General features: G+C 44.2%; 2 protein-coding genes across 2 annotated transcripts; one reads left to right on the top strand and one right to left on the bottom strand.

The window, feature by feature from the left end:
• Window positions 1-7,983: 7,983 nt before the first annotated feature.
• Window positions 7,984-30,105, bottom strand: LOC143764683 (oocyte zinc finger protein XlCOF8.4-like). The gene is made up of 4 exons (XM_077250513.1): window positions 29,841-30,105; window positions 8,615-8,792; window positions 8,430-8,541; window positions 7,984-8,346 (listed from the first exon to the last, which is right to left on the bottom strand). Exons 2-4 carry the CDS (start codon window positions 8,636-8,638, stop codon window positions 8,225-8,227), a joined length of 258 nt encoding a protein of 85 aa, XP_077106628.1. The 5' UTR covers window positions 8,639-8,792; window positions 29,841-30,105; the 3' UTR covers window positions 7,984-8,224.
• A 24,899-nt stretch (window positions 30,106-55,004) lies between these two features.
• On the top strand, window positions 55,005-62,576 carry LOC143767869 (uncharacterized). The gene is made up of 4 exons (XM_077256392.1): window positions 55,005-55,227; window positions 55,382-55,544; window positions 56,318-56,871; window positions 62,572-62,576. Exons 1-4 carry the CDS (start codon window positions 55,131-55,133, stop codon window positions 62,574-62,576), a joined length of 819 nt encoding a protein of 272 aa, XP_077112507.1. The 5' UTR covers window positions 55,005-55,130.
• Window positions 62,577-68,123: the final 5,547 nt, after the last annotated feature.

Below are 68,123 nucleotides of genomic sequence, written 5' to 3'. Positions count from 1 at the left end.
CAATTATTATTTTTTGAATAAAATATTATTAACATATGTATTTTTTAAAGATTTCTACTTAAACTGTCCGTAAAAATGGCAAGTTATGTTAAAATACTGAATTATTCACCACGACAATAACAGTTCACGGTCTAATAGAAAAACTTATAGGATGAACCGGTAGAGCGTGGTGTTCAACTGTTTGTTCATTATGTCTCCCAAATATGGCATAAAAACCCACCAAACAATGATATGTAGGTAATAAGAATACCAACAAAAACTTCATCTCATAAAAAAACAAGTCCCCACTCAGGTCCTTCAACAGTCAATGAAAAAACAGAGGTTTCCACATTATTAATGGCTCAAAGGCTCTTGAAAAGCAACATGGCTTCCAAAATGCAGTCCAGCATATTCACTCTCCCAAAGTCAAATCTACCCCTCGCTTGTGAGCCTTGCAGTGTTCCCAAACCACATTTAGCATCCATGTATTTGGCATTACTATAGTGACAAGAGCCCACTAAATTTATGGTGTGCGTGTCTCCTGGTGCACAATCTGGGTACTATGAGTTGGGTAATAAAATGACATATTTGCAGTTTTCACTAACATTCACTGGGTGCTAATTTCAGGAACGTGGCTTCAGGAAAGTCAAAATAATCACTCCTATGGATTAGTTCATTCAGGGTTAGAATTTCCAAAAAGGAGTCACTTTGTGGGGATTTATACTGCTCTGGTTTTCTGCCATTTTGTCATATTAGGACTTCTGGAATTGGTGTGTGCCATCTCTTCTGGGATCAGCTCCTGCAACTTTGCTTCTGGCGCCAGGCTCTGCATTACTCATTCTGCAGGCGGTGCTGGTGATGGAAGAGTCCCCGGCCTATTTACGCACTACTCTTGTGTCTTCTGATTTTGTATTTTCTCTGCCCTCCTGGTTCTGACCCAACTACCTGACTATTCTTGTCATCTCACACAACCGAAAAGCAGGTAATATTGCGGTGTGAGCCAAGGGGTCTCTGTGTAAGTCCATGTCCATGTAGAGTGGTTAAAGGGTGGTTAGACAAAGTGTGATTATTCTAAACAGATTGAAAAATAAAGGATATAGAAATACAAATATTGACAATTCATATAAAAACAGAATGAATAAAAATGAATAGAAGTGTTGTAAAAAACTAAAAAACCTCAATGAGGATAAATTTGTACTCACATTATTACAATTTAAAATCATTACCAATGTAATTAATAAATATATAGATAGAGTATACCAAGACAACACATTAAATAAGATCTTAAATTATCTTACAGCCATACTAATAACACATTGGAGGGTCGTTATGTTGGACCATTGGAGATACTAAGACACCTGACCAGAAGAGTAGAGAAAATATTAGTACCCCCCATTTCAGGAGAGATTGTGCAGTAATCAGAATTCCTTATAATAGAAAACATAATGTAATTTATGACATGGAGTGAATTCATGAAACCAGGGCTCGAGCCATGCCAATACATCTCCTGCAGGCGTGAAGAAATGTATATTACAGCCATCAGCCACACATAGCTTAGAGCTATATCATGGCACAGGTGTAATGTTTTTTTATGTACTTTATTGGAATCCTGTTTGAAGTTAGTCAGTTTTAAAAGAAATTGAAATGTCAGGATAAAAGGAAACTCTGTTGTTTATTGTATAATTCACACTTGGCCTTCACTACTCATTTAACGCCTTCACCCCCGAGCCTGTTTTCACCTTCATGACCAGGCCAAATTTTGCAATTCTGACCAGTGTCATTTTATTAGTTAATTAGGGAGATAAAAAAGCGCAAATAGGGTCTTATCCTTCGGATTAATTGTAGTCTTTAACAAGAAGCTGCTCACCTGATGGCATAAAGCAAAAGCATGTATGTATCGGCTGCTGCAGTTCCACGGGCCGCCCACGCGACCTTCTCAGAGAAATTTGTAAAGGATAATTTGTGGATTAAATCCGCTCTGCCACAATGATACAAATTCAGATATAATGAAGAACTCTGGTGGTTTATTCAACGCGTTTCAAGGTCTATCTAACCCCTTCATCAGGAAAATTACCACAAAGAAATCTAATGTAAAGGCATGCAACACAGAAATTAGCATTTTTTCACAACTTTGAAAATCAATTAAAAAAAAGCCTAAAATTTATAGATTTTTTTAATTCACATTTTTCACAGTATTATCAAAGAAAAAATTCTCAAAAGAATTAAAAATATAGTGGTAATATTCGTTGGTTCACTTGACATGGAATGACCCATACCAAGGGCCGGCTCCAGGTTTTTGAGGGCCCCGGGCGAAAGAGTCTCAGTGGGCCCCCCCTTTAACACATAGTATATAGCAGCCCACATAGTATATAGCAGCCCACGTAGTATATAGCAGCCCACGTAGTATATAGCAGCACAGCCCACGTAGTATATAGCAGCGCAGCCCGTGTAGTATATAGCAGCCAACGTAGTATATAGCAGCCCAGCCCACGTAGAAGTATATAGCAGCCCACGTAGTATATAGCAGTGCAGCCCACGTAGTATATAGCAGCGCAGCCCACGTAGTATATAGCAGCGCAGCCCACATAGTATATAGCAGCCAACGTAGCATATAGCAGCCCAGCCCACGTAGTATATAGCAGTGCAGCCCACGTAGTATATAGCAGCCCAGCCCACGTAGTATATAGCAGCCAACGTAGTATATAGCACAGCCCACGTAGAAGTATATAGCAGCCCACGTAGTATATAGCAGCGCAGCCCATGTAGTATATAGCAGCCAACGTAGTATATAGCACAGCCCACGTAGAAGTATATAGCAGCCCACGTAGTATATAGCAGCCCAGCCCACGTAGTATATAGCAGCGCAGCCCATGTAGTATATAGCAGCCAACGTAGTATATAGCGCAGCCCACGTAGAAGTATATAGCAGCCCACGTAGTATATAGCAGCGCAGACCACGTAGTATAGAGCAGCGCAGCCCATGTAGTATATAGCAGCCAACGTAGCATATAGCAGCCCAGCCCAGGTAGTATATAGCAGTGCAGCCCCCGTAGTATATAGCAGCGCAGCCCATGTAGTATATAGCAGCCCACGTAGTATATAGCAGCCCAGCCCACGTAGTATATAGCAGCGCAGCCCATGTAGTATATAGCAGCCAACGTAGCATATAGCAGCCCAGCCCACGTAGTATATAACACAACCCAATCAGTATATAAGAGCCCATACCTTGTCCTCTCAGCCAGGCTCTGCATCCCCCCGGCCCCCGCAATCCTTTGCTCCAGGTGGCAGGTGCTGCACACTTCCTGTTTGGGGACGCTCGGCTCAATCTCCAGGCACTGGACAGTCGGAAGTCACTCTGCTCTGCTGCGTATCCATGGCGACGGATTGTGGGCGGCTCTCCAGCAGCTGCAAAACTTCCAGAGCTCCGTGCTGCCTCTGCCTCCTCTCTTCTAGCTTGCACCTCGGACCGCAGATACCTGCCTCAGGGGCCGCATGCAGGCAGCCTGCCCCTAACACCAGCCCTAAATGGGCCCCCCTGTCTCGCCAGGGCCCCGGCACTTGCCCGGGTACGCCAGGTGCTGACGCCGGCCCTGCCCATACCCTACATATGACTGTACAGTACTGCTTAGCCATACTGCAAGACTCAAAAGGAACGGAGTGCTATTGCCTCATGAAGCGCAGATTTTCCTAGAATAGTTTGCGGATGCCATATGCAGAGCCGCTAATTGCTAGACAAGCAGACCCTCCCCTTAAGTGACCCCATTTTGGAAATTATACCCCTTTGGTAATTTATCTACAGGTGTAGTAATGATTTTGAATCGGTATTTTTCAGAAACAAGCAGCAGTGGATGTTGCTGAGTGAAAATTGCAAACTGCCATTGGAGTGATCAGTCCATTATGCCCAGTTCATATTTCTGGAGATACACACCTTTAAACTAGGCGGGCTCTCATCACTACAGAAATGCCAAACATGTGAACTCTAAATGTGGTTTAGGTACACACTGTGGGCTTAGAAGGGAGCGGGCATTTGGATTTGGAAGCGCAGAATTAGCTGAATTCTTTATGGGGGTGGGGGGGCGAGAAGCCATTTAGCTTTTCCAGAGCCTTTGTGCTACCAGTAACGTGGAAGTCCCCCGTATTTCAATTGACACATGATGGACCTGAATGGGGACTTTTTTTGTGGATTGAGTTGAAGCTTTTATTGGGAACATTTTACATAACATTTGGGATCACATTTATCTTGTGCTCTCCTCTGAGCACTTACATTGGGGTTTCCATCTAAACCTTTGAGTGATGTGATTCGGATGAAACCCCCCCGAGGAATCCATTCACTATGAGGCAGTAGAGTTACCTCTGTTCAGCGATGTCCTTTTTTTCAGAAGTACAAAAAACTGTGGCAGACCACTCTTATGTGAATGGCTAAAAATATGGACACCGCTAGATCATAGGCCAGACTGCGTGCACAGTTCCTCCATCTACCTCATTATTGGCAATCTTCCACTGGGGGTTCCATCTGAATCATGTATTTTAGAAATTTATATGGAAACTCCGGTGTAAGCTCTCAGCGCAGAGCCTAGGATAAATGTGCGCCGAGCCTTTGGGAAGCAGAATGAACAAATCAACACAGGTGAAGAATTGGTTTTATTTATTTTTTACACCATTCCTCGTGCGGTATAGGTAATTAGGCAACTTTATTCTATAGTTTTTTTATGTTTGGCTGCTATCACAGAATAAAAGACACTTTTTTTTGCAAAAAAACAACTAGCTTTTGCATTGCCAAATTTGGAGAGCTATAATTTTTTCCATATTCCGGGTCGACAGAGTCACTTGAGGGCTGTTTTTTGTGGTACGAGTTGACACTTTTATTTTTACCATTTTTGGACACATTACATTTTTTCATCGCTTTGTATTCCAATTTTTGGGAGGCAGAATGAACAAAAAACAGCAATTCAGGATTTTTTTTTAATGCCATTCCGTGTGTTATAAAAATGATAAGGGAGCTTTTTTCATCGAGTTAGTATGATTGCATTGATACCACATATACATAGTTTTTTATTTTATGGCACTTATACACAATAAAAACTGTTTTATAGAAAAAAATTATTATTTTTGCATTTATTTATTTATACTTGTTTATTTTCCAGTGAAGGCGCTGTATGGAGGCTTTTTTTTTGTGGGACATGATGACATTTTCAGCTAATCCATTTTTATTTATATTCATCTTTTTGATCGCGCTTTATTCCACTTTTTATTCGGCGGTCTGATGATAAAGCATTGTTAATTTGCATGTTTTTTTTGTGGTGTTAACTAGGAGTACAGTTTTATAGGTGGTTCAGGACACAGCGAAACCAAAATATGTGTACTTTTTTTGTTTCATTCTTTTTTTCATAAAAATATTTATTTAGGGGTACAATATATGTTTATTTTTTGTAATTATTTTGTGATTTTTTATTTTAATATTTATACAATTTTTTCTCACTTAAACATTTTTACTTTGTCCCACTATGGAACTTTTTCAGTCTGATTGCTTGTAAAGCATAACAAAAAGGGAGCTTTGCTATGCCTTAGAAACTGTTAGTACTGCACTGACAGACAAACTTGCTACACAATCAGCGATTGGAACACAGCGGGGGATCCCTCCTTTTGCTTCCCTGCTAAATATCGATCGCAGTATTTTGGGGGTTACAGAGCCAGGACAGATGCGGGCACTGCAACTGCACTGAATTCCAGGTGTCTGATGTCAGAATCAGCTGACACCCGGCGACGATTGCACGCAATCAGCCCCGAGTGGTGAGTGATTGCCATTACGTATCAATACATCCGAGGTCGGTAAGGACAAGGCGACCTGAATGTATGGATACGTCAAAGGTCGTAAAGAGGTTAGTATTGTCGATCATAAAAGCAAAGTTTAACCCCTTCGCGACCTCCGCCGTACTTGTATGGCAGATGTCACATCTCTTCCTTTGATGTGGGCTCCGGAGGTGAGCACACATCAAAGCCGGGACACGTCAGCTGTTTTCTACAGCTGACATGTGCCCGCAATAGCGGTGGGTGGAATCGCGATTCACCAACCGCTATTAACTAGTTAAATGCCGCTGTCAAACGCTGACAGTGGCATTTAACAAGCGTGGCTGGAAGTACGCGCACCGCTGACCCTCGTCACGTAATCGGGGGTCATCGGTGCGTTGGCATAACAACCAGAGGTCACCTGAAGACCTCTATATGTTTGTTGATGCTGGATTGCTGTGAGTGCCACCCTGTGGTCGGCGCTCATAGCAATGCTGCAATTCTACTACATAGGGGCAATCTAAGCATCGCTCCTATGTAGCAGAGTCGCTCAGGCCATGCCACCTTCTCCCATGGAGGCTATTGAAGCATGGCAAAAGTTTAAATCACCCCCTTTCACCCCAGTCAAAATAAAACAATAAAAAAATTCAAACCTAAACATATTTGGTATCGCTGCGTTCAGAATCACACGATCTATAAATAACAAAAAAGGATTAACCTGATCGCTAAACGGCGAAGTGATAAAAAAATTATAAACACCAGAATTATGTTTTTTTCGTCGCCGCAACATTGCATTTTGACGGGCGATCAAAAGAAAGTATCTGCACAAAAATGGTATCATTAAAAATGTCAGCTCGGCACGCAAAAAATAAGCTCTCACCCAACCCCAGATCACGAAAAATGGAGATGGTACGGGTATCGGAAAATTGCACTTTTTTTTTTTTTTTTTAATTAAAGTTTGGAATTTTTTTCACCACGTAGATAAAAAAGATCCTAGACATGTTTGGTGTCTGTGAACTCGTAATAACCTGGAGAATCATAATGGCAGGTTAGTTTTAGTATTTATTGAATATAGCAAAAAAGCCAAACAAAAAACAGTTGTGGGATTGCACTTTTTTTGTAATTTGACTGCACTTGGAATTTTTTTCCCATTTTCTAGTACACGACATGGTAAACCCAATGGTGTTGCTCAAAAGTACAACTCCTCCCGCAAAAAATAAGCCCTCACATGGCCATATTGACTGAAAAATAAAAAAGTTATGGCTCTGGGAAAAAGGGGAGCGAAAAACAAAAACGTAAAAAAGAAAAAGGCAGTGTCTCTAAGGGGTTAATCAAAAAAACTGGACCTGGTCTTGTAGAGACAATATGAGCGCATTCATCAGCACAGAAGGGAGAAAAGGTAGGTTCATCCAATAACATATCATACAGGCACATCATGTTTTTCTTTAAGTGATTTTCTAAGAGTATGTGTCCACGTTCAGGATTGCATCAGGATTTGGTCAGGATTTTCCATCAGTATTTGTAAGCCAAAACCAGGAGTGGGTGATAAATGCAAAAGTGGTGCATATGTTTCTATTATACTTTTCCTCTAATTGTTCCACTCCTGGTTTTGGCTTACAAATACTGATGGAAAATCCTGACCAAATCCTGATGCAATCCTGAACGTGGACACTTAGGGTATGTGTCCACGTTCAGGATTGCATCAGGATTTGGTCAGGATTTTACATCAGTATTTGTAAGCCAAAACCAGGAGTGGGTGATAAATGCAGAAGTGGTGCATATGTTTCTATTATACTTTTCCTCTGATTGTTCCACTCCTGGTTTTGGCTTACAAATACTGATGTAAAATCCTGACCAAATCCTGATGCAATCCTGAACGTGGACACATACCCATACCCTAACTTATCAGCACATTCTACGTACACTGTTATTCGGCTTTGCAGTTTACAGATCTGGGCAGGTAACGGTCAGCGTCTTCTAATCCTAGGGGGAAGGTGGATCCTCCAGGTTGTAAGTTCTATAGTAAAGGTCTTTTGATGCCCAAAGTGATTTGAACAGTTTTGAGTGGAGGGGAATATTGTGGTCTAGAGGCAAAATGGTGATCACACAATTGTGATACAGCCAGACTACACCGATAAAGCAGCCACAGCCGGTGAATGAGAAGAATCTGTGACTTCTCTGCATTTAGTGGTTACTACTCACCTGTGTAGTCATATGTAGGAATCGCCTCTTTACATTGATCATCACCCCTCACATATGTATCTGTAGTATTAATATGGGTCAGATCTTCACCCAGAAATAAATATTGTAAAAGTTACAGAGAGATGGAGAAGTAACATCTATGATTAGCTCTAATTCTGCCATCTCCACTGTTCTCATTATACAAGTATAAAACAATAATGGTGGATAAAACTGAGCACAAGACCTTCACAGCCGGCTACACATCATAGGGGAGATCTCATGACACCTTCTCTCCATCTATCTGAAGATCCTGAGGAACACTGGGATCTTCTTGTTTACAGTCCTGTGGAAGAAGAGGACGGGGACATCTCTCTGGTGTTGTCCTCTTACTGGATAGATCTAGAGGAAACACAAGCAGGGACAGAATTCATTCTTTGCATATAGATAATTATAGGATGTGTGTATTTAGTCCTGTCTATTACCTGGTGATGTGAGGGGCTGGGGAATTTCCTTGTATACATCTTTATGTCCTTCTAAATACTCCCACTCCTCCAGGGAGAAATAGATGGCGACATCCTGACACTTTATAGGAACCTGACACATACAATGATACCGTCATCGATCGGATCCCTTCATAGCTTACTGAATAATGTCCCAGCAGTGTCACCTCTCCAGTCAGCAGCTCAATCATCTTGTAGGTGAGTTCTAGGATCTTCTGGTCATTGATTTCCTCATGTATCGGAGTGAGGTGGAGGCCCCATGACTGGGCTCAGGCGTCTTCCCCATCCTTCAGACACAGGGGCCTGACAGCGCTCACTAGAGGTCTTCTTCACTACTGTGTAATCCTGTGAATGGAGAGACACATTTAAAAATCTCATTACAGATACTTCCAGAGTCGTCACCTCTCCAGTTCTGTCCATCTGTTATTCCCATAGATAAGAATCATGTAATGTGATATCATCAGAATCGCTCATAGCAAGAGGATTTCTAGGGTGAGGTGTAATATTCTCTCCACCATCTTGTCCCTGTCCATATCCATCCTTGATGGGTAAATCAGGAAAATTCTCTTATATATAGATCTTCACTGAGAGGATCCGATATTGTAGACACCTGAATGAGAAGATGAGTCAATGTAACATCATAAAAATCCCATGTAATAATACAATTACTGGAGATAATAAGGGAAACATATGAGGAGATGGAATGTGTAGATGTTGTATTCTCTAGTCTTGTGTGGACTGGAACATAAGTTGAATTGCTGACTTAGGCTACGTTCACATTTGCGGTCTGCGCCGCAGCGTCGGGCGCCGCAGCGTCGCCGCATGCGTCATGCGCCCCTATATTTAACATGGGGGTGCATGGACATGCGTCGCACTTGCGTTTTGCGCCGCATGCGTCCCTGCGGCGCCCGCGTCCGGGCGCAGAGGACGCAGCAAGTTGCATTTTTGCTGCGTCCAAAATCAATGAAAAAAAGGACGCATGCGGCGCAAAACGCAGCGTTGTGCATGCGTTTTGCTGCTTTTTTGTTTGCGTTGCAGCGCCGACGCTGCGGCGCACAACGCAAGTGTGAACGTAGCCTAAGACATCTCCTCCATGCTCCCAATCACTGGCTATGTTACTCACTGCTTCACAAACTGTTTGGCTGTAGGAAACACAAGATCATTGGGACTGAGTAGGAAATACAGAGAATGGCGGGGACCCTATCACCAATGGTATTATTAGTATTTTACAGTATTTAGTTTTCTTCTTTACATCTACTAATAAAACCTATATATTTTAGGCCACGGACAACAATCATTTTCTTCCTTGGAGTCGGCAGCTGAATACGTTTCTCATAGACTCATCTTCCATAACGCTAATTGTCGTTTCATTTACCGACACTGGAATCGGCATTAGCAATACTGCAGGAGACACTCATTACACGTAACACAAGAAATAACAACTTCATGATGAGGGCGACATCTTCATCTTCTACTACGGCTCTAGGAACATATTTGACCAGAGTCTGTCACTGACTCCATCACCACTGGCCATTTTTATGTATGTTTCTTGTCTTCTCTGCACTGTAATCTTCTATCACGTTAGATCTCATGTTTGATTCATACACAGAAGTTTGAGGCTTTTATAAAATCTTGTTTTGTAAGAACATCAAGACAGGAGTTATCTGCTGCCAACGTCTCTATGTACAGCAGAGGTGTCAAACTGCATTCCTCGAGGGCCGCCAACAGGTCATGTTTTCAGGATTTCCTTAGCATTCCACAAGGTGCTGGAATCATTCTGTGCAGGTGATTAAATTATCACATGTGCAATACAAGGAAATCCTGAAAACATGACCTGTTGGCGGCCCTTGAGGAATGCAGTTTGACACCTCTGATGTACAGTGTTTTTTTTCTCTGGATATGATGGGGTTTTTTTTAGCATTTTCTTGTAGGCTTCCTTATATTACATAAAAAACACCCCCAAAAATTGGGGATGGCGGAACTGTGGGAACATTATACTGTGTATAGGAACCATAAAAGAGGCACTGTAAGGCATCAAGAATGGAGATAAGTGAGGATTTATTATCCAGTGATTTGGGTGGTATCATTGTGTGGGCATCTTGTACTATCATAATGTGAGGAGGATGGCAATACTGGGGGAACATTATACTGTATGCAGAGGGGATGGCGATACTGGGGTAACATTATACTGTGTGGAGGCCAAGAAAGGGGCATCAGACTATGAGAGTAATACATGTTTCCTTGGTTCCCGTCTTTCATAGTTCGGTCATTTGTATTGTGATGCAGTGACCCCTGTAACAGGTAGGGGGCGCTGCATGGTCTCCCTAGTATACGCACGGAGGCATATTGAGGCCATAGGAATGCATGACAATCGCAGGCATGACTGTGGTAATGTGATAAAGTCCGGCAGTATTGTGAATGGCCGATACGTGTGTCGCAGAGGAGAAGACTCTGTGCTGCCAGCCTGAAGCGATGTGGTGTTTTGGGACCTGTAGTCCTATAGTTATAGTGTTGTATGTTTGTCATGGGAGGTTGGCAGGGCTAGTTATGTGAAATGGGCGGGACAAACTAGCCACACACACCCACACTCCCACCCAGGGGAGTGGATAAAAGGTATATAATGTGACCAGGGTGTGGGTCACATGTTTCTGTGTGGTTCCAGTGTTTGGATCTGAAGGGTCCAAGTACAAGGTCCTGGAAGCCCATGTTGGAAGTCCTGGGAGTAGGATTCCTGAACAGCACATGGTGGGGCTTTGGACTGTTGTGTGTAGGGAGGTCCTGGGAGTAGGACCGAATCCCTGAGAAGCGCACAGTGAAACTGTTGGGGAAGCTACCGTCCTTCGGTGGGTCTGGACTGACTAATGTGTGCCGCCCAGGCAAGTTGGTGATCCCTGTGAGGCAGCTTACCCAAAAGAGTGGACTGACAAGGAGTCAGCAGGTGGAGCAGGAGCTCCCATAAGGTACCTCCATAGACTGTTGGTGCTTATTGTTTCTTTGAACTGTGTGGTAACCCACGGGAACTGGTCAAAGGAGGACCAGCGTGTTTAGTTGCTGCAATCGTAATGTCATATGTTGGTGCCTCTTGTGCTCCATGGGCATTAATGAACGGTATGGCGTGCGGTCTCCACGATAACTGGACACAGTGGTTCGGCGTGTTTAGTGACCGTGTTTCAAAGCCATATACTATGATGTAAAGACTGTGTGCTTGCTGTTCATATTTCTGTGGCTTATGACTCCACAATAAACCACATGGACTGTTAAAGTGAAAATTTGTGCCCATGTGCTTGAATCCCGTGCCAAGCGAGTAATCCCCTACTCGTTAGTGAGTGCAATCTTACATAGGGTGGAGAATGCAGGCAACGGTCCAGGAAGCACGTTCAGAGTGGAGTTAATTGCTGTGGCTCGGCGGGGCCACGAAGATTGTGTCTGCCTGTAACTCAGCGGGGTTACGAAGCTGACAAGCATCTTGCTGTGGATCGGCGGGTCCACGAAGGTGACAAATGGCTTGCTGTGGATCGGCGGGTCCACAAAGTCTGCGGTAGAGCGTTGTGGAGTGTAGCCGTGGTTGCAGCAAGAGATTCCGCAGCAGCAGTGGCGGCAGCAGCGGCTTGTGGTGGGCAGCCGGAGGTGCCGGTTGTATGTGACTGCAGCGGGAGCTGTGGCAGTACCAGCAGGAACTGGTGAAGTGACATATATATAAAAAATATTTTTTTTTTCCCCAGGTCGTGCAGACTCTTAAAGGGCCAGTGCAAGCCCAGGGACATAGTGTGTGTACTGTGCGAACTGGTGCTTAAGAGTGCCGTGGGAGTCCATGGGGTGTGCCCCAGGGAAGGGGTGGTGTCCCTAAAAGGGGTGGTGTCCATAAAAGTGGGTGGTGACCCAGACAGGGATGGTTGCCCAAAAAGGGGTGGAATCCCAAAAGGGGGCTGTAACCCAAACAGGGGTGGTGTCAAAAAACGGAGCACTTGCCCAAAAGGGGCAGAGCCAAAAAAAGGGGCGGCAATCAGTGAGGAGTCACGACTGTCCTTTTTGGCTGGATGGAGAGCGTGTGCGGGGGTTGATAGACCCCGGGAGGGAAGCGTCTTTGCTGAGGACCCTTCCAGGAAGTTCTGTGTCACCTGGGAACAGTAAAGGTCTTCAGGTAGCCACTTTCTACATTGTCGCAGCTGATGTTTCCACATACCATGAGGTGGCTGTAGTCCCGAGCTTGCCGTGTCCTATGGTAATAGGACAAGATTTGGAAGCACTGTGGGACTGGTGGAAAAAGGGTGAAGTGTTTGTGGAAATTATGTGTATGGGAGGTAGTAATGTTGAGAATGCGCCCCCTAGAGTTGACAATCCTAAGGTGGGCATGACCAAGGAAAATGGTGAACGGGCCCAACTTAGTGACACAACGTTGGCAGAAACACCTCACAAAACTGATGGGTCAGACGTCAGGTTGACCAGTGGGGAGGGAGCGTATGCCCAACTTATGCACATGTCACCTGATGTGTACCCCAAGATGACTTTAAGTGACATGGTTAATAAAGCCTGTGAAGCTGACACCCGGTTGGGGTGTGACTTGGAGGTTCGCCATACTGTGGGGTATGACACAGAATACGAGGGTGACTGTGACTCGGAGGAAGTAGGGGAGTTCAGTGGAGAAGAGCCCCACAAGAAGGGCAAATCCTTTGGTCGCCGGAGACGTAAAGTGTGCAAAGAGGTGGTACCAGTTGCACCTTGTGAAAAAGGGGAGGAGGCCACCAAAGGAGTGGGGCCTGAAGTGGATACCCGGTTAAAGCAAGAGGAGCTTAAGAGACAGGCTGCTGAGTGCCGTGTGGGTGCCTTGGAGAAAGAGGTGGCAGAGCTCAGAGGTCACCTGTTAAAGTGGCAAATTGTGACCAAGGCACTAAAGGAAGACATGGAAGTGCTCAGAGAAGCACTAAAAGGCCCTCTACAAGAGAAAGAGGTGGTGGTCGCAGACTTACCGTGCCAGTACCAGAGTGGTAACGAGGTGAAGCTGCTAATGCCCATCTTGACCAGGGGTCTGGAAGAGGGTAAAGCTGGAGAAAAGTGTGCGCTAAGAGCGGAGCAAGACGGTCACCCGGTGGTGGCAGAGGTCTTGATGAAAAGGGCCATGGCAAAGCAGGAGCCGTCTGTCCTTGAAGAGAGTGAGACCCCGCTTTTCAAGAGCATACTAGAAGTACCCGAAGACATGCAAGAAGTGTGTGCCAGTAAGGGTGTGCATGAGGCCTTTAGAAAGGCAATAGAGGCATGTAGTGTGCACTGGGCGCCTGAGACTCAGCAATTGGTCATACTGTCGACTAAGGAAGTCACAGAAGCGGGTGGCTGTCCTGAGGGATATGCACCTACACTGCCTCCATACAAAACAGAAGATCATTATGAAGAATAATGAAGCCGTTCGACATTTGGAGCGTGAAAGGAAAGCTCAAAGTCGGCTGGGCTTAGTGGAAGACACAGTCCAAGTACCCAAAGTTCTGGTGGCGAAAGTCATTGGGAGACTTGGGAGAGTGATGCAGGAGATGGTGGATAAATCCGGTGTGAAGAGACTGAAGATACCGGCTGATGACGAGGTCCAGGTCATGGGTGAAGATGGGATGGTTCCATTCCTTGTTGTCGGATCCAGAGAGAGTCTTGAGAATATCCGCATGCTCCTGGAATATCGCATGGCATACCTAAGGGAGGTAGAGGAGCTGAGACTTGAGAGACTGCAAGTTAATAAACAGCTGCCAGAAAGGCAAAGAAGATGGCAGCCACTTTCGACCCGAAATGTGGACAAACAAACGGGTGGAAGTACTCAGCCTGAAGGAAGAGTTAGAGGCAGTGACTCCTCAGTTAGCTCAGTGTTGAGTGGCCTAGGTGGGAGACCCGGTAATGGACGTGTTGACAAAGAGTCAGTCCAGACAGGTCATATGGGTGCAAGGGGATTGCGACGCCAGCTTGACCATGATGCCCAAATCCGACTGAGAGGGCCCTCTCGACTGGTAGGGCAAGGTGACTTGGGTACCCGGTCTCGAGGCCCCTGGGTTAAGACAAATGTTCAACCCCACAGGTGTGAACAGAGGGGGGGGGGGGTATGTGATGCATTGACCCCTGTAGCAGGTAGGGGGCGCTGCATGGTCTCCCCAGTATACGCACGGAGGCGTATTGAGGCCATAGGAATGCATGACAATCGCAGGCATGACTGTGGTAATGTGATAAAGTCTGGCAGTATTGTGAATGGCCGATACGTGTGTCGCAGAGGAGAAGACTCTGCGCTGCCAGCCTGAAGCGATGTGGTGTTCTGGGACCTGTAGTCCTATAGTTATAGTGTTGTATGTTTATCATGGGAGGTTGGCAGGGCTAGTTATGTGAGATGGGCGGGACAAACTAGCCACACACACCCACACTCCCACCCAAGGGAGTGGTTAAAAGGTATATAATGTGACCAGGGTGTGGGTCACATGTTTCTGTGTGGTTCCAGTGTTTGGATCTGAAGGGTCCAAGTACAAGGTCCTGGAAGCCCGTGTTGGAAGTCCTGGGAGTAGGATTCCTGAACAGCAAGTGGTGGGGCTTTGGACTGTTTTGTGTTGGGAGGTCCTGGGAGTAGGACCGGATCCCTGAGAAGCGCACAGTGAAACTGTTGGGGAAGCTACCGTCCTTCGGTGGGTCTGGACTGACTAATGTGTGGCGCCCAGGCAAGTTGGTGATCCCTGTGAGGCAGCTTACCCAGAAGAGTGGACTGACAAAGAGTCAGCAGGTGGAGCAGGAGCTCCTGTAAGGTACCTCTATAGACTGTTGGTACTTATTGCTTCTTTGAACTGTGTGGTAACCCACGGGAACTGGTCAAAGGAGGACCAGTGTGTTTAGTTGCTGCAACCGTAATGTCGTATGTTGGTGCCTGTTGTGCTCCCTGGGCATTAATGAACTGTATGACGTGCGGTCACCCACGATAACTGGACACAGTGGTTAGGCGTGTTTAGTGACCGTGTTTCAAAGCCATATACTATGATGTAAAGACTGTGTGCTTGCTGTTCATATTTCTGTGGCTTATGACTCCACAATAAACCACATGGACTGTTAAAGTGAAAATTTGTGCCCGTGTGCTTGAATCCCGTGCCAAGCGAGTAATCCCCCACCCGTTAGTGAGTGCAATCTTACAGTATCTATCAGCGGAAAAGGAACAAAACCATTGTGATCCTTATAAGGAGGCAACACAAAAACTTCCTAAATCTAACATATTTATAACAACCCCACCATTTGTGAGTCTTCAGGGTAAATCGCTATCTCACCATTAGATTACAGCTGATACTATGAAGCTAAAGTGACTAAACAGACTTTCTGTCCCATCCATAAAGGGGCAATTTTCCGTGTTTGTCAGAACTGTCCAAGGATTAGTACAGGCATACCTCCCAATCGTCCCGGATCCCGCGGGACTGTCCTGATTTTGACAATCAGCCCCGCGATCCCGGGAGGGACATTAGTTGTCCCGCACTACGCAAGGTTTGTTGCTGTTTTTTTTTTTTTTAATAAAAGCTGGGCCACCTCCCGCCCGCCCCCCCCGCCCCGCCCCCCCATGAGCCATGCATACAGGGGGGGGAAATGAGCCATGCATACAGGGGGGGGGGGAAATGAGCCATGCATACAGGGGGGGGGGGAAATGAGCCACGCATAGAGGGGGGGGGAAATGAGCCATGCATACGGGGGGGGGAATGAGCCATGCATACGGGGGGGGGAATGAGCCATGCATACAGGGAGGGGGAAATGAGCCATGCATACAGGAGCGGGAAATATGAGCCATGCATTCGGGGGGGAATATGAGCCATGCATACAGGAGGGGGAATATGAGCCATGCATACGGGGGGGGAATATGAGCCATGCATACTGGAGGGGGGAATATGAGCCATGCATACAGGGGGAGGGGGAATATGAGCCATGCATACAGGGGGGGAATATGAGCCATGCTTACAGGGGGGAATATGAGCCATGCATACAGGGGGGAATATGAGCCATGCATACAGGGGGGATATGAGCCATGCATACAGGAGGGGGGGTCATTATACAGTATTAAGCATCATGTGTGGCCATTATACAGTATGGAGCATATTGTGGCCATTATACAGTATGGAGCATTATGTGTGGCCATTATACAGTATGGGGCACTGTGTGGCCATTATACAGTATGGAGCATCATGTGTGGTCATTATACAGTATGGAGAATCATGTGGGGCCATTATACAGTATGGAGCATCATGTGCGGTCATTATACAGTATTGAGAATCATGTGTGGTCACTATAAAGTACGGAGCACTGTGTGGCCATTATACAGTATGGAGCATCATGTGGGGTCATTATACCGTATGCAGCATCATGTGCGGTCATTATACAGTATGGAGCATCATGTGTGGTCATTATACAGTATGGAGCACTGTGTGGCCATTATACAGTATGGAGCATCATGTGCGGTCATTATACAGTATTGAGCATCATGTGTGGTCATTATACAGTATGGAGCATCATGTGCGGTCATTATACAGTATGCAGCATCATGTGCGGTCATCATACAGTATGGAGCATCATGTGGGGCTATTATACAGTATGGAGCATCATGTGCGGTCATTATACAGTATGGAGCATCATGTGTGGTCATTATACAGTATGGAGCACTGTGTGGCCATTATACAGTATGGAGCATCATGTGCGGTCATTATACAGTATGGAGCATATTGTGGCCATTATACAGTATGGAGCATCATGTGTGGTCATTATACAGTATGGAGAATCATGTGGGGGCATTATACAGTATGGAGCATCATGTGCGGTCATTATACAGTATTGAGAATCATGTGTGGTCATTATACAGTATGGAGCACTGTGTGGCCATTATACAGTATGGAGCATCATGTGGGGTCATTATACAGTATGCAGCATCATGTGCGGTCATTATACAGTATGGAGCATCATGTGTGGTCATTATACAGTATGGAGCACTGTGTGGCCATTATACAGTATGGAGCATCATGTGCGGTCATTATACAGTATTGAGCATCATGTGTGGTCATAATACAGTATGGAGCATCATGTGCGGTCATTATACAGTATGGAGCATCATGTGCGGTCATTATACAGTATGGAGCATCATGTGTGGTCATTATACAGTATGGAGCATCATGTGTGGTCATTATACAGTATGGAGAATCATGTGGGGCCATTATACAGTATGGAGCATCATGTGCGGTCATTATACAGTATTGAGAATCATGTGTGGTCATTATACAGTATGGAGCACTGTGTGGCCATTATACAGTATTGAGCATCATGTGGGGTCATTATACAGTATGGAGAATCATGTGCGGTCATTATACAGTATGGAGCATCATGTGTGGTCATTATACAGTATGGAGCACTGTGTGGCCATTACACAGTATGGAGCATCATGTGCGGTCATTATACAGTATTGAGCATCATGTGTGGTCATTATACAGTATGGAACATCATGTGCGGTCATTATACAGTATGCAGCATCATGTGCGGTCATTATACAGTATGGAGCATCATGTGTGGTCATTATACAGTATGGAGAATCATGTGGGGCTATTATACAGTATGGAGCATCATGTGCGGTCATTATACAGTATTGAGAATCATGTGTGGTCATTATACAGTATGGAGCATCATATGAAGTCATTATACAGTATGCAGCATCATGTGCGGTCATTATACAGTATGGAGCATCATGTGTGGTCATTACACAGTATGGAGCACTGTGTGGCCATTATACAGTATGGAGCATCATGTGCGGTCATTATACAGTATTGAGCATCATGTGTGGTCATTATACAGTATGGAACATCATGTGCGGTCATTATACAGTATGCAGCATCATGTGCGGTCATTATACAGTATGGAGCATCATGTGTGGTCATTATACAGTATTGAGAATCATGTGTGGTCATTATACAGTATGGAGCACTGTGTGGCCATTATACAGTATTGACCATCATTTGGGGTCATTATACAGTATGCAGCATCATGTGCGGTTATTATACAGTATGGAGCATCATGTGTGGTCATTATACAGTATGGAGAATCATGTGGTGCCATTATACAGTATGGAGCATCATGTGCGGTCATTATACAGTATTGAGAATCATGTGTGGTCATTATACAGTATGGAGCACTGTGTGGCCATTATACAGTATTGACCATCATTTGGGGTCATTATACAGTATGCAGCATCATGTGCGGTCATTATACAGTATGGAGCATCATGTGTGGTCATTATACAGTATGGAGCACTGTGTGGCCATTATACAGCATGGAGCATCATGTGCGGTCATTATACAGTATTGAGCATCATGTGTGGTCATTATACAGTATGGAACATCATGTGCGGTCATTATACAGTATGCAGCATCATGTGCGGTCATTATACAGTATGGAGCATCATGTGTGGTCATTATACAGTATGGAGAATCATATGGGGCCATTATACAGTATGAAGCATCATGTGCGGTCATTATACAGTATTGAGAATCATGTGTGGTCATTATACAGTATGGAGCACTGTGTGGCCATAATACAGTATTGAGCATCATGTGGGGTCATTATACAGTATGCAGCATCATGTGCGGTCATTATTCAGTATGGAGCATCATGTGTGGTCATTATACAGTATGGAGCACTGTGTGGCCATTATACAGTATGGAGCATCATGTGCGGTCATTATACAGTATGGAGCATATTGTGGCCATTATACAGTATGGAGCATTATGTGTAGCCATTATACAGTATGGGGCACTGTGTGGCCATTATACAGTATGGAGCATCATGTGTGGTCATTATACAGTATGGAGAATCATGTGGGGCCATTATACAGTATGGAGCATCATGTGCGGTCATTATACAGTATTGAGAATCATGTGTGGTCATTATACAGTATGGAGCACTGTGTGGCCATTATACAGTATGGAGCATCATGTGGGGTCATTATACAGTATGCAGCATCATGTGCGGTCATTATACAGTATGGAGCATCATGTGTGGTCATTATACAGTATGGAGCACTGTGTGGCCATTATACAGTATTGAGCATCATGTGCGGTCATTATACAGTATTGAGCATCATGTGTGGTCATTATACAGTATGGAGCATCATGTGCGGTCATTATACAGTATGCAGCATCATGTGCGGTCATTATACAGTATGGAGCATCATGTGTGGTCATTATACAGTATGGAGCATCATGTGTGGTCATTATACAGTATGTAGAATCATGTGGGGCCATTATACAGTATGGAGCATCATGTGCGGTCATTATACAGTATTGAGAATCATGTGTGGTCATTATACAGTATGGAGCACTGTGTTGCCATTATACAGTATTGAGCATCATGTGTGGTCATTATACAGTATGGAGAATCATGAGGGGCCATTATACAGTATGTAGCATCATGTGCGGTCATTATACAGTATTGAGAATCATGTGTGGTCATTATACAGTATGGAGCACTGTGTGGCCATTATACAGTATTGAGCATCATGTGCGGTCATTATACAGTATTGAGCATCATGTGTGGTCATTATACAGTATGGAGCATCATGTGCGGTCATTATACAGTATGCAGCATCATGTGCGGTCATTATACAGTATGGAGCATCATGTGTGGTCATTATACAGTATGGAGCATCATGTGTGGTCATTATACAGTATGTAGAATCATGTGGGGCCATTATACAGTATGGAGCATCATGTGCGGTCATTATACAGTATTGAGAATCATGTGTGGTCATTATACAGTATGGAGCACTGTGTGGCCATTATACAGTATTGAGCATCATGTGTGGTCATTATACAGTATGGAGAATCATGTGGGGCCATTATACAGTATGTAGCATCATGTGCGGTCATTATACAGTATTGAGAATCATGTGTGGTCATTATACAGTATGGAGCACTGTGTGGCCATTATACAGTATTGAGCATCATGTGGGGTCATTATACAGTATGGAGCATCATGTGTGGTCATTATACAGTATGGAGCACTGTGAGGCCATTATACAGTATGGAGCATCATGTGTGGTCATTATACAGTATTGAGCATCATGTGTGGTCATTATACAGTATGGAACATCATGTGCGGTCATTATACAGTATGCAGCATCATGTGCGGTCATTATACAGTATGGAGCATCATGTGTGGTCATTATACAGTATGGAGAATCATGTTGGACCATTATACAGTATGGAGCATCATGTGCGGTCATTATACAGTATTGAGAATCATGTGTGGTCATTATACAGTATGGAGCACTGTGTGGCCATTATACAGTATTGAGCATCATATGGGGTCATTATACAGTATGCAGCATCATGTGCGGTCATTATACAGTATGTAGCATCATGTGTGGTCATTATACAGTATGGAGCACTGTGTGGCCATTATACAGTATGGAGCATCATGTGCGGTCATTATACAGTATTGAGCATCATGTGTGGTCATTATACAGTATGGAACATCATGTGCGGTCATTATACAGTATGCAGCATCATGTGCGGTCATTATACAGTATGGAGCATCATGTGTGGTCATTATACAGTATGGAGAATCATGTGCGGTCATTATACAGTATGCAGCATCATGTGCGGTCATTATACAGTATGGAGCATCATGTGTGGTCATTATACAGTATGGAGAATCATGTGGGGCCATTATACAGTATGGAGCATCATGTGCGGTCATTATACAGTATTGAGAATCATGTGTGGTCATTATACAGTATGGAGCATCATATGAAGTCATTATACAGTATGCAGCATCATGTGCGGTCATTATACAGTATGGAGCATCATGTGTGGTCATTACACAGTATGGAGCACTGTGTGGCCATTATACAGTATGGAGCATCATGTGCGGTCATTATACAGTATTGAGCATCATGTGTGGTCATTATACAGTATGGAACATCATGTGCGGTCATTATACAGTATGCAGCATCATGTGCGGTCATTATACAGTATGGAGCATCATGTGTGGTCATTATACAGTATTGAGAATCATGTGTGGTCATTATACAGTATGGAGCACTGTGTGGCCATTATACAGTATTGACCATCATTTGGGGTCATTATACAGTATGCAGCATCATGTGCGGTTATTATACAGTATGGAGCATCATGTGTGGTCATTATACAGTATGGAGAATCATGTGGTGCCATTATACAGTATGGAGCATCATGTGCGGTCATTATACAGTATTGAGAATCATGTGTGGTCATTATACAGTATGGAGCACTGTGTGGCCATTATACAGTATTGACCATCATTTGGGGTCATTATACAGTATGCAGCATCATGTGCGGTCATTATACAGTATGGAGCATCATGTGTGGTCATTATACAGTATGGAGCACTGTGTGGCCATTATACAGCATGGAGCATCATGTGCGGTCATTATACAGTATTGAGCATCATGTGTGGTCATTATACAGTATGGAACATCATGTGCGGTCATTATACAGTATGCAGCATCATGTGCGGTCATTATACAGTATGGAGCATCATGTGTGGTCATTATACAGTATGGAGAATCATGTGGGGCCATTATACAGTATGAAGCATCATGTGCGGTCATTATACAGTATTGAGAATCATGTGTGGTCATTATACAGTATGGAGCACTGTGTGGCCATAATACAGTATTGAGCATCATGTGGGGTCATTATACAGTATGCAGCATCATGTGCGGTCATTATTCAGTATGGAGCATCATGTGTGGTCATTATACAGTATGGAGCACTGTGTGGCCATTATACAGTATGGAGCATCATGTGCGGTCATTATACAGTATGGAGCATATTGTGGCCATTATACAGTATGGAGCATTATGTGTAGCCATTATACAGTATGGGGCACTGTGTGGCCATTATACAGTATGGAGCATCATGTGTGGTCATTATACAGTATGGAGAATCATGTGGGGCCATTATACAGTATGGAGCATCATGTGCGGTCATTATACAGTATTGAGAATCATGTGTGGTCATTATACAGTATGGAGCACTGTGTGGCCATTATACAGTATGGAGCATCATGTGGGGTCATTATACAGTATGCAGCATCATGTGCGGTCATTATACAGTATGGAGCATCATGTGTGGTCATTATACAGTATGGAGCACTGTGTGGCCATTATACAGTATTGAGCATCATGTGCGGTCATTATACAGTATTGAGCATCATGTGTGGTCATTATACAGTATGGAGCATCATGTGCGGTCATTATACAGTATGCAGCATCATGTGCGGTCATTATACAGTATGGAGCATCATGTGTGGTCATTATACAGTATGGAGCATCATGTGTGGTCATTATACAGTATGTAGAATCATGTGGGGCCATTATACAGTATGGAGCATCATGTGCGGTCATTATACAGTATTGAGAATCATGTGTGGTCATTATACAGTATGGAGCACTGTGTTGCCATTATACAGTATTGAGCATCATGTGTGGTCATTATACAGTATGGAGAATCATGAGGGGCCATTATACAGTATGTAGCATCATGTGCGGTCATTATACAGTATTGAGAATCATGTGTGGTCATTATACAGTATGGAGCACTGTGTGGCCATTATACAGTATTGAGCATCATGTGCGGTCATTATACAGTATTGAGCATCATGTGTGGTCATTATACAGTATGGAGCATCATGTGCGGTCATTATACAGTATGCAGCATCATGTGCGGTCATTATACAGTATGGAGCATCATGTGTGGTCATTATACAGTATGGAGCATCATGTGTGGTCATTATACAGTATGTAGAATCATGTGGGGCCATTATACAGTATGGAGCATCATGTGCGGTCATTATACAGTATTGAGAATCATGTGTGGTCATTATACAGTATGGAGCACTGTGTGGCCATTATACAGTATTGAGCATCATGTGTGGTCATTATACAGTATGGAGAATCATGTGGGGCCATTATACAGTATGTAGCATCATGTGCGGTCATTATACAGTATTGAGAATCATGTGTGGTCATTATACAGTATGGAGCACTGTGTGGCCATTATACAGTATTGAGCATCATGTGGGGTCATTATACAGTATGGAGCATCATGTGTGGTCATTATACAGTATGGAGCACTGTGAGGCCATTATACAGTATGGAGCATCATGTGTGGTCATTATACAGTATTGAGCATCATGTGTGGTCATTATACAGTATGGAACATCATGTGCGGTCATTATACAGTATGCAGCATCATGTGCGGTCATTATACAGTATTGAGCATCATGTGTGGTCATTATACAGTATGGAACATCATGTGCGGTCATTATACAGTATTGAGCATCATGTGTGGTCATTATACAGTATGGAGCATCATGTGCGGTCATTATACAGTATGCAGCATCATGTGCGGTCATTATACAGTATGGAGCATCATGTGTGGTCATTATACAGTATGGAGCATCATGTGTGGTCATTATACAGTATGTAGAATCATGTGGGGCCATTATACAGTATGGAGCATCATGTGCGGTCATTATACAGTATTGAGAATCATGTGTGGTCATTATACAGTATGGAGCACTGTGTTGCCATTATACAGTATTGAGCATCATGTGTGGTCATTATACAGTATGGAGAATCATGAGGGGCCATTATACAGTATGTAGCATCATGTGCGGTCATTATACAGTATTGAGAATCATGTGTGGTCATTATACAGTATGGAGCACTGTGTGGCCATTATACAGTATTGAGCATCATGTGCGGTCATTATACAGTATTGAGCATCATGTGTGGTCATTATACAGTATGGAGCATCATGTGCGGTCATTATACAGTATGCAGCATCATGTGCGGTCATTATACAGTATGGAGCATCATGTGTGGTCATTATACAGTATGGAGCATCATGTGTGGTCATTATACAGTATGTAGAATCATGTGGGGCCATTATACAGTATGGAGCATCATGTGCGGTCATTATACAGTATTGAGAATCATGTGTGGTCATTATACAGTATGGAGCACTGTGTGGCCATTATACAGTATTGAGCATCATGTGTGGTCATTATACAGTATGGAGAATCATGTGGGGCCATTATACAGTATGTAGCATCATGTGCGGTCATTATACAGTATTGAGAATCATGTGTGGTCATTATACAGTATGGAGCACTGTGTGGCCATTATACAGTATTGAGCATCATGTGGGGTCATTATACAGTATGGAGCATCATGTGTGGTCATTATACAGTATGGAGCACTGTGAGGCCATTATACAGTATGGAGCATCATGTGTGGTCATTATACAGTATTGAGCATCATGTGTGGTCATTATACAGTATGGAACATCATGTGCGGTCATTATACAGTATGCAGCATCATGTGCGGTCATTATACAGTATGGAGCATCATGTGTGGTCATTATACAGTATGGAGAATCATGTTGGACCATTATACAGTATGGAGCATCATGTGCGGTCATTATACAGTATTGAGAATCATGTGTGGTCATTATACAGTATGGAGCACTGTGTGGCCATTATACAGTATTGAGCATCATATGGGGTCATTATACAGTATGCAGCATCATGTGCGGTCATTATACAGTATGTAGCATCATGTGTGGTCATTATACAGTATGGAGCACTGTGTGGCCATTATACAGTATGGAGCATCATGTGCGGTCATTATACAGTATTGAGCATCATGTGTGGTCATTATACAGTATGGAACATCATGTGCGGTCATTATACAGTATGCAGCATCATGTGCGGTCATTATACAGTATGGAGCATCATGTGTGGTCATTATACAGTATGGAGAATCATGTGCGGTCATTATACAGTATGCAGCATCATGTGCGGTCATTATACAGTATGGAGCATCATGTGTGGTCATTATACAGTATGGAGAATCATGTGGGGCCATTATACAGTATGGAGCATCATGTGCGGTCATTATACAGTATTGAGAATCATGTGTGGTCATTATACAGTATGGAGCATCATATGAAGTCATTATACAGTATGCAGCATCATGTGCGGTCATTATACAGTATGGAGCATCATGTGTGGTCATTACACAGTATGGAGCACTGTGTGGCCATTATACAGTATGGAGCATCATGTGCGGTCATTATACAGTATTGAGCATCATGTGTGGTCATTATACAGTATGGAACATCATGTGCGGTCATTATACAGTATGCAGCATCATGTGCGGTCATTATACAGTATGGAGCATCATGTGTGGTCATTATACAGTATTGAGAATCATGTGTGGTCATTATACAGTATGGAGCACTGTGTGGCCATTATACAGTATTGACCATCATTTGGGGTCATTATACAGTATGCAGCATCATGTGCGGTTATTATACAGTATGGAGCATCATGTGTGGTCATTATACAGTATGGAGAATCATGTGGTGCCATTATACAGTATGGAGCATCATGTGCGGTCATTATACAGTATTGAGAATCATGTGTGGTCATTATACAGTATGGAGCACTGTGTGGCCATTATACAGTATTGACCATCATTTGGGGTCATTATACAGTATGCAGCATCATGTGCGGTCATTATACAGTATGGAGCATCATGTGTGGTCATTATACAGTATGGAGCACTGTGTGGCCATTATACAGCATGGAGCATCATGTGCGGTCATTATACAGTATTGAGCATCATGTGTGGTCATTATACAGTATGGAACATCATGTGCGGTCATTATACAGTATGCAGCATCATGTGCGGTCATTATACAGTATGGAGCATCATGTGTGGTCATTATACAGTATGGAGAATCATGTGGGGCCATTATACAGTATGAAGCATCATGTGCGGTCATTATACAGTATTGAGAATCATGTGTGGTCATTATACAGTATGGAGCACTGTGTGGCCATAATACAGTATTGAGCATCATGTGGGGTCATTATACAGTATGCAGCATCATGTGCGGTCATTATTCAGTATGGAGCATCATGTGTGGTCATTATACAGTATGGAGCACTGTGTGGCCATTATACAGTATGGAGCATCATGTGCGGTCATTATACAGTATGGAGCATATTGTGGCCATTATACAGTATGGAGCATTATGTGTAGCCATTATACAGTATGGGGCACTGTGTGGCCATTATACAGTATGGAGCATCATGTGTGGTCATTATACAGTATGGAGAATCATGTGGGGCCATTATACAGTATGGAGCATCATGTGCGGTCATTATACAGTATTGAGAATCATGTGTGGTCATTATACAGTATGGAGCACTGTGTGGCCATTATACAGTATGGAGCATCATGTGGGGTCATTATACAGTATGCAGCATCATGTGCGGTCATTATACAGTATGGAGCATCATGTGTGGTCATTATACAGTATGGAGCACTGTGTGGCCATTATACAGTATTGAGCATCATGTGCGGTCATTATACAGTATGGAGCATCATGTGCGGTCATTATACAGTATGCAGCATCATGTGCGGTCATTATACAGTATGGAGCATCATGTGTGGTCATTATACAGTATGGAGCATCATGTGTGGTCATTATACAGTATGTAGAATCATGTGGGGCCATTATACAGTATGGAGCATCATGTGCGGTCATTATACAGTATTGAGAATCATGTGTGGTCATTATACAGTATGGAGCACTGTGTTGCCATTATACAGTATTGAGCATCATGTGTGGTCATTATACAGTATGGAGAATCATGAGGGGCCATTATACAGTATGTAGCATCATGTGCGGTCATTATACAGTATTGAGAATCATGTGTGGTCATTATACAGTATGGAGCACTGTGTGGCCATTATACAGTATTGAGCATCATGTGCGGTCATTATACAGTATTGAGCATCATGTGTGGTCATTATACAGTATGGAGCATCATGTGCGGTCATTATACAGTATGCAGCATCATGTGCGGTCATTATACAGTATGGAGCATCATGTGTGGTCATTATACAGTATGGAGCATCATGTGTGGTCATTATACAGTATGTAGAATCATGTGGGGCCATTATACAGTATGGAGCATCATGTGCGGTCATTATACAGTATTGAGAATCATGTGTGGTCATTATACAGTATGGAGCACTGTGTGGCCATTATACAGTATTGAGCATCATGTGTGGTCATTATACAGTATGGAGAATCATGTGGGGCCATTATACAGTATGTAGCATCATGTGCGGTCATTATACAGTATTGAGAATCATGTGTGGTCATTATACAGTATGGAGCACTGTGTGGCCATTATACAGTATTGAGCATCATGTGGGGTCATTATACAGTATGGAGCATCATGTGTGGTCATTATACAGTATGGAGCACTGTGAGGCCATTATACAGTATGGAGCATCATGTGTGGTCATTATACAGTATTGAGCATCATGTGTGGTCATTATACAGTATGGAACATCATGTGCGGTCATTATACAGTATGCAGCATCATGTGCGGTCATTATACAGTATGGAGCATCATGTGTGGTCATTATACAGTATGGAGAATCATGTTGGACCATTATACAGTATGGAGCATCATGTGCGGTCATTATACAGTATTGAGAATCATGTGTGGTCATTATACAGTATGGAGCACTGTGTGGCCATTATACAGTATTGAGCATCATATGGGGTCATTATACAGTATGCAGCATCATGTGCGGTCATTATACAGTATGTAGCATCATGTGTGGTCATTATACAGTATGGAGCACTGTGTGGCCATTATACAGTATGGAGCATCATGTGCGGTCATTATACAGTATTGAGCATCATGTGTGGTCATTATACAGTATGGAACATCATGTGCGGTCATTATACAGTATGCAGCATCATGTGCGGTCATTATACAGTATGGAGCATCATGTGTGGTCATTATACAGTATGGAGAATCATGTGGGGCCATTATACAGTATGGAGCATCATGTGCGGTCATTATACAGTATTGAGAATCATGTGTGGTCATTATACAGTATGGAGCACTGTGTGGCCATTATACAGTATTGAGCATCATGTGGGGTCATTATACAGTATGCAGCATCATGTGCGGTCATTATACAGTATGGAGCATCATGTGTGGTCATTATACAGTATGGAGCACTGTGTGGCCATTATACAGTATGGAGCATCATGTGCGGTCATTATACAGTATGGAGCATCATGTGTGGTCATTATACAGTATTGAGCATCATGTGTGGTCATTATACAGTATGGAGCACTGTGTGGCCATTATACAGTATGGAGTATCATGTGCGGTCATTATACAGTATTGAGCATCATGTGTGGTCATTATACAGTATGGAGCACTGTGTGGCCATTATACAGTATGGAGCATCATGTGCGGTCATTATACAGTATTGAGCATCATGTGGGGTCATTATACAGTATGCAGCATCATGTGCGGTCATTATACAGTATGGAGCATCATGTGTGGTCATTATACAGTATGGAGCACTGTGTGGCCATTATACAGTATGGAGCATCATGTGCGGTCATTATAGAGTATTGAGCATCATGTGTGGTCATTATACAGTATGGAGCACTGTGTGGCCATTATACAGTATGGAGCATCATGTGCGGTCATTATACAGTATTGAGCATCATGTGTGGTCATTATACAGTATGGAGCACTGTGTGGCCATTATACAGTATGGAGCATCATGTGCGGTCATTATACAGTATTGAGCATCATGTGGGGTCATTATACAGTATGCAGCATCATGTGCGGTCATTATACAGTATGGAGCATCATGTGTGGTCATTATACAGTATGGAGCATCATGTGCGGTCATTATACAGTATGGAGCACGGTGTGGCCATTATACAGTATGGAGCACTGTGTGGCCATTATACAGTATGGAGCATCATGTGCGGTCATTATACAGTATGGAGCATCATGTGTGGTCATTATACAGTATGGAGCACTGTGTGGCCATTATACAGTATGGAGCACTGTGTGGCCATTATACAGTATGCAGCATCATGTGCGGTCATTATACAGTATGGAGCATCATGTGTGGCCATTATACAGTATGGAGCATCATGTGGGGTCATTATACAGTATGGAGCATCATGTGTGGTCATTATACAGTATGGGGCACTGTGTGGCCATATTTTTTTGTTTATAATTATTGTATATGAAACAGTGTGATCAGCAGTGCTAAATGGGTGTGGTTGGGACGTGGATATGGGTGTGACTAATTATGAATGGGTGTGGTCAGAGGTGTGGCCTAAAATTTGCCGCGGCACGCTTCGCGCGCCACAAACTTTGTCCCTCTTTGCCGTCTTCAAAAGTTGGGAGGTATGGTACAGGTGAGAGTTTCCCCCAATTAGAAGGGAAACATTTGGATACTGGGGTCTTTACCTGCTACAGTTTCTCCCAAAGGGTTAAACGCCGTCTGTAACTTCAGTGTCTTTCTATGAAGCTTCTTCTCTGAACTTTCTTCCTGTTTTCTGCCGTATTTCTATTACTCTCCGGAATCAGGAATGTATTAAGTCCTATAGAAACTGCGGAGAAAGAATCATTTCTAATTCTGTGTTTCCAGGATTCTTCTTGTGGGAATTGGCTGCGATATCCCCTGTGCAATATATTACTAGTATTAATGCGCCAGTAATGGGGAATCTCCACATCGCACACCACATATACGGCTGTTCTGTGCGCACAGGTCCTGTGATGAGGTCACAGGAGGGAGGAGTCAGGGGTCACATGATCAGGGGCCTCAGTGTATGCAGGACTCTGCTGTGCTGGTTGTCATGGTGCTGGATGAGGAGAAGTTTATGTGTGGGGTCAGGAGAGGTTTATAGTGTGGATGTAGCAGAGCCGTGTGTGTACGAGGTGTACGGAGCGGAGCCACGGGTGTATGAACTGTATGGAGTGGAGCTGTATGTGTACGGGGTGTACGGAGAGGAGTCACACGTGTACGAGGTGTGCAAAGTGGAGCCGTGTGTGCAAGGTGTGCGGAGCAGAGCCGTGTGTATACGAGGTGTGCGGAGCAGAGCCGTGTGTGTACGGAGCTTAGCTGTGTGTGTACGAGGTGTTCGGAGTGGAGCTGTGTGTGTACGGAGCAGAGCTTTGTTCCACCATGTTTTGGTTCATTTAAAACGTGATGTTTTATAAAACAATGATTGGCTCCATCTGAATATCACGTTTTGTTCTCGAATAATTCCTCTCTATTATTTCCATCCATAATACCATACCATACCATAATACATATTATCATCTTGTGTCTTTTTCCTTCTCTCTAATATCATACACTGTGTGCAGAATTATTAGGCAAGTTGTATTTTGATCACATGATACTTTTTATACATGTTGTCCTACTCCAAGCTGTTCAGGCTTGAGAGCCAACTACCAATTAAGTAAATCAGGTGATGTGCATCTCTGTAATGAGGAGGGGTGTTGTCTAATGACATCAAAACCCTATATAAGGTGTGCTTAATTATTAGGCAACTTCCTTTCATTTGGCAAAATGGGTCAGAAGACAGATTTAACGGGCACTGAAAAGTCCAAAATTGTGAGATGTCTTGCAAAGGGATGCAGCAGTCTTGAAATTTCCAAACTTTTGAAGCATGAACACCGAACAATCAAGTGTTTCATGGCAAATAGCCAACAGGGTCACAAGAAGTGTGTTGGGCAAAAAAGGCGCAAAATAACTGTCCATGAATTGAGGAAAATCAAGAGTGAATCTGCCAAGATGCCATTTGCCACCAGTTTTGCCATATTTCAGAGCTGCAACATTACTGGAGTAACAAAAAGCACGATGTGTGCAATACTCAGGCACATGGCCAAGGTAAGGAAGGCTGAAAAACGACCACCTTTGAACAAGAAACATAAGATAAAAACTCAAGACTGGGCCAAGAAATGTCTTAAGACTTGACTTTTCAAAGGTTTTATGGACTTTTTATGAAATGAGAGTGACTCTTGATGGGCCAGATGGATGGGCCAGAGGCTGGATCAGTAAAGGGCAGAGAGCTCCACTCTGAGACACCAGCAAGGTGGAGGTGGGGTACTGGTATGGGCTGGTATCATCAAAGATGAACTTGTGGGACCTTTTCGGGTTGAGGATGGAGTGAAGCTCAACTCCCAGACCTACTGCCAGTTTCTGGAAGACAACTTCTTCAACCAGTGGTTCAGGAAGGAGTCGGCATCGTTCAAGAAAAACATGATTTTCATGCAGGACTGTTATGACCCCAATGGCAGAGGGTCTCTGCAATAAATACCAAGTCTGCAAACACAAAAAACCAGCTCATAGGGCAGTGGTAACTGGGCTGACCGTATAGCTAATCCTAGCACCACAAATAGCAGCAGCCGGGGAACGTGCCTACGTTGGTTCTAGACGTCTCGCGCCAGCCGGAGAACTAACTAACCCTAGAAGGGAAAAGATAGACCTTTCTTGCCTCCAGAGAAAAGACCCCAAAAGTTGGATACAAGCCCCCAACAAATAATAACGGTGAGGTAAGAAGAAAAGACAAACGTAAGAATGAACTAGGTATTTAGCAAAGAGAGGCCCACTGACTAATAGCAGAATATAGTAAGATGACTTATACGGTCAGCAAAAACCCTATCAAAAATATCCACGCTGGATATTCAAGAACCCCCGAACCGTCTAACGGCCCGGGGGGAGAATACCAGCTCCCTAGAGCTTCCAGCAAAATCAGGAATCACATTTAGTACAAGCTGGACAAAAAATAAGAGCAATACAAATAACCAAAAAACAAAGAAGCAGGACTTAGCTTAATTTTGCATGAACCAGGACCAGCAGACAGGAGCAAACAGAAAGGACTGATTACAACGATGCCAGGCACCAGACTAAGAATTCAGGAAGTTCATATAGCAACACCCCTGGACTAATGACCCAGGTGGGTGCCAAACTAGGGAAAGACAATCTCAGAGTCATACCACTAGTGACCACAAGAGGGAGCCAAAAAAGTCTAATTCACAACACAGGACAATGCTTCATCACAAGCCTCCAACTACTCCACAGCGTGGCTGGCCAGTAAAGGTCTCAAAGAAGAAAAAATAATGACATGGCCCCCTTGTTCACCTGATCTGAACCCCAAAGAGAACCTGTGGTCCCTCATAAAATGTGAGATCTACATGGAGAGAAAACAGTCCACCTCTCGGGACAGTGTCTGGGAGGCTGTGGTGGCTGCTGCATGCAATGTTGATAGTAAACAGATCAAGCAACTGACAGAATCTATGGATGGAAGGCTGTTGAGTGTCATCATAAAGAAAGGTGGCTATATTGGTCATTAATTTTTTTGGGTTTTGTTTTTGCATGCCAGAAATGTTTATTTCTAAATTTTGAGCAGTTATATTGGTTTACCTGGTGAAAATAAACAAGTGAGATGGGAATATATTTGGTTTTTATTAACCCCTTCCCGACCTTTGACGCATACGCTGCGTCATGAAAGTCTGTGCCAATCCGACCTATGACGCAGCGTATGCGTCATGGAATGATCGCGTCCCTGCAGATCGGGTGAAAGGGTTAACTCCGATTTTACCCGATCTGCAGAGACAGGGGGAGTGGTGCTTCAGCCCAGGGGGGGTGGCTTCACCCCCCCCGTGGCTACGATCGCTCTGATTGGCTGTTGAAAGTGAAACTGCCAATCAGAGCGATTTGTAATATTTCACCTAAAAAACTGGTGAAATATTACAATCCAGCCATGGCCGATGCTGCAATATCATCGGCCATGGCTGGAAATACTCAAGTGACCCCCCCCACACCCGCCGATCGCCCCCCCAGTCCTCCGTTATGGGGTCCGGTCCCCTCCGTCCGCCTGCCGGCTCCCCCGTCCTCCTGTCCGCTCCCTCCTTGTTTGTATTCACCCCCCCTGTGCTCCGATTACCCCCCCTGTGCTCCGATCCACCCCCCCACCACCCCTTCATACTTACCGATCCTCCCGGTGTCCGTACGTCTCCTCGCTGGGCGCCGCCATCTTCCAAAATGCAGATTCCTTACAGGTACATTTTGATCGCTGTGGTAGGTTCTATCACAGCGATCAAAATAAAAAAAATAATAAATAACCCCCCCCCCCTTTATCACCCCCATAGGGACAATAATAAAATAAAGAAATTTTTTTTTTTTTTTTTCGTTTTCCACTAGGGTTAGGGTTAGAACTAGGGTTAGAACTAGGGGTAGGGTTAGGGGTAGGGTTAGGATTACGGGTAGGGTTAGGGTTATGGCATATGCACACAGTGCGGATTTGGCTGCGGATCCGCAGCGGATTGCCACGGATCCGCAGCGGATTGGCTGCGGATCCGCAGCGGATTGGCCGCGGATCCGCAGCGGGTTGGCCGCGGATCCGCAGCGGATTAGCCGCTGCGAATTCGCCGCTGCGAATTCGTAGCAGTTTTCCATCAGGTTTATAGTACCATGTACACCTATGGAAAACCAAATCCACTGTGCCCATGGTGGGAAAATTCCGTGCAGAAACGCTGCGTTGTATTTTCCGCAGCATGTCAATTCTTTGTGCGGATTCCGCAGCGTTTTACACCTGTTCCTCAATAGGAATCTGCAGGTGAAATCCGCACAAAAAAACACTGGAAATCTGCTGTAAATCTGCAGGTAAAATGCAGTGCGTTTTACCTGCAGATTTTTCAAAAATCGTGCGGAAAAATCTCACACGAACCCGCAACGTGGGCACATAGCCTTAGGGTTAGGGTTGGAATTAGAGTTAGGGTTGGAAATAGGGCTAGGGTTGGAAATAGGGTTAAGATTAGGCTTGTGGTTAGGGTTACGGATAGGGTTAGGGGTGTGTTGGGGTTACAGTTGTGGTTAGGGTTGGGATTAGGGTTAGGGTTGGAATTAGGGTTACGGGTGTGTTGCGGTTAGGGTTGTGGTTAGGGGTGTGTTGGGGATAGGGTTGTGATTAGGGTTATGGCTACAGTTGGGATTAGGATTAGGGGTGTGTTGGGGTTAGTGTTGAAGTTAGAATTGAGGGGTTTCCACTGTTTAGGCACATCAGGGGTCTCCAAACGCAACATGGCGCCACCATTGATTCCAGCCAATCTTGCGTTCAAAAAGTCAAATGGTGCTCCCTCCCTTCCAAGCTCCAACGTGCGCCCAAACAGTGGTTTACCCCCACATTTGGGGTACCAGCGTACTCAGGACAAACTGGGCAACAACTGTTGGGGTCCAATTTCTCCTGTTACCCTTGCAAAAATAAAAAATTACTTGCTAAAACATAATTTTTGAGGAAAGAACAATTATTTTTTATTTTCACGGCTCTGCGTTATAAACTTCTGTGAAGCACTTGGGGGTTGAAAGTGCTCACCACACAACTAGATAAGTTCCTTGGGGGGTCTAGTTTCCAAAATGGGGTCACTTGTGGGGTGTTTCTACTGTTTAGGCATATCAGGGGCTCTGCAAATGCAACGTGACGCCCGCAGACCATTCCATCAAAGTCTGCATTTCAAATGCCACTACTTCCCTTCCGAGCCCCGGCATATGCCCAAACAGTGGTCTACCCCCACATATGGGGTATTAGCGTACTCACAACAAACTGGGCAACAAATATTGGGGTCCAATTTCTCCTGTTACCCTTGTGAAAATAAAAAATTGCTTGCTAAAACATCTTTTTTGAGGAAAGAAAAATGATTTTTTTATTTTCACGGCTCTGCGTTGTAAACTTCTGTGAAGCACTTGGGGGTTGAACGTGCTCACCACACATCTAGATAAGTTCCTTGGGGGGTCTAGTTTCCAAAATGGGGTCAATTGTGGGGGGTTTCTACTGTTTAGGCATATCAGGGGCTCTGCACACGTAACATGATGCCCGCAGACCATTCCATCAAAGTCTGCATTCCAAAACGTCACTACTTCCATTCTGAGCCCCGGCATGCGCCCAAACAGTAGTTTACCCCCACATATGGGGTATCAGCATACTCAGGAGAAACTGGACAACAACATTTGGGGTCCAATTTCTCCTATTACCCTTGGGAAAATAAAAAATTCTGGGCTAAAAATCATTTTTGAGGAAAGAAAAATTATTTTTTATTTTCACGGCTCTGCGTTATAAACTTCTGTGAAGCACCTTGGGGTTATAAGTGCTCACTATGCATCTAGATAAGTTCCTTGGGGGGTCTAGTTTCCAAAATGGGGTCACTTGTAGGGGAGCTCCAATGTTTAGGCACACAGGGGCTCTCCAAACGCGACATGGTGTCCGCTAACGATTGGAGCTAATTTTCCATTCAAAAAGTCAAATGGCACGCCTCCCCTTCCGAGCCTTGCCGTGCACCCAAACAGTGGTTTACCTCACATATGAGGTATTGGCGTACTCAGGAGAAATTGCCCAACAAATTTTAGGATACATTTTATCCTGTTGCCCATGTGAAAATGAAAGAATTGAGGCTAAAAGAAATTTTGTGTGAAAAAAAAAGTACTTTTTCATTTTTGCAGATCAATTTGTGAAGTACCTGGGGGTTTAAAGTGCTCACTATGCCTCTAGATAAGTTCCTTTGGGGGTCTAGTTTCCAAAATGGGGTCACTTGCGGAGGAGCTCCAATGTTTAGGCACACGGGGGCTTTCCAAACGCGACATGGTGTCCGCTAACGATGGAGATAATTTTTCATTCAAAAAGTCAAATGGCGCTCCTTCCCTTCCGAGCCTTACCATGTGCCCAAACAGTGGTTTACCCCCACATGTGAGGTATTGGTGTACTCAGGAAAAATTGTCCAACAAATTTTAGGATCCATTTTATCCTGTTGCCCATGTGAAAATGAAAAAATTGAGGCTAAAATAATTTTTTTGTGAAAAAAAAGTACTTTTTCATTTTTACGGAACAATTTGTGAAGCACCTGGGGGTTTAAAGTGCTCACTATGCTTCTAGATAAGTTCCTTGGGGGGTCTAGTTTCCAAAATGGGGTCACTTGTGGGGGAGCTCCAATGTTTAGGCACACGGGGGCTCTCCAAACGCGACATGGTGTCCGCTAAAGATTGGAGCCAATTTTTCATTCAAAAAGTCAAATGGCACTCCTTCCCTTCCGAGCCCTGCCGTGCGCCCAAACAGTGGTTTACCCCCACATATGAGGTATCAGCGTACTCAGGACAAATTGTACAACAACATCCATGGTCCAGTTTCTCCTTTTACCCTTGGGAAAATAAAAAAATTGTTGCTAAAAGATCATTTTTGTGACTAAAAAGTTAAATGTTCATTTTTTACTTCCATGTTGCTTCTGCTGCTGTGAAACACCTGAAGGGTTAATAAACTTCTTGAATGTGGTTTTGAGCACCTTGAGGGGTGCAGTTTTTAGAATGGTGTCACTTTTGGGTATTTTCAGCCATATAGAACCCTCAAACTGACTTCAAATGTGAGGTGGTCCCTAAAAAAAATGGTTTTGTAAATGTTGTTGTAAAAATGAGAAATCACTGGTCAAATTTTAACCCTTATAACTTCCTAGCAAAAAAAAAATTTGTTTCCAAAATTGTGCTGATGTAAAGTAGACATGTGGGAAATGTTATTTATTAACTATTTTGTGTCACATAACTCTCTGGTTTAACAGAATAAAAATTCAAAATGTGAAAATTGCAAAATTTTCAAAATTTTCGCCAAATTTCCGTTTTTTTCACAAATAAACTCAGAAATTATCGACCTAAATTTACCACTAACATGAAGCCCAATATGTCACGAAAAAACTATCTCAGAATCGCTAGGATCCGTTGAAGCGTTCCGGAGTTATTACCTCATAAAGGGACACTGGTCAGAATTGCAAAAAACGGCAAGGTCATTAAGGCCAAAATAGGCTGGGTCATGAAGGGGTTAAGTTGCCTAATAATTCTGCACAGTAATAGTTACCTGCACAAACAGATATCCTAAGATAGCCAAATCTAAAAAAAAAACACTCCAACTTCCAAAAATATTAAGCTTTGATATTTATGAGTCTTTTGGGTTGATTGAGAACATAGTTGTTGGTCAATAATAAAAATAATCCTCTAAAATACAACTTGCATAATAATTCTGCACACAGTGTACTCGGCTCTGCACAGGGCGTCCTGCTAAAGACCATGGACCACAAAGCCAAGGAACGGTCTTGGCTCGGTCAAGTAAATTCAGTTTTCAATAACGAAGCACCAACAACTGGCGGATCTGGGGCTCAGAGTATGAAGGATTGTAACGTTTTAATTAAAAATATATACTTTTTAAACTAACCAAAACCTGGTAGTACAAAGCTTTCCTGGAAAATGATCTTCCCAAACAATCCCGAGAGGATTGCGGATATGTGTGAGACCTTCTTTTCTTATTGATGACCAGGAGTTCATCAATAACTGGGAAAGTATTTGCAATAACAGCTCAAAGACATTCATGGAGCTTCTCATTGAGTTTAATAGCAAGACCCTATTAGGCTGTGTTCACACGTTGCAGATTATTCGCGGTTTTTTCGCATTTTTTCCCTATAAAAATGCTATAAAACCGCAAATAATCTGCTTATATTATGCATCCTATCATTTTTAATGAATTCTGCACTTTTTGTACACATGATGCGTTTTTTTCCGCGGTAAAAATGCATTGCGGTAAAAAACGCAGCATGTTCATTAATTTTGCGGGTTTTTTGCGGATTTCCCACTTAAAATGCATTGGGAAGTGTCCGGAAAAAACCGCAGCAAAAACGCGTCAAAACCGCGGCAAAAACGCGTCAAAATCGCGGCAAAAACGCACGCGGTTTTCTTGCGGATTTCTTGCAGAAAATGTCTGGAATTCTCCAGAATTTTCTGCAAGAAATCCTGAACGTGTGCACATAGCCTTATAGGGAAACTGTCACCTCGTTTTCCGCTTTTAGATGCGGCCACTGCCTTTTGGGGCTTATCTACAGAATTCTGTAATGCTGTAGATAAGCCCCCGGTCCGATCTGAAAGAGAAGAAAAACAAGTTTTATTATACTCACGTGGGGCGGTCCGATCCAATGGGTGTCGCTGGTCGCAGGTCCGGGGCCTTCCATCTTCATGCGATGTCATCATCCTGCTTGCTTCGTGCCGTGCTCCTGCGCAGGCGTACTGATCATTTTTTAATAAAATATCACTTTTTACAGTGGAACAAAGCTCTGCAGGCGTACTGATCTGCCCTGTTGAGGTCAGAGTAAAGTACTGCAGTGCGCAGGTGCTGGGCCTCTCTGACCTTTCCCGGCGCCTGCACACTGCAGTACTTTGCTCTGCCCTCATCAGTGGGGACAATATTCCTAGAACTCTTAGTATAATAGTCCTTTTTGGACAGTATATTCGATGCTTCTTTGTAATAGTCATTACTGTCCTGTATCACGATACCACTACCTTTCTCCAGTTAATTTGTTCTTATTTCTATTCATTGATTGGTTAGAGAGTGAAAGTGTTTTCAGTTCTTTCTGCACCAAATCATTAATAACGCAAATATGATGTTCTTTATTCTCAACAGGATAGAAATTAGATTTATTTGGTACATCCAGGGGAAATAAATTATCTGTGTCAGAACGCATATTATCAGTACCAACTGATATGTGGCTACCTGTTTTGCAAGCTAAATTAATCTCATTTAAAAGGAAATGCCTTTTTAAAGTAAGCTTTCTAATAAAAACCTGAAGATCCAAATAAAGATTAAAATCTCTCGATCTATTAGTTGGACAAAATAATAATCCTTTGGAGAGGAGCATCTTTTCACTTCCAGAGAGTTCATAGGAGGACAAATTGAAAATATTGGTTATATCAGGCTTTTTGCTTCTAGAAGAGCTAATTTCCCTTTCTTTTTTTCCTCCCTCCTCTGCACCCTCTAGTACATTTTTAATTTCCCCGGGTCTTGGTGAAAAAAATTGTTGTATTTGTGTGTCCTTTAGTGAAAGTGCACGGGGTAAAAAAGGAACTGTGGCATTATTATCAGTGTTTGAATTATCAATAATATCTGTGTCAGAGTCTTGTGAGAATGAGAGCATACTTGGGGTTGTGTCATGTATAGATAGATCCAGAAGTGTTTCAGTGATCGAATCCGGAAATTCCATTAGTGATAGTGACGTGTTATCCTCAGTGTGTAAAACAGCATTTTTATCCAAATTTTCAATTGTTTTATCTAATTTTTTATTGGTGGGGATTATATCCTTTTCTTTATTTAACTGATTAATTTGCATTTTGATACTCAAAAGGTGTTTCGTAGCCTCAATCAATGGCATGGTTAATTTAGTAGCCCTAATTTCAGGGGGATCACTAAAAAATTGTTTTACTATTCGTTCCTGTAACCGATTTAGTCATAGTTTCATGCATTTTATTTGAGGCAAGGGTTAGAAAATCATTTTCTCCTGGGCTCACTTTTTCTTTCTCTTTTGTCCCTCTAGTTTTATTTGAGGCGGGGATTAGTAAATCACTGTCTAATGGGGTCATTTTTTACTTTGTCCCCGTGTAGTTGATGCATGTAGTGCATGCAGTTGTTCTAGTTTTATTAGAGGCAGGGATTCGTGAATCACTGTTCACTTTTTCTTTTTCCATTATCACTGTGGAGTCGATATTACATGCAGTTATTCTAGTTTTATTTGGGGCAGGGATTAGTGAATTACTGTCTCCTAGGTTCCATTTTTCTTTTCCATTAGTCACTGTGGTGTTGTTAGTGCTGCAAGATTGTAGTAGCATCGTACGCAGTGAAGAGGCAGTGACCCACAAAGTTCCAACATCAAAGTCTTTTTAATGTGTTTCCTCACAGCATTAAAGTCCAATTCACACAAATGCATATAACTTCAGTGTATATTATCAGTGTTCAGTTCACATCAGTTCATAGCAATACAAATCATATGGCTTTAGATTTACAGTCCCTAAACAGGCCAGACTTCCCTTGTCCAGTTTCCTGGACGACTGCACGCCATATTACAGTCTCCATATACACAGCCTCATATGTTGCAGACACTATACACACCAGCCCCCTCCGACTAGTTCCCGTGGGTGTCCTGCATCACTGTATCGCAGTCTCTTACAGTCACTTTACTTACACAGCTGTACACAGCCAAGGATATCCTCCGGATAGCAGCCTGGCACCATATCCACCGGTTTGCAATCATTACACATTCTAGTCTTTCGGGCACAGGACATCCACCTGCGGGCACAGGACTGTCCACATCCGACTCGTTCGGGCACAGGACATCCACCTCCGGGCACAGGACTGTCCACATCTGACTCCTTCGGGCACATGACATCCACCTCCAGGCACAGGAGTGTCCACATCCGACTCCTTCCGGCACAGGACATCCACCTCCAGGCACAGGACTGTCCACATCCGACTCCTTGGGGCACATGACATCCACATCCGGGCACAGGACTGTCCACATCCGACTCCTTCAGGCACAGGACATCCACCTCCGGGCACAGGACTGTCCATATCCGAGACCAGTAACATGGATGACTTGCATCACTGTATACGCTGCGGGTGCCAAGCTATTCAGCTGCCTGAATGCTACCTCCATGCACTCAGCCAGCGCTCTGCAGGCCTCTGCTCTGCACACCAGCACACACCAGAATGACACTGACGTGCACCTCACACACCTGACACCTGACACACCCATACCTCTTACTGTAGGGATTTTAACACACACAAACCTGTGGCCTTCAGCCAAATGGAAAACCCGGATCAGAAATCCGTGACTCCCATGCACACCTATGGACTTCATCCGTCTGCATGCACAACCTGGGGAGAAGACACAGTGACCCCTACCTGTGACACGAGTCACTGCCTCAGTGCATACAGTTGTTCTGATTTGATTTTCGGAGTATTTATTAATATTAGTCCCATTTTTAGATTCCTTCGACACCATTTTCCTATTGTCCTCCCTATCCCTTTGAATTTTTTTTTAGATTTTTTCAAAATAGTTTCATGCTCCATTTGCATAATAAATGTGATTACAATAGAATTAGTTTTTTTATATTTTGGATGTGCAGAAAAAAACTATGATCTAATAAGCTAATTTTATCACTTTTTCAGCCGCTAGTTTACTTAAATGCAATCTTTTTTTTTATATAAAAGTAAAATCATTTTATGCATCATTTATTTATATGTATGTCCCTATTGATAGTGAATTCAGTGTCATTAGGAAATGGTGAATCATGCACCAACCGCAATCCTCTTGGACAAATCTTTTCTTCCAGATAAATAGATAGGAAGTGGGCATCTAAGTTGAAATGGAGTTCTTCCTTAAGAGCTTCCTTAATATTGTAAAAAATCTTACGAAGATTCTTTGTCTCCTCTTCACTAAACATGTTTGTAATATCCTTCATCGGGGTAACCGGTCCGATCATCCCAATTGTCTGATAAATCGAACGTTCTCTTGCTGAAAGACGATTACGAAAATATTCCATGGTGAAATTTCTTTCTATTAAAAATCCAACGATACCATTCTTTTACCATCTACCGAAAATGCATAAAGACACATTAAATCCCCCAGGGAGACCTATTATCTCTGGAATTAATTCACTTACTAGTAACAATACATTGATAGACTCATGATACTGTAGCGCCCCCACTGCCGCAGGGCCGAGGGGTACCCGGTACCGGGCCTCTGAGTCTCTGCTCTGGGGTTGTCACGGTGGCTAGGCCCGGTCCGTGACCCTGCTGAGGGGCGCACAATGAAAGGTGGTGGTATGGGATGATAATGTTATGGTGCGGAGTAGTGCCGGTCGCGGTCAATAACGAGGACACCAGGTTGCAGTCTCTTTACCTCTTTACTGAAGGCTTCTGGGTCCTCAGTCCGGAATACGGCTAACAGGGCTGCACAAGTCCGGCCGGTCCGATGGCACCTCCAGAGTTCCCTTCGCAGGTGGAAATCTGTGCCTACCTGCTAGCGCTTGTGTGTTGTGGTCCTTCCTTGCTGTGCTTATGGGATAGTACCCCACAACTGTTGTGTCTGTTTCTCGTGTTCCCTCACAACTCGATTCTGATGTTCTTCTACGTCCCCCTGATCTTACAGTTAGGATGCACCCGTATGATGGGGAGGCTCGGAGGTTCTTCCTGGGCTCTATCGTCACCCCTCTCCTGTTGTTACCCCCCTGTGTCTTCCTGGGTCTGTGTGAGACAGCCCGCCTGTGACTGACTGTCCTGCCGTAGGTTTGAAGTTTGGCTTGGAGCTCTATACTTCCTCGGCGTTCCGGCCACCGGTTATGCGCCTCAATAGGATGTTGCCTCGATCTTACAGCACGACTCCTACTGGTATTCTCCTAGTTGCATTGATCTCGTTTCTCACTCAGCACAATAAATCTCGCTTCTTGTCCTTTCTTGGGGTACCACCGCTATATCGTGCAGGCGCGGTCCCGTAACGTTCTCTCTGGTTGCTAGGCCTCTGTCAGGATCCCACCCCTGACAGGGACCCTACCGAATCTTCCCCTACAACACCCTCTGCCACAAGGTGTTGCCTGGTTCCAACCCAGTCAGCTTTCTGTCTAACTTCCTGCCTAACCCCCAGTTTTACCAGACTGTGAGGAGTGGCCTAATAAATAGAACCCTTAGCTCCCCCTGGAGGCCAGACTGTGAAATGTATTGGTGTCTGTGATACCTGGTCAGATGAACTCCTTCAGTGCCATCAGACGTACCATAGCCCCCCTTAGTGGCGGAGCCACAGTACTGCAATGACCAGGACTCTGGGGCACTGCACTCCCCCCCGGTTAAATCCAGTACTCCTGGACTGGGAAGAAAACAACAATACATGTCAGCAAAAAGACATACAATTTTGAAAATGCAAGTTCAAGTAAACTTTTTAACAGAGCTTCCCTTTATGGGAGGTGAGGACACTTGAACGTTACAAACATGGTTAAATACTTTGGATAACAGACTATAAATAACTTTTCTTACCCAACCGGGTATTCTACTAAGTGCAAAATCTTTGAACAATAATTTAACATTGTCTTTAAGGACGTACTCACTAAATCCACTAAAGACCTTCTTATAAGACATTATAAGGCTACTCAACGTTTTTGCATTCTCCTTCTTTATATCTGCAGGACCGCCTGTCCTAACTGCTCCAGACCTACTGCCTCTCCTTTCTGTTACAGGACCGCCCCTTTCTGCCCGGGCCTACTGTCTTTCCACTACTATACACAGTATAGAACATATCATTTTTCTTTCAGTTCAAGATCACTGAGCCATCTCTGTATGGCTCCTAGGAGGACTCACTAACTAACCCCGTACGGGTTTTAGCAGCAAACAGCAGGAAAACAAATAGTTAACTTATTTACAATCAATAAAGCATTTTTGCTTACTCATCTTGTGGCTGTGCAGGGGGTGGTCTCCTTCCAGGCCTCACCCGGCCAACGGGTCGCATTGGTGCAGCAAGGGCCGGTCCTGGCTCCAGCAGCGACAGGATCCCTCTGCGAGATGCCCTCCTTACTCGTGGGCAAGCACGACCCAGAGGCACGCGGTGGACCCGGACCTCCTGAGGTTCCACGGGGACGGGCTCTGGCACCTTCCCTGCAGAAGGCTCGTCCTCCGGCATTCCGGCAGCAGCCTGGAGGGCGACGCACCGCTGGACGCCCCGAGCTACCCAGCCAGTTTCGCCAGCTTCCCTCCGCCACCGGGTGTAGGTCACTGCATCGCCAGGCTCCAGGTCGGAATCGTACCTTCCCCCGCAGGGCTCCACTTCTTCCCGATCCACACGGACCTGCAGTGGCTCCCCGATTTCCTGGATAACTCCCCTTCCTTTCCGGGAGTTAAAGGATATTACTACACCCCAGTTTGACGGTGGAACCTCCTCAACGCTCTTCAGATCGACCTGGGCTGCCGGTTGGGGTCTGTTCCGCCACACTGTCATCAGGCGCTGCAGGTGCTCCACTTCCGGCAGGATCCTCAGGCCCTGGGCCTGCAGCTCACACTCCGCCACGGTCGGGACAAAAGAAGCAGGGGACACCGGAGACAGGCGGACCTCCGTAGGTTGGCCCAGCCGAGCGATTACACGGGCATCGGTGTTGTGAATTTACCTTTTGGCTCCCTCTAGTGGCTACTACTGATTTTACTCTGGGTATGTCTATCATCCCTTGTATGCTCACCTGGGTCGTTAGGTCAGGGGTGTTGCTATATAAGCTCCCTGGACCTTCAGTTCAATGCCTGGCAACGTTGATATCAGAGCTAATCTGTAGTGCTCTTGTCTACTGATCCTGGTTCCTGCGTGATTAAGCTAAGTCCGCTTTCTTGCTTTTTGTTATTTGTTTTTGTTTGCATTTTTGTCCAGCTTGTTCATTATCTGTATCCTTTCCTTGCTGGAAGCTCTAGGGAGGCTGGAGTTCTCCCCCGGGGACGTTAGACGGTTCGGGGGTTCTTGAATCTCCAGTGTGGAATTTTGTTAGGGTTTTTGTTGACCATATAAGTTATCTTACTACATTCTGCTATTAGTAAGCGGGCCTCTCTTTGCTAAACCTAGTTCATCTCTGTGTTTGTCATTTCCTCTTACCTCACCGTTATTATTTGTGGGGGGCTTGTATCCTACTTTTGGGGTCTATTCTCTGGAGGCAAGAGAGGTCTTTGTTTTCCTCTTCTAGGGGTAGTTAGTCCTCCGGCTGGCGCGAGACATCTAGCGACCAACGTAGGCATGTTCCCAGGCTACTTCTAGTGTTGGCGTTAGGAGTAGATATATGGTCAACCCAGTTACCACTGCCCTATGAGCTGGATTTTTGTACTTCGCAGACTTGCTGATATCTCTGAGACCCTCGCCATTGGGGTCATAACAGTTTGCCAGGCCCGTATTTAATGTTAAATGCATTGCAGAAGCGGGATTATAAGAAAGAAAGTTCTGAGTTTTTTTTTTCTCTCTCTCATTTTTTTTTCTTTTCCCCTTTAACTCTGAGTGGCTTGTGTTTGCTGCAGACATGAATGTCCAGACCTTGATTACAAGTGTGGACCAGCTTGCTGCTCGTGTGCAGGGCATACAAGATTATGTTATCAGAAATCCTATGTCAGAACCTAAGATACCGATTCCTGAACCATTTTCCGGAGACCGATTTAAATTTAGAAATTTCAGGAATAATTGTAAATTGTTTTTGTCCCTGAGACCCTGTTCATCTGGAGACTCCGCTCAGCAAGTAAAAATTGTTATTTCTTTTTTACGGGGCGACCCTCAGGATTGGGCCTTCTCGCTGGCGCCAGGAGATCCGGCATTGGCTGACATTGATGCGTTTTTTCTGGCGCTCGGTTTGCTTTATGAGGAACCCAATCTTGAGATTCAGGCAGAAAAAGCCTTGCTGGCGATGTCTCAGGGCCAGGACGAGGCCGAAGTGTATTGCCAAAAATTTCGGAAATGGTCCGTGCTGACCCAGTGGAACGAGTGTGCATTGGCTGCAAATTTTAGAAATGGCCTTTCTGAAGCCATTAAGAATGTGATGGTGGGTTTTCCCATTCCCACAGGTCTGAATGATTCTATGGCCCTGGCTATTCAAATCGACCGGCGGTTGCGGGAGCGCAAAACCGCAAATCCTCTCATGGTGTTGTCTGAACAAGCACCTGATTTAATGCAATGTGATAGAATCCTGACTAGAAATGAGCGGAAAATTCATAGACGCCAGAATGGCTTGTGTTACTACTGTGGTGATTCTACACATGTTATCTCAGCATGCTCTAAACGTCTTACTAAGGTTGTTAGTCCGGTCGCCATTGGTAATTTGCAACCTAAATTTATTCTATCTGTAACTTTGATTTGCTCACTGTCATCGTATCCTGTCATGGCGTTTGTGGACTCAGGTGCTGCCCTGAGCCTTATGGATCTGTCATTTGCCAAGCGCTGCGGATTTGTGCTTGAGCCATTGGAAAATCCTATCCCTCTTAGGGGCATTGACTCTACGCCATTGGCAAAAAATAAACCGCAGTTTTGGACACAGGTTACCATGTGCATGACTCCCGAACATCGGGAGGTAATACGTTTTCTTGTTCTACATAAAATGCATGATTTGGTTGTTTTGGGTTTGCCATGGTTACAGACCCATAATCCAGTCTTGGACTGGAAGGCTATGTCAGTGTCAAGCTGGGGCTGCCATGGAATTCACGGAGATTCCCTGCCCTTGTCTATTGCATCTTCTACGCCTTCGGAAGTTCCGGCGTATTTGTCTGATTATCAGGATGTCTTCAGCGAGTCTAAGTCCAGTGCACTGCCTCCTCATAGGGAATGTGACTGTGCAATAGATTTGATTCCTGGCAGTAAGTTTCCTAAGGGGAGACTGTTTAATCTGTCGGTACCTGAACATACCGCGATGCGTTCATATATCAAGGAGTCTCTTGAGAAGGGGCATATCCGTCCTTCTTCTTCCCCTCTTGGTGCGGGATTCTTTTTTGTGGCCAAAAAGGACGGATCTTTGAGGCCTTGTATTGACTATCGGCTTTTAAATAAGATCACTGTCAAATTTCAGTATCCTTTGCCGCTGTTGTCAGATTTGTTTGCCCGGATTAAAGGTGCCAAGTGGTTCACCAAGATAGACCTTCGTGGTGCATACAACCTTGTGCGCATTAGGCAGGGCGATGAATGGAAAACCGCATTCAATACGCCCGAAGGTCATTTTGAGTACTTGGTGATGCCATTTGGGCTCTCTAATGCACCTTCAGTTTTTCAGTCCTTCATGCATGACATTTTCCGGAAGTATCTGGATAAATTTTTGATTGTTTATCTGGATGATATTCTGTTTTTTTCTGATGATTGGGACTCGCATGTGGAGCAGGTCAGGATGGTTTTTGAGATTCTGCGTGAAAATTCTTTGTTTGTAAAAGGCTCAAAGTGTCTCTTTGGTGTACAGAAGGTTCCCTTTTTGGGGTTCATTTTTTCCCCTTCTGCTGTGGAGATGGATCCAGTCAAGGTCCGAGCTATTCATGATTGGACTCAACCCTCGTCAGTTAAGAGTCTTCAGAAGTTCTTGGGTTTTGCTAACTTCTACCGTCGTTTTATCGCAAATTTCTCTAGCGTTGTTAAACCGCTGACGGATATGACCAAGAAAGGCTCTGATGTAGCTAACTGGGCTCCTGCTGCCGTGGAGGCTTTCCAGGAGTTGAAACGCCGGTTTACTTCGGCGCCTGTTTTGTGCCAGCCTGACGTCTCACTTCCCTTTCAGGTTGAGGTGGATGCTTCGGAGATTGGGGCAGGGGCCGTTTTGTCGCAGAGAGGCCCTGGTTGCTCTACTATGAGACCTTGTGCCTTTTTCTCTAGGAAATTTTCGCCGGCAGAGCGAAATTATGATGTGGGCAATCGGGAGTTGTTGGCCATGAAGTGGGCATTTGAGGAGTGGCGTCATTGGCTCGAGGGTGCTAAGCATCGTGTGGTGGTCTTGACTGATCACAAAAATTTGATGTATCTCGAGTCTGCTAAATGCCTGAATCCTAGACAGGCCCGCTGGTCATTGTTTTTCTCCCGTTTTGACTTTGTGGTCTCGTATTTACCAGGTTCTAAGAATGTGAAGGCCGATGCTCTGTCTAGGAGCTTTGTGCCTGATGCTCCTGGAGTCGCTGAACCTGAGGGTATTCTTAAGGAAGGAGTTATCTTGTCAGCTATTTCTCCAGATCTGCGACGTGTGTTGCAGAGATTTCAGGCTGGTAGGCCTGACTCTTGTCCACCTGACAGATTGTTTGTGCCTGCTAAATGGACCAGCAGAGTCATTTCCGAGGTTCATTCCTCAGTGTTGGCAGGGCACCCGGGAATTTTTGGCACCAGAGATCTGGTGGCCAGGTCCTTTTGGTGGCCTTCCTTGTCAAGGGATGTGCGGTTATTTGTTCAGTCCTGTGGTACTTGTGCTCGAGCTAAGCCTTGCTGTTCTCGTGCCAGCGCCTTGCTGTTCTCGTGCCCTTGCCTGTCCCGAAGAGACCTTGGACACACATCTCTATGGATTTCATTTCAGATCTTCCGGTGTCTAAGGGCATGTCTGTCATCTGGGTGATATGTGATCGTTTCTCCAAGATGGTCCATCTGGTTCCTTTGCCTAAGCTGCCTTCCTCTTCTGATCTGGTTCCTGTGTTCTTCCAGAACGTGGTTCGTTTGCACGGCATTCCTGAGAATAATGTGTCGGACAGAGGATCCCAGTTTGTTTCCAGGTTCTGGCGATCCTTTTGTGGTAGGATGGGCATTGATTTGTCGTTTTCCTCCGCTTTTCATCCACAGACTAACGGACAAACGGAACGAACTAATCAGACTCTGGAGGCGTATTTGAGGTGTTTTGTCTCTTCTGATCAGGATGATTGGGTGACCTTCTTGCCGTTGGCTGAATTTGCCCTTAATAATCGGGCTAGTTCTGCCACCTTGGTTTCGCCATTTTTCTGCAACTCCGGTTTCCATCCTCGTTTTTCCTCGGGACATGTGGAGCCTTCTGACTGTCCTGGAGTGGATTCTGTGGTGGATAGGTTGCAGCGGATCTGGAATCATGTGGTGGACAACTTGAAGTTGTCACAGGAGAGGGCTCAGCGTTTTGCCAACCGCCGCCGCGGTGTGGGTCCCCGACTTCGTGTTGGGGATTTGGTATGGCTGTCTTCTCGATTTGTTCCTATGAAGGTCTCCTCTCCCAAATTTAAGCCTCGATTCATTGGTCCTTACAGGATATTGGAGATCCTTAATCCTGTGTCCTTTCGCCTGGATCTTCCGGTGTCGTTTGCCATTCACAACGTATTTCATAGGTCCTTGTTGCGGCGGTACGTTGTGCCTGTGGTTCCTTCTGCTGAGCCTCCTGCTCTGGTGTTGGTTGAGGGCGAGTTGGAGTACGTGGTGGAGAAGATCTTAGATTCTCGTCTCTCCAGGCGGAGGCTTCAGTACCTGGTCAAGTGGAAGGGCTATGGTCAGGAGGATAATTCCTGGGTGGTCGCCTCTGATGTGCATGCGGCCGATTTAGTTCGTGCCTTTCACGCCGCTCATCCTGATCGCCCTGGTGGTCTTGGTGAGGGTTCGGTGACCCCTCACTAAGGGGGGGGTACTGTTGTGAATTTACCTTTTGGCTCCCTCTAGTGGCTACTAGTGATTTTACTCTGGGTATGTCTATCATCCCTTGTATGCTCACCTGGGTCGTTAGGTCAGGGGTGTTGCTATATAAGCTCCCTGGACCTTCAGTTCAATGCCTGGCAACGTTGATATCAGAGCTAATCTGTAGTGCTCTTGTCTACTGATCCTGGTTCCTGCGTGATTAAGCTAAGTCCGCTTTCTTGCTTTTTGTTATTTGTTTTTGTTTGCATTTTTGTCCAGCTTGTTCATTATCTGTATCCTTTCCTTGCTGGAAGCTCTAGGGAGGCTGGAGTTCTCCCCCCGGGCTGTTAGACGGTTCGGGGGTTCTTGAATCTCCAGTGTGGAATTTTGTTAGGGTTTTTGTTGACCATATAAGTTATCTTACTACATTCTGCTATTAGTAAGCGGGCCTCTCTTTGCTAAACCTAGTTCATCTCTGTGTTTGTCATTTCCTCTTACCTCACCGTTATTATTTGTGGGGGGCTTGTATCCTACTTTTGGGGTCTATTCTCTGGAGGCAAGAGAGGTCTTTGTTTTCCTCTTCTAGGGGTAGTTAGTCCTCCGGCTGGCGCGAGACATCTAGCGACCAACGTAGGCATGTTTCCCGGCTACTTCTAGTGTTGGCGTTAGGAGTAGATATATGGTCAACCCAGTTACCACTGCCCTATGAGCTGGATTTTTGTACTTCGCAGACTTGCTGATATCTCTGAGACCCTCGCCATTGGGGTCATAACACATCGGCTTCCAGGCGGTAGGCTACCTGCCGGGTCTCAGCTGCAGCCGCACACTCTTCGGACATCGGCCATGGGGGTCGGCCTATCGGTAGCTCCGCAAGGGTCAATTCCCGCAGCGATGGCGTGTCTGGGGCTGTGTCGGGTTGTGCAGCCTCTCGCTGAGTCGGGTCGTTCCCACGCGGTGCTCCCGGCGTCGCCATTTTCGCTTCCTCTCTGGTGTCCTCTTCCCGCGGTCTCTTTCGTGGGCGGCCCCGTCTCCATGGTCTCCATCCTCCAAAGAGAATGAGGAGGCGGACCTCGGCTGCTGACGGACACGTCCTCAGGACACAGAAATATTTAGACTGGGCGGCCATAGTCGTCCGCGCTCTCCAGCTTGTCTACGCCCACTCCACGCCCCTCTTCTTCTCCTGCGCTCTCCTCAGCCCTGCAATGGCGGATTTTGGCGGTAAATGGCAATACACAGTCCTTGCAATAAGTCACAGTCCAAGTATAATAAATCAGAGTTCCAAGGCACACATGACCTGATTCTTCAGGCTTAAGTAGATCCTGTTCTTGACGCCAAGTTGTAGCGCCCCCACTGCCGCAGGGCCGAGGGGTACCCGGTACCGGGCCTCTGAGTCTCTGCTCTGGGGTTGTCACGGTGGCTAGGCCCGGTCCGTGACCCTGCTGAGGGGCGCACAATGAAAGGTGGTGGTATGGGATGATAATGTTATGGTGCGGAGTAGTGCCGGTCGCGGACAATAACGAGGACACCAGGTTGCAGTCTCTTTACCTCTTTACTGAAGGCTTCTGGGTCCTCAGTCCGGAATACGGCTAACAGGGCTGCGCAAGTCCGGCCGGTCCGATGGCACCTCCAGAGTTCCCTTCGCAGGTGGAAATCTGTGCCTACCTGCTAGCGCTTGTGTGTTGTGGTCCTTCCTTGCTGTGCTTACGGGATAGTACCCCACAACTGTTGTGTCTGTTTCTCGTGTTCCCTCACAACTCGATTCTGATGTTCTTCTACGTCCCCCTGATCTTACGGTTAGGACGCACCCGTATGATGGGGAGGCTCGGAGGTTCTTCCTGGGCTCTATCGTCACCCCTCTCCTGTTGTTACCCCCCTGTGTCTTCCTGGGTCTGTGTGAGACAGCCCGCCTGTGACTGACTGTCCTGCCGTAGGTTTGAAGTTTGGCTTGGAGCTCTATACTTCCTCGGCGTTCCGGCCACCGGTTATGCGCCTCAATAGGATGTTGCCTCGATCTTACAGCATGACTCCTACTGGTATTCTCCTAGTTGCATTGATCTCGTTTCTCACTCAGCACAATAAATCTCGCTTCTTGTCCTTTCTTGGGGTACCACCGCTATATCGTGCAGGCGCGGTCCCGTAACGTTCTCTCTGGTTGCTAGGCCTCTGTCAGGATCCCACCCCTGACAGGGACCCCTCCGAATCTTCCCCTACAACACCCTCTGCCACAAGGTGTTGCCTGGTTCCAACCCAGTCAGCTTTCTGTCTAACTTCCTGCCTAACCCCCAGTTTTACCAGACTGTGAGGAGTGGCCTAATAAATAGAACCCTTAGCTCCCCCTGGAGGCCAGACTGTGAAATGTATTGGTGTCTGTGATACCTGGTCAGATGAACTCCTTCAGTGCCATCAGACGTACCATAGCCCCCCTTAGTGGCGGAGCCACAGTACTGCAATGACCAGGACTCTGGGGCACTGCACTCCCCCCCGGTTAAATCCAGTACTCCTGGACTGGGAAGAAAACAACAATACATGTCAGCAAAAAGACATACAATTTTGAAAATGCAAGTTCAAGTAAACTTTTTAACAGAGCTTCCCTTTATGGGAGGTGAGGACACTTGAACGTTACAAACATGGTTAAATACTTTGGATAACAGACTATAAATAACTTTTCTTACCCAACCTGGTATTCTACTAAGTGCAAAATCTTTGAACAATAATTTAACATTGCCTTTAAGGACGTACTCGCTAAATCCACTAAAGACCTTCTTATAAGACATTATAAGGCTACTCAACGTTTTTGCATTCTCCTTCTTTATATCTGCAGGACCGCCTGTCCTAACTGCTCCAGACCTACTGCCTCTCCTTTCTGTTACAGGACCGCCCCTTTCTGCCCGGGCCTACTGTCTTTCCACTACTATACACAGTATAGAACATATCATTTTTCTTTCAGTTCAAGATCACTGAGCCATCTCTGTATGGCTCCTAGGAGGACTCACTAACTAACCCCGTACGGGTTCACTCTCTGTCCTCATTCTTCTATCAACATCATTAAACATTTCTTACAATCAACCAGTTAGGCTACGTTCACATTTGCGGTGTGCGCCGCAGCGTCGTCGCCGCACCAAAACGCATGCGGCGTGCGGCCCTATCTTTAACATTGGGGCCGCATGGCGCCGCATGTACATGCGTTGTCATGCGTTTTGGTGCGTTGTACGCCGCATGCGGCGTTAGGGCGCACCTGTCAGGGCGCGGCAAACGCAACATGTTGCATTTTTTGGGCGGCGCAGACTTTGGAAAAAACGCATGCGTCGTGTTTGCGTCGTGTTTGCGTCGTCGATGCGGCTTTTTTCCCATTGACTTGTATTGACAACGCAGACGACGCAAGTACTTGCGTCGTGGTGCGTTGTACGACGCATGCGTTTTCCAATAAAAAATGCAAAACATTGTCTAGACTTTTGTCTAGACAAAAAAAACCCACTATATATAGAGAGAAAAAAAGGGGTTTGGCATTGTCTTTCACAAGGCTATCTACAGAGTGACTGAAGGGAATCTGCTTTCCAAACCTGTAAGTATATATTTCTCTTTGCATATTTTTTATTCTGTGTGTTATTTTTTGATTTTGATTTAATTTGTGCAATGTTTGGTCTGTGCTATTGTACGGTTATGGCACTGTGGGTTGTTAGTGAAAAATTGTGTTTTTTAATCTTGTTTTGATGTACTTCTGGCGTTATATGATGGCGTTTATTGTCACCGGCCTTGCTTGGTTTTGGATTGGTTTTATGGATTTGGGGTTGTTCTGGTGTCATGCGGTTGTTCAATGTCTTTAAATTTGGCAGATTTTTATGTTAAATTTCTGGTGCATGTTTTTCTGGTTTCTATTGTTGGGGGTAACCGTATGGCATTTTCTTGGCTCATGTCTTGCTGTGTTTTATGCTGTTGGCATTTTTTTTTCTTTCCTTGAGTGTCTTTTCTTGCTGGTGGGGGGGCTACATTTATGATGTTTCATTTGTATTGTATTGTTCTGTGCTGCTATGCCATTCTATTTTCAATTGTATTTTCCCTTATTTTTTTTTTTTTTTTTTTAACTGATGGTTTTATGTCGTTTTCCCCATGGCTTCCGTATGTATCTCCTTTCTTGAATGTTTCCATTGACAAGTGTGTAGTATGGCCTTTTTTTTTTTTTTTTTTTTTTTTTAGTTGGGGGCCTTTTTTTTTAAATTTATTGTGTTTTCTTTTCATTTGGACTATGTTTTATCTTTTGGGTTGCTGTATATTGTAACAGCGGTTGTCCCGTAATGTTTATTGCTTATTATCTAGAATGTTATTTAGCGCCTTTTTCTGATGTATTTTGGTGGATGTCACCAGATGGTGTTGTTTTGGATTATGTCTTGTTGTAATTGTAAATTATGGCGTTCATTAGTTTGCTTATTTCATTGTGCCTTTTTTTTTTCCTGTAGAAATTTTTACATAGGTGTCTATTTTTTCTGAACTTTATTTGGTTCTATTCTTGTATTGTTTCTTCGATTGTGTTCTCTTGCAATGTATGGCGTTGTGGTGTCGCTTTTTGAGTTTGCATTGTCCTATCAGTCAACAGTCAATTGTGGTTGTTTTAATGTTTTGGGCCTATTTTATTGTATGTGGCATTGGATGTGATTTTTTGCTCATTTTTTTCATTGCAGAACAAACTTGCAAGAATGCCAAGTTCTTCGGAGCATAGCCAATCGGCGCGGGGGAGTGCGGTGAGTAATTATGTCTAGTTGCTTACAATTCGCTGCCATTTGTAGCATTGACAATAATTTTTGTATACAATTTTTCCAGGCTTCTTCAAGTGAGGGGGAAGACGGTCAGCGGGAGCAGAGAGATCGGGGCCAAGATGTGGCGTCAGGCCGGCGAGTGAGTATTTTTTTTCTTTATTTTTTTTTTTTCAGTAGCATCCTGCTGTGAGGAACATTACATTTGAGGAGCATCCTGCTTTCACTAGGGATGTTTACTAAGCTTAGGCCCCCGTCACACATAGCGAGATCGCTAGCGAGATCGCTGCTGAGTCACTAGTTTTGTGACGCAACAGCGACCTCAGTAGCGATCTCGCTATGTGTGACACGTACCAGCGATCAGGCCCCTGCTGTGAGATCGCTGGCCGTGTTGGAATGGCCTGGGCCGTTTTTTGGTCGTTGAGGTCCCGCTGACATCGCTGAATCGGTGTGTGTGACACCGATCCAGCGATGTCTTCACTGGTAACCAGGGTAAACATCGGGTTACTAAGCGCAGGGCCGCGCTTAGTAACCCGATGTTTACCCTGGTTACCCGGATGCTGCAGGGGGACTTCGGCATCGTTGAAGACAGTTTCAACGATGCTGAATTCGGTCCCCTGATCGTTGGTCGCTGGAGAGAGCGGTCTGTGTGACAGCTCCCCAGCAACCACACAACGACTTACCAACGATCACGGCCAGGCAGTATCGCTATTCGTGATCGTTGGTAAATCGCTATATGAGACGGGGCCTTTGTACATTATAGATTTTCAGGGCAGCAAGTATTGGGGGAAGGTAAAATAAAGTTGAACTCCCTGCACACAAACATTCCAAAACACAGGTGTAGAAAACATCAATATACATACATCAAATGGCAAAGGATAGGGCAAAGGTACCTATCATTCCAGGTACTGGTGGTTGTTATTATTTGCATATTTTTAACCTATTTGTTTTCTAATTTTTCTAGGTTTCACAACGGGACCAAGGAGACAGTGGAATAGATGTGGACCTCCTGATCTCCAGCATCCAGGAGCGTGGCCCGTTGTGGGACAGCCGTGACCCTCGGCACATGGACCAGGTGGTGTCGAGGCGTTTGTGGGCAGAGGTGGCAAAGTCATTGTGGGATGGCTTTGACAGTGCCTCAGCGAAGGCCAAAGGCAACTTTAGTGAGTATTGCAGATACGCTGCTATGACCCATCTTGCCAGGATAAACACAACCGTGTGTGATGCGATCAACGCCTAAACTTTGCATCGCTCACGGTTGTTTTATCCTTTTAAAATGCTAAATATGTAACCATTTTTTTGTCTTTACATTCACAGTGAAAAAGTTGAGGACCAGATGGCGATCCATGAAGGACCGTTTCAATAAGGGGATCCGTGCTGCGGAGGAGCAAGCTCGGAGTGGTGCTGCTGCGTCCAAGTCGGTGCCCTACAAATACAACAGGGCCCTCCAGTTCCTAAGACCGGTCCTTACCCGCCGACAGTAAGTATTTTGGCCACATAACATATTGCACAGCCACATTGTACATTGCCCAGACACATAGCATATTGCACAGCCACATAGTACATTGCCCAGCCACGTACATTGTGCATCCACATAGTAGATTGCCAGGCCACTATATAGCAGCCACATAGTACACGTTCTAGCTACATATACACATAGTATATTTCCAAAGGAACATAGTGTATTGGCCATCCATGTAGTCATTGTAGCATTTTGGCCATCCTTTTACCCTAGTGGAATGGTATATAGCCCATTAGTAATTTTTTGGTTAGGCGTGAGTCATTGTAGTCCATGACAGGTTACGTTCTGAGTCAGGGTAGTTCTGATCGCATGAATAATGATGACGTCTGGATCACATGATCCTAACGTCATGGCCGTTCCTGCGATCAGATCAGCAAATTTTTTTTTTTTTAAATGTTTTTCTTGACTTTAAATTTTTTACTAATTTGGCGGCATAGGCAGCATGAAAGATTTTTTTAAAAAAAATGTTTTAAAACGATGACAGAGGTATGCATTGACTTTTGCAGCGGGAATGACCAGTCATTTTCTACCGTAGGTATGTCCATGATTGTTATCGTCAGCCCTAATGGTCAGCTGGCGGTAACAATCAGCAATTTATTATAGGCAACACAGACTGAGAGACAGGGGATTGTAATGTATTGATGTGTCATGTAATGTTAATTTTTTAACAGGAGTTGGCGTATGTGATAGGTTATTAATTGAAGACTAATTTTTTCCTTATCTTTTCACAGGACACACAGCAGCACCCTCCAGCGAGCTCCCCCCTGTGAAGCGGAACTTCATGGATCGCCATCTGACCCGTCACAGCCCTCCCACAGCGACAGCAGGCTTGCACCACCATCATCTGGAGAACCGGCTGCCGGTACATCAGGTTTTCCCCTGCCCGAGGCCTCTGGCGCACCTTCGTTCGGGAATTCCCGACAGCGCCAGCGGGCCTCGGACAGGTCAGTCATGCCCGAATTTTTGCACTTGGGCACGGTGTTCCAGAACGGTTTCAAGGCGTTGAGCGATAAAATGTCCAGTATGGAACGGCGCCTTGAAATCCTGGAAGCCGAGCTCTCAAATCCGGCAAAGCATTTTTTAAGCACAATTGCTAAAGGCATGGTGGAAAACCTTACGCCGGAACTCCAGATTTCGGTGATGCAGGACTGCAACAATTCCTACGTGAGGGCTCTGCAGCAGTCTCGGCGCATGCAGTCAGCGACACTGCCAGTAGTACCGTCGCTTGCTAGCATTACTCCGACTACTGCTGCAGAGCCACTCCAGCCAACCCACCCTGGTCCAAGTGCCGAGCGACGCCACCACAGGCACCATAGCAGTGTGCCGCCGACTCCTGCTCCTGCCAGGCCCTCATCCTCCCGCAGCCATCATTCTAGGGGAGATCGTGGAAAGAAAAGAAAACACAAAAGCAAGAGGACACGCACTGAGGCTCTGGCTGCTCCAGTACAAACAACAAGTAGACGTCGGGGCTCTAGCCGCAGTAGGAGCAGCCAGAGCCAACCAAGAACCTCACAAAGGCTCGTGTTGCCTCCTCCCTCCCCTACAGGGGTGGCGGTTTCCTCCCCATTAGACCCTGCGGAGGGTTTAGACCTGCCATCCAGCCTCCTGGACTATAATAGGTCAACATCCTCCTCCTCCTCGTCATCCTCATTTTCCGCTCCCCATTCCGAAAAAGAAACCTACCATTCCCCCATGGTGGCACAGGTTGATACCCCCTAAGTTTATTTCCCCTTTTTTTTTCTGTTTCCCCCCAATAAAAAATTTTGGTTTTAATACAATATTTGCTCTTATTTTCCTGTATACTTCTCAGCAAGTCACACCGTGCGCCGTCTACACATATTTTGTGCTTCAAACAACTCATATATGCAATGTCAGACACTATTTTTACCATTTTTATTTTGCCTTTTTTGGTGTGTCTCTCATTGCTGTATGAGGTGTTCACAAACAATAAAGTGTATGAGGTGTTTTCAATCACTAAGGCTATGTGTCCACGCTCAGGATTGCATGAGGATTTGGTCATGATTTTACATAAGTATTTGTAACTCAAAACCAGGAGTGGGTGATAAATACAGAAGTGGAGCATATGTTTCTATTCTACTTTGCCTCTAATTGTTCCACTCCTGGTTTTGTATTACAAATACTGAAGAAAAATCGTGACAAAATCATGATGCAATCCTGAACGTGGACACATACTGTAAAGGTACCTTCACACTTAACAATGCTGCAGCGAAACATACAATGATGCAGATCACTGCAGCATCGCTATTTGGTCGCTGGAGAGCTGTCTGTGTGACAGCTCTCCAGCGACCAACGATGCCGAGGTCCCCGGGTAACCAGGGTAAACATCAGGTTGTTAAGCGCAGGCCGCCGCGCTTCCGATGATTACCCTGGTTACCAGTGTTAAATGTAAATAAAACAACAGTACATACACTCAGAATTGCGTCCCCCGGCGTCTGCTTCCCTGCCCTGACTGAGTGACGGCCCTAACAGCAGAACGGGCACATCACCGCTGTGCTGTGCATTCACTTTCCGGCCGGCGCTCAGTCCGTGCAGGAAGCAGACGCCGGGGGACGCGAAGATGAGTATATGTACTGTTTTTTTTGTAAACTTTCACACTGGGAAACAGGGTAAATATCAGTTTACTATGCGCCGCCCTACGCTTAGTAACCCGATATTTACCCTGATTACCATTGTAAAACATCGCTGGTATCGTTGATTTTGCTGTCAAACACAACGATACACGGCGATCTGACAAACAAATAAATATGTTATATGGTATGGTATAAATTTTGTCTTTGAAGCAGGGTAGAAAACTTAAGAAAATTTTTTTATTAAAACACAACATTTTAAAAACAAAGGGTTCCAAGTTTTTTAGATAAGGCACATTACATTGGTGAACTATTTTTAGCATAGTCACACCAGAATACAGTCCAACAGTTTACTACACCATTGTATCTTGCCATGACAGACGGCCAACATCTGACACAAAATAGGCCGCAAAACGATCCCTCATCTGCGCAATTTCCACACTTGTCCTCAGAGGATGATCATGGAAATTGGGCAATGGGTTGGCTATGGTTTCATCAAGATCAACGTTCAGTCTCTCTTTGGCCAGAATAAAATTGTGGAGAACCACACACGCCTTCACCACCTCATCCACTGTCTCAGTTTTCAGATTAATGGCGGATCCTAATATCCGCCATTTGGAGACAAGGATGCCAAAGGCGCACTCCACAGTCCTTCTGGCCCTGGACAGTCTGTAATTGAACACCCTTTTCATATGGTCCAAGCCCCGACTGGAGTAGGGTTTCAATAGGTTGGCAGACATTTGGAATGCCTCATCCCCAACCACAACAAATGGCATCGCAGGGCCTTCGGTGTGGGGAAGAGGTCGTGGCTGGGGGAAATTGAAATAGAATATTATGTTTGAATAGGAAGGAAGTATATTGGATTTAAAGATTGAGCACACTGAAGCCGCGTGGTCTTAATTAAATTATTGAGGTATTTTTATAGGCCTGGATTTTATTAATTTTACTTATGGAAGCAACCCCTGTTATCCTTTGTGGTCTTCTATTTAATTGCATGATGTGTTCTATTATCCATTTTTATAAGTGATTTAGACCCTAAGCCCCGTGGAGCTTACTACTTTTTTATGTAGAAGAAATCACTTCTCAGTGGGCTACAGGCTCTACGCTAGGGACGGGCTGCACCTCAATGGGGAAGGGGCAGCTGTGCTGGGGGAGAAAATGGCTAGAAGGCTGGAGGAGTGTTTAAACTAGGGATTGGGGGGGAGGGTATTCAATTTATAGGAGGGGAAGATAGTGCAGATAGAGACCTGGGCACAAATAAGGAAGTTGGGGGTGGCGGTGGCATGGGGGGTGGGGTTAGAACAGTTAATAAGAATAGAGGTGCAGAAAGGAACATCAAGTGCATGTATACTAAAGCCAGAAGCCTCGCCAACAAAATGGAGGAAATAGAACTAATGTTGTTGGAGCATAATTATGACATGGTGGGGATATCTGAGACGTGGCTGGATGAGAGCCATGACTAGGCTGTTAACTTGCAGGGCTATAGCCTTTTCAGAAATGATCGTACAGATAAGCGAGGGGGAGGGGTGTGTCTATATGTAAAATCGTCCTTAAAACCCATCCTGCGTGATAATATAGGTGAATTTAATGAAAATGTAGAGTCCCTGTGGGTGGAGATAAAGGGAGGTGGAAAAAATAATAAATTACTGATAGGGGTTTGTTATAAATCTCCAAAAATAAAGGAATCAATGGAGAATATCCTTGTAAAGCAAATAGATGAAGCTGCGAGTCAAGGAGAAGTCATTATTATGGGGGACTTCAACTACCCTGAAATAGATTGGGGAACAGAAACCTGCAGTTCCAGCAAAGGTAATCGGTTTTTGACAACTATGAGACAATTACCTTTCACAACTGGTTCAGGACCCAACAAGAAGGGGGACACTGCTAGACCTAATATTAACCAACAGGCCAGACCGCATATCAAATATAAGGGTTGAGGGTCACTTGGGGAATAGTGATCACAAAATAATAAGTTTTCATGTAACCTTTAATAAGATGGGTAGTAGTTGGGTTACAAGAACACTAAACTTCAGGAGGGCAAATTTCCAACGGATGAGAGAGGATCTTGGTGCAATTAACTGGGACGATATCCTGAGACACAAAAATACAGAAAGAAAATGGGAGACGTTTATTAGCATCCTGTATAGGACCTGTGCACAGTATATACCATATGGGAATAAACATACTAGAAATAGGAGGAAACCAATATGGCTAAATAGAGCTGTAAGGGGCGCAATAAGGGACAAAAAGAAAGCATTTAGAGAATTAAAGGAAGTAGGCAGTGAGGAGGCATTAAATAAATACAAAAAAATTAAATAAATTCTGTAAAAAGCAAATCAAGGCAGCAAAGATTGAGACAGAGAGACTCATTGCCAGAGAGAGCAAAAATAACCCCAAAATATTCTTTAACTACATAAATAGTAAGAAACTAAAAAATGATAGTGTTGGCCCCCTTAAAAATAGTCTGGGTGAAATGGTGGATGAGGATGAGGAAAAAGCCAATATGCTAAATGACTTTTTTTCATCAGTATTTACAAAATAAAATCCCATGGCAGACAAAATGACTAGTGATAAAAATTCCCAATTAAATGTCACCTGCTTAACCCAGCAGGAAGTACAGCGGCATCTAAAAATCACAAAAATTGACAAATCTCCGGGCCCGGATGGGATACACCCCCGAGTACTGCAGGAATTAAGTACAGTCATTGATAGACCATTATTTTAATCTTTAAAGACTCCATAATAACAGGGTCTGTACCACAGGACTGGCGTATGGCAAATGTGGTGCCAATATTCAGAAAGGGGACAAAAACTGAACTCGGTAATTAGAGGCCAGTAAGCTTAACCTCTACTGTGGGTAAAATCCTGGAGGGCATTCTAAGGGATGCTATACTGGAGTATCTGAAGAGGAATAACCTCATGACCCAGTATCAGCACGGGTTTACTAGGGACCGTTCATGTCAGACTAATTTGATCAGCTTCTATGAAGAGGTAAGATCCGGACTGGACCAAGGGAATCCAGTGGATGTAGTGTATATGGACTTTTCAAAAGCTTTTGATACGGTGCCACACAAAAGGTTGTTACATAAAATGAGAATAATAGGGATAGGGGAAAATATGTGTAAGTGGATTGAGAGCTGGCTCAGGGATAGGAAACAAAGGGTGGTTATTAATGGAGCACACTCGGACTGGGTCGCGGTTAGCAGTGGGGTACCACAGGGGTCAGTATTGGGCCCTCTTCTTTTTAACATATTTATTAATGACCTTGTAGGGGGCATTCAGAGTAGAATTTCAATATTTGCAGATGACACTAAACTATGCAGGGTAATCAATACAGGGGAGGACAATTTTATATTACAGGATGATTTATGTAAACTAGAAGCTTGGGCTGATAAATGGCAAATGAGCTTTAATGGGGATAAATGTAAGGTCATGCACTTGGGTAGAAGTAATAAGATGTATAACTATGTGCTTAATTATAAAACTCTGGGCAAAACCGTCAATGAAAAAGACCTGGGTGTATGTGTGGATGACAAACTCATATTCAGTGGCCAGTGTCAGGCAGCTGCTACAAAGGCTAATAAAATAATGGGATGCATTAAAAGACGCATAGATGCTCATGAGGAGAACATAATTTTACCTCTATACAAGTCACTAGTGCGACCACACTTAGAATACTGTGCACAGTTCTGGTCTCCGGTGTATAAGAAAGACGTAGCTGAACTAGAGCGGGTGCAGAGAAGAGCGACCAAGGTTATTAGAGGACTGGGGGGTCTGCAATACCAAGATAGGTTATTACACTTGGGGCTGTTTAGTTTGGAAAAACGAAGACTAAGGGGTGATCTTATTTTTATGTATAAATATATGAGGGGACAGTACAAATACCTTTCTGATGATCTTTTTAATCATAGACCTGAGACAGGGACAAGGGGGCATCTCCTACATCTGGAGGAAAAAAGGTTTAAGCCTAATAACAGACGCGGATTCTTTACTGTAAGAGCAGTGAGACTATGGAACTCTCCGCCGTATGATGTTGTAATGAGTGATTCATTACTGAAATTTAAGAGGGGACTGGATGCCTTTCTGGAAAAGTATAATGTTACAGGGTATATACACTAGATTCCTTGATAGGGCGTTGATCCAGGGAACTAGTCTGATTGCCGTATGTGGAGTCGGGAAGGAATTTTTTTCCCCAAGGTGGAGCTTACTCTGTGCCACATGGGTTTTTTTTTGCCTTCCTCTGGATCAACATGTTAGGGCATGTTAGGTTAGCCTATGGGTTGAACTAGATGGACTTACAGTCTTCCTTCAACCTTAATAACTATGTAACTATGTAACTTCACTCAGTTATGATGTTTGATCCAATCCTATGATGTGTCTTTTTTATTTTGTTTTAGAATGATATACATTTGTCAGTTTTACTGCTGGTTAATAATATATTTGGTCTGTTGATCTCAATATAGTGGTGGACTTTTAATGGACATTAAGTCCCCAATGTCTTATCAAATGTATTGTCTATTCAATTGTCATTGTCGGGCAGTACGTTATTCCTTTTGAATAGTTATAGTTACAAATTGTATGAATCGCCAGGGATCCGGTTAGATTTGTGACATTGTCATGTGGATGGTTCAGGCGGCTCTCACGACCGCTTTGTCGATGTCCTGCGGCTGAGAGTCGATCTCGGTCTCCTTTGTCCCCTCATGCGCTGGCCTTTCTCCAACAGCCCATTACATCGGCTGAGGTTTTCTTCTGTTTATGGAATCAATAGACTACCTGAGGAGTCTATTAGAATAAAGACATGATGTATCCTTGGTAAAGTGAAGTCCTCCTATTAGTGAATATTTATTGTTCTCCTTCAGATATAGTGAATCTTAATTAGTGTATCAAAGTGACTTTTTCCTTCAGTGCTAATTCATGAGTAATAATTACCATAATACAATGTGTTTTTAGCAAAAATTTCATATGTGATTATCTTAAATATGATGTAGCTTGTCTCTTTTAATTTACCACACAAGCCACTCGTGTATATATATATATATATATATATATATATATATATATATATATATATATATATATATATATATATATATATATATATATTATTATTATTTTTATTAAACTCTTTTATTCACCATTTCACATTAATTAAATTATACTTTACAATATATGATTCTTGCTGAAGGTAATATATGTAATATTTATTCTTTCTACGTGTTTCATTGAACTTGACATGTGGCACTTCCGCTTGATGGACTGATGAATTCCAGACTCAAATACTTTTGTACGGGTTCGAACCTGCATTATATGTATGAAAACCTTTTCCGTTTCTTCATATTGTTCTTTTTCTCATTTTTCTTTGATTTCTATACACCTGTTAAGGGAAATTAGGTTGTTTAAATGGTAAATAACATTTGAATCATTGGATTACTGGAGCGTTCGGAAGGCCAGCAGCCTGATCAATTCCTGGAAGGTTGGCTAAAGGATACTTTGGGAGATGAATTCTCCTCCACATTTTCTGTGGAAAGGGTTCATAGGGTCCCTACAAAATCTCTTCCTCTGGGCAGTCTACCTAGACCTTTTTTCCTCAACTGTAAAGACAGAGATGCTGTTCTACGCATGGCATGACAAGAGTCCTATTAACCTCTTTCTGACCTCGGACGGGATAGTACGTCCGAGGTCAGATACCGCGCTTTGATACAGGGCTCCGGCGGTGAGCCCTCATCAAAGCCGGGACATGTCAGCTGTTTTGATCAGCTGACATGTGCCCGCAATAGCGACGGGTGAAATCGCGATTCACCCACCGCTATTAACTAGTTAAATGTCGCTGTCAAACGCTGACAGCAGCATTCAACCGGCGCTTCCGGCCGGGCGGCTGGAAATGAGCACATCGCCGACCCCCGTCACATGATCGGGGGTCAGCGATACTTCTGCATTGTAACCATAGAGGTCCTTGAGACCTCTATGGTTAGTGATGCTGGCTTGCTGTGAGCGCCCCCCTGTGGTCGGCGCTCATAGCACACCTGCATTTCTGCTGCATAGCAGTGATCTGATGATCGCTGCTATGTAGCAGAGCCGATTGCGTTGTGCCAGCTTCTAGCCTCCCATAAAAGCTATTGAAGCATGGCAAAAGTAAAAAAAAAAAAGTAAAAAAAAAAAAATGTAAAAGTTTAAATCACCCCCCTTTCGCCCCATTCAAAATAAATCAATAAAAAATAATCAAACCTACACATATTTGGTATCGCCGTGTTCAGAATCGCCCGATCATTAAAAAAAAGGATTAACCTGATCGCTAAACGGCATAGCGAGAAAAAAATTCGAAACGCCAGAATTACATTTTTTTGGTCGCCGCAACATTGCATTAAAATGCAATAACGGGCGATCAAAAGAACATATCTGCACCAAAATGCTATCATTAAAAATGCCAGCTCAGCACGCAAAAAATAAGCCCTCGCCCGAACCCAGATCATGAAAAATGGAGACGCTACGGGTATAGGAAAATGGCGCAATTTTTTTTTTTTTTTTAAGCAAAGTTTGGAATTTTTTTTCACCACTTAGATAAAAATAACCAGACATGTTAGGTGTCTATGAACTCGTAATGACTTGGAGAATCATAATATCAAGTCAGTTTTAGCATTTAGTGAAACTAGTAAAAAAGCCAATCAAAAAACAAGTGTGGGATTGCACTTTTTTTGCAATTTCACCGCACTTGGAATTTTTTTTCCCGTTTTCTAGTACCCAACATGCTAAAACCAATGATGTCTTTCAAAAGTACAACTTGTTTTGCAAAAAATAAGCCCTCACATGGCCATATTGACGGAAAAATAAAAAAGTTATGGCTCTGGGAAGAAGGGGAGCAGAAAACGAACACGGAAAAACGGAAAATCCCAAGGTCATGAAGGGGTTAAGTCTCTTCTCCCCTCTGCAAATCCATCCACTGGCTCCCAATTCCCCAACGAATCCAGTTCAAACTACTAACACTGATCTACAAAGCCATCACAACCTGTCCCCTCCCTATATATCTGAACTAATTTCCCAATATCTTCCCTCACGTAATCTTCGATCCTCCCAAGACCTCCTACTCTCCTCCACACTTATTCGTTCCTCACACAACCGTCTTCAAGATTTCTCCCGAATATCCCCCATCCTCTGGAATTCCATGCCTCAACACGTCCGACTATCCACCACCCTCGAATCCTTCAGACGGAACCTGAAAACCCATCTCTTCAGGAAAGCCTACAGCCTGCAATAACCATTCTGCCGCCTCACCAAACGCCATTGGCTGCCGCCTCACCAACCACCAGAGCTGCCGCCTCACCAACCACCAGAGCTGCCGCCTCACCAACCACCAGAGCTCTTGCCTCTCCAACCATCAGAGCTGCCGCCTCACCACCGCCAGAGCTGCCACTCCCCCGACCTTCTGTCTCTTCCCCATTATCCCGAAGAATGTAAGTCCGCAACAACAGGGTCCTCTCCCGTCTGCACCATTCTGTCATTGTAAATTTGATTACTGTAAACGTTATCTATAACCCTGTACGTAACCCCTTTTCTCATGTACAGCACCATGGAATTAATGGTGCTATATAAATAAATAATAATAATAATAATAATAATAATAATAATAAAATGTCAATTTTGAATTTTTCAACAAATCTTTTTCCTCTGTTGTATTATGCACCAATCCTATGAACTTTGACACTGTTTTGACATGTGATTATCTCTTGGCGCCAGATTTTAACGTCTCAATTTAACGGTATCTAAAGACATTGTACACTTATGCATGTCCTGAAGAAGAAGTTATGTTAGATGTTATGAGAGAGTAGTGAATAAAATACCATCTTTTATCCATATACTGGGATTGTGATTTCTGCAGCAGCTTGGATTATATCCACGTCTCCTTCTATCTACTAAGCAAGTTGAAGATGACACATTTCCTTTGTGTTTTAGACAAAAAAGAAAAAAAAAAATATATATATACACTGCTCAAAAAAATAAAGGGAACACTCAAATAACACATCCTAGATCTGAATGAATGAAATATTCTCATTGAATACTTTGTTCTGTACAAATTCACCTATATATAGCAAGGCTTAATCTGTGGCACTTCCCACAACAATATATGAACCAATCAGAAAAAATTGGAAGCAAATGCCAAATAAAATCTAAACACTTTATTGATGATAAACATTACTGATGTAAATACAAAAATTAAAATATGAAGATACTGGTGCACAATACAACTGCCCTTCTGGGTGATGCACCCCTAATAAATCCTAAACATCCCAATTTGTTAACGCCCACTTGGCTAAATACCAAATATTTGTAAAAAAAAACGTTAATAATTCAAAAAGTTGTCCATATACACAGTGGCTTATACAAGCCTACATATCATAGAGGAGGCAGAAAAATCATCACCCTCAGCACTGTATATGAAAAACAAATTTAAGAAAGACAGAAAGCTGCTATTTAATACTTCATTATAAAGTGCTCAGTGCAGATGCTTGATCCATAATGGATTTAAATATAGTATGGAATATAGTAATACGGGTAAAAATTACCTCAATAACCTCACATGTATAGCAGACATACATTAGTCTATGCTTACATCAATATAAACACAATATAAGGAACACACCTGCAAAAGCGCTGACTTCATTTAGAGCAGGTCTATCCAACTTAATAGTTTTAACAGCAACAAAAAGTGGACAATGGGAGATCAGCTAAAATAGACATAAGGAAAGGGGTATACGACCTAGTAGAGCAGGGTAAACCCCCCAGGAAGAAGCAGGAACGCGAAACGCGCGTCGGGGACCCATACTGCTCTACTAGGTCGTATACCCCTAGATTGGTTCATATTTGTTCTGTACAAAGTTGAATGTGCTGACAACAAAATCACCCAAAAATCATCAATGGAAATCAAATTTATTAACCAATGAAGGTCTGGATTTGGAACGATACTCAAAATCAAAGTGGAAAATCCAATTACAGGCTGAACCAACTTCAGTGGAAATGCCTCAAAACAAGGAAATGATGCTCAGTACTGTGTGTGGCCGCCACATGCCTGTATGACCTCCATACAATGCCTGGGCATGCTCCTGATGAGGCGGTGGATGGTCTCCTTGGGGATCTCCTCCCAGACCTGGACTAAAGCATCCGCCAACTCCTGGACAGTCTGTGGTGCAACGTGACTTTGGTGGATGGTGCGAGACATGATGTCCCAGATGTGTTCAATCAGATTCAGGTCTGGGGAATGGGGGGGCCAGTCCATAGCTTCAATGCCTTCATTTAGCAGGAACTGCTGCCACACTTCAGCCACATGAGGTCTGGCATTGTCCTGCATTAGGAGGAACCCAGGGCCAACCGAAGCAGCATATGGTCTCACAAGGGGTCTGACGATCTAATCTCAATACCTAATGGCAGTCAGGCTACCTCTGGCGAGCACATGGAGGGCTGTGTGTTCCTCCAAAGAAATGCCACCAAACACCATTACTGACCTACTGCCAAACCGGTCATGCTGAAGGTTGTTGCAGGCAGCAGATCCCTCTCCACGGCATCTCCAGACTTTGTCACGTCTGTCACATGTGCTAAGTGTGAACCTGCTTTCATCTGTGAAGAGCACAGGGCACCAGTGGCGAATTTGCCAATCCTGGTGTTCTGTGGCAAATGCCAAGCATCCTGCACGGTGTTGGGCTGTGAGCACAACCCACATCTGTGGACGTCGGGCACTCAGACCATCCTCATGGAGTTGGTTTCTAACCGTTTGTGCAGACACATGCACATTTGTGGCCTGCTGGAGGTCATTTTGCAGGGGTCTTGCAGTGCTCCTCCTGTTCCTCCTTGCATAAAGGCTGAGGTAGCGCTCCTGCTGCTGGGTTGTTGCCCTCCTACGGCCCCCTCCATGTCTCCTGGTATACTGGCCTGATTCCTGGTAGCGCCTCCAGCCTCTGGA

Source organism: Ranitomeya variabilis, chromosome 4 (genome assembly GCF_051348905.1).
Source record: "Ranitomeya variabilis isolate aRanVar5 chromosome 4, aRanVar5.hap1, whole genome shotgun sequence".
Classification (NCBI taxonomy): domain Eukaryota; kingdom Metazoa; phylum Chordata; class Amphibia; order Anura; family Dendrobatidae; genus Ranitomeya; species Ranitomeya variabilis.
Note: the sequence above shows the minus strand (reverse complement) of the source record. Positions and strands in the feature narration are given on the sequence as shown.

Coding starts and splice junctions, on each gene's coding strand:
- LOC143764683 (XM_077250513.1), bottom strand. CDS start 8,638: ATGATTGAGCTGCTGACTGGAGAG. Junction 8,542..8,614: donor TTGAGCTGCTGACTGGAGAG/GTGACACTGCTG, acceptor TGTATGTGTCAG/GTTCCTATAAAGTGTCAGGA. Junction 8,347..8,429: donor CCAGCCCCTCACATCACCAG/GTAATAGACAGG, acceptor TGTTTCCTCTAG/ATCTATCCAGTAAGAGGACA.
- LOC143767869 (XM_077256392.1), top strand. CDS start 55,131: ATGGACCAGGTGGTGTCGAGGCGTTTGTGGGCAGAGGTGGCAAAGTCA. Junction 55,228..55,381: donor GAAGGCCAAAGGCAACTTTA/GTGAGTATTGCA, acceptor TTACATTCACAG/TGAAAAAGTTGAGGACCAGA. Junction 55,545..56,317: donor CCGGTCCTTACCCGCCGACA/GTAAGTATTTTG, acceptor ATCTTTTCACAG/GACACACAGCAGCACCCTCC.